At 42.1% G+C, this 72,089-nt stretch overlaps 2 protein-coding genes across 2 annotated transcripts in view; one reads left to right on the top strand and one right to left on the bottom strand.

The window, feature by feature from the left end:
- The window catches only part of mrps5 (mitochondrial ribosomal protein S5), a 119,033-nt gene extending 91,061 nt beyond the window's left edge, over positions 1–27,972 (top strand). Inside the window, exons 8-12 of the mRNA XM_084321064.1 lie at positions 59–105; positions 5,417–5,474; positions 14,854–14,916; positions 16,065–16,201; positions 25,967–27,972. Coding sequence (XP_084177190.1) covers positions 59–105; positions 5,417–5,474; positions 14,854–14,916; positions 16,065–16,201; positions 25,967–26,191 — 530 coding nt within the window. The 3' untranslated portion in view covers positions 26,192–27,972. The remainder of the gene's footprint in view (positions 1–58; positions 106–5,416; positions 5,475–14,853; positions 14,917–16,064; positions 16,202–25,966) is intronic.
- Positions 27,973–44,609: 16,637 nt separating this feature from the next.
- Positions 44,610–66,019, bottom strand: LOC311234072 (myelin and lymphocyte protein-like). The gene is made up of 4 exons (XM_084321173.1): positions 65,895–66,019; positions 48,965–49,132; positions 47,578–47,712; positions 44,610–45,255 (listed from the first exon to the last, which is right to left on the bottom strand). Exons 1-4 carry the CDS (start codon positions 65,985–65,987, stop codon positions 45,181–45,183), a joined length of 471 nt encoding a protein of 156 aa, XP_084177299.1. The 5' UTR covers positions 65,988–66,019; the 3' UTR covers positions 44,610–45,180.
- Positions 66,020–72,089: the final 6,070 nt, after the last annotated feature.

The following is a 72,089-nucleotide window of genomic DNA, read 5'->3' as shown; positions in this document are numbered from 1 at the left end:
GCCACCCATATCGGTGGACCACTAATGTATCTTCTACCCTCTGCCGTGTGTCCAACAGGCTTTGCGTTGGGTAAGGCCACGGACCGACAAACGGCTCTGAGGAAGGTATGAGAAAAGCATGTTCATTATGTCCTTAGTTCTCTTTTGTCATCTACTAATAAATGCTACTCCTTCATCCGTCCCCTTGTTTCCAGCACTGGTCTGTTGTCCTTCTATTACTAGCCTAGCTGCAATAATGGTAATATACTGTACACATTTACACTACGGGCCAACCCATATGATGAAAACGGGCTCATTGGAACCATAGAATACTCTTTACAGCCATGCCCAAGTTATACTAGTTCCATGTGGTTTATACTAGTCCCATGGGGTTTAAACTAGTCCCATATGTAGTTAATGTTAGTCCCATGTAGTTTATACTAGTCCCATGTGGTTTATACTAGTCCCATGTGGTTTATGCTAGTCCCATGTGGGTTATACTAGTCCCATGTGGTTTATACTAGTTACATGTGGTTTATACTAGTCCCATGGGGTTTATACTAGTCCCATGTGGTTTATGCTAGTCCCATATGTAGTTAATGTTAGTCCCATGTGGTTTATACTAGTCCCATGTGGTTTATACTAGTCCCATATGTAGTTAATGTTAGTCCCATGTAGTTTATACTAGTCCCATGTGGTTTATACTAGTCCCATGTGGATTATACTAGTTCCATGTGGTTTATACTAGTCCCATGTGGTTTATACTAGTCCCATGTGGTTAATGTTAGTCCCATGTGGTTTATACTAGTCCCATGTGGTTTATGCTAGTCCCATGTGGTTAATGTTAGTCCCATGTGGTTTATACTAGTCCCATGTGGTTTATGCTAGTCCCATGTGGTTAATGTTAGTCCCATGTGGTTAATGTTAGTCCCATGTGGTTTATGTTAGTCCCATGTGGTTTATACTAGTCCCATGTGGTTTATATTAGTCCCATGTGGTTTATACTAGTTCCATGTGGTTCATACTAGTCCCATGTGGTTTATGCTAGTCCCATGTGGTTTATGCTAGTTACTTGTTAGTTATATGTAAAAGCTAAATAGTATATTATGCTGTATTGTATTATGAATTAATTATGAGTAGGTATTATTGTATTGTATTATGAATTCATTCATAAGGAGTATATATTTTTATATTGTATTATGAATTTGATTAGGGTTTTTATTGTTGTTTTAATTGTCTGTATGACATGTAAATGTTGTGAGTGTATAAGTCTGTAACTGTATTTTATGTGTTATGGACCCCAGGAAGAATAGCCCCAGCACTGCTGTGGCTAATGGGGATCCAAATAAACTTAAACTTAAACTTAAACTTAAACATGTGGTTTATACTAGTCCCATGGGTTTTATATTAGTCCCATGGGTTTTATATTAGTCCCATGTGGTTTATACTAGTCCCATGGGTTTTATATTAGTCCCATGGGTTTTATATTAGTCCCATGGGTTTTATATTAGTCCCATGGGTTTTATATTAGTCCCATGTGGTTTATGCTAGTCCCATGTGGTTTATGCTAGTCCCATGTGGTTAATGTTAGTCTCATGTGGTTTATACTAGTCCCATTTAGTTTATACTAGTTACATGTGGTTAATGTTAGTCCCACGTGGTTAATGTTAGTCCCATGTGGTTTATACTAGTCCCATTTAGTTTATATTAGTCCCATGTGGTTTATGCTAGTCCCATGTGGTTTATACTAGTCCCATGTGGTTTATACTAGTTATATGTGGTTTATACTAGTCCCATGTGGTTTATACTAGTTATATGTGGTTTATACTAGTCCCATGTGGTTTATGCTAGTTCCATGTGGTTTATACTAGTTATATGTGGTTTATACTAGTTATATGTGGTTTATACTAGTCCCATGTGGTTTATGCTAGTTCCATGTGGTTTATACTAGTTCCATGTGGTTCATGCTAGTCCCATGGGTTTTATACTATAGTTACATGTGGTTTATACTAGTCCCATGCAGATTTAGGCCAAGCCATGCAGGGTGTTTTGCACATTGCTTGAAAGTATGTGAACCCCTTTGGAATAGTCAGTTTTTCAAATAATATTTCACACATTAATCTTTATTATATCTTCTTAAGATACATTTTCTGATAAAGCATGTCATGACAATGTGAATAACACTATGGATGGTCTGAGATGACACTGTTTGATGTGTGCCAATACCGGCCGATATATCGAATTTTCGTACTCACAAATCGGCATCGGCCCGAAAACTCCAGGATCAGTCTCTAATGTCCACTCCTACTGTTTCCTCCTGTTCTGAGGAGAGACAGTTACCTGTACACCATATCTGTATCTATGTGTTTACACACCATCCTGCAGCACCTGGAGGCCTCTGCCACTTATGTACGAATTTTGTTTATTGATTTTAGTTCAGCGTTTAACACATTGTGCCTTTTAAATTATTTGAAAAACTTAAATTGCTCGGAATTGATGAGTATCTGTGCTATTTTATTCTAGATTTTCTCTCAGACAGAGAACAAGTGGTTAAAGTAGGTAATTTGTTTTCTAGATCCAGGACCTTGAACACCGGGGCCCCCCAGGGCTGTGTTCTCTCTCCTTTGCTCTACTGTCTATACACTAATGACTGTGCCTCCCACTCTGATTCTGTCCGATTTTTTAAATATGCGGATGACACAACAGTAGTGGGACTAATTAAGAACGGGGATGAATCGGCCTATAGAGCTGAAGTCGATAGCTTTGCTGTATGGTGCAAGGAGAACGACCTGCTTTTAAACATCTCTAAGACAAAGGAAATTATAGTTGACTTCCGGCGCGGGGAGGCAGTCCACCCTCCTCTGTACATAAACGGCCAGCAGGTGGAGAGGGTAGACGGTTTCAAATTCATCGGCATCACCATATGTGATAATTTAAAATGGGAAGTTAACACCAGCCTCATAATTAGCAAAGCCCACCAGAGGCTCCACTCCCTGCGCCAGCTTAAAAAGTTTGGTGTGTCCAGGGAGGCGATGCTCAGTTTTTATAGAGCCACTGTGGAAAGTGTCCTTACCTTCTCAATGACTGTGTGGTACGGAAACACCACCGTCCATGATAGGGGACATTTAGAAAGAACTGTACGCACAGCGTCAAAAATCATTGGCTGTGAGCTCCCCTCTGTGGCCTCCATTTATGCCACACAAATCCGGCGGAAAGGGGAAAAGGTGATCAGGGACCCTTCTCACCCTGCTTACGACCTCTTTAACCCCCTTCCCTCTGGCAGAAGACTCCAAAGTCTCAGGTGCAGGACATCCCGTTTTAAAAACAGTACATATCCCGAGGCTGTCCGTCACCTGAACTTGAGTACAAATGTACAGGCACTTTGCACAACAAGGGCTAGCACCAGCCAACATGCACTTTAAGGCAATATGCACTTTAAAACTGGAACACTGAGCAATTTATTTTAGGTACTGTAGCATTTTTTCTTTTTAATTGTTTGTGTAAAACTCTTTATTGTGGGGATTGTATTCTTGTGTTTTTATATTGTATTCTTGTGTTTTTATATTGTATGTTTTTAACATTGTCTGTACTGTATGTGGCACCAAGACAAATCCCAATCAACAGTGTTGAAATGGCAATAAGGTTTCTATCTATCTATCTATCTATCTATCTATCTATCTATCTATCTATCTATCTATCTATCTATCTATCTATCTATCTATCTATCTATCTATCTATCTATCTATCTATCTACAGGATTTGTAATTAATTAATCTAATTAATCTCATTTTAATCGCATAACCATTTTATGCCTGATATTCTATATTCTATAATCATATTTCAAATAGCATGTGTCCGGATGGCAGAATTCAGTACTGTATCTACAAAACCTTCTGTTTAATCATCTTCCCTTTATTAATTTGCTTACCGGTAGATTTGTCAGGTCTGGTCAATTTTAGCATGGTGTTATTCACAGTCAAAGATAAAAAAAATATTATTGATATTCTCATTTAGTTCATTACAATTTACTCAAGCCTAGTAACATACACAGTATTTCTGACACTGGGAATATATTCCCTGAGATCCATAGATGTCCCTAGAATCAGATACCAAGAAATGGACCAATTAAAAAAAGTCTGTAAATGTGTATTCTACGTTCTTAGGGAATGAATGAGATAAAAAAAGAAGAAGATTATTAACACTTTGAATGCCCAGTAGGGGGTGCACATTTAGTGCTTGAATGCCCACCATCCACTGCAATGTTAACGTTAATATCGCCTAATCTATGTTATGGCTATGTGTCTAATCTGCCCGTCGCTTATCAATGACTCGTTTTCCAGTCAACATTGTCGAAGCGGATTGTTTTTTTATCGGTTCATTTCCGTTTTATAGCATTTTAAAAAGCCCTGGTTTAAAAAAAAAAAAAAATCCCTGATAAACGCTGATGTACTGTAATATTCTAAAACGTTGTCATTTTTCGGCCTATTTATGAATTGTTTTCAAATAAACGCTAGATTATCGATAGTATATGTGTACGTGTGCACGTTGGTGCCGCGCGCTGAAAATCGATTCTCTCAGTTCCTGATCACTCTTACAGTCAACCAGCCATATCACATTATAGGGGAAAAGCTATTATCTCCGTGAAAACGGGTCTGATTATCCTAAGACTGGTAAAATAGATTCCTTACCTGAGATCAGATGGTATCCAAATGGATTATTCCAATTCCTGATCGCCATTTCAAAAATCAAGCCTTTTATTGATCCCACGCGTATACTCTAAAATACATATTACACGCTGTGCTGAGGGTCCAGGATGGGTCTGATCGGCTCCGGTTGCATGCGTGAGAGGTAAAATGTGGATTCCGAATTTTTTTTTCTCATCCATTTTCATTGAGTCCAATCCAAAAGGGTGCGTTGCCATCTGGGAGACGATAGGGGGCGCTTTTTTCACATCTGAGCGCCTGGTGGGGCAGGCTTACCAACGGTAGACTCGGTTGATGAAATATGAATTCAGATCGCTAATAAAAAAAATATATATATATTCTCGTGATGGGCATTCAACCCGCGGGCTGATAACCCGAGAAATCTCGTTATGGGCAATCAAAGTGTTAAAAAAAACTAAAAATGTATTGTGAGTTAATTTTCATAACGCGATCATTTGCTGTGTAATTAATTAATCTAATTAACGCAATAAACTGACAGCCCTAATACACAGTATTGGTAATGTTCTGTGATGTCACTGTGTGTCCTCAAAACCAACTTGGCCTTTTTATCCCTAATTTCCCACTTTGAATGTTGTGTCTGTTCACCATGTTTGTTATTTTTGTTAGTTCCCCCCCCCCCCCCTATGTAAAGCGGCCTTGGGACTTATGAAAGGCGCTATATTATTATAATTATTAATATTATTATTACATGTGTGTTTTACTGTACTCTGCAGGCCAAGAACAGAGCGATCCACTACCTGTACTACATCGAACGATACGACGACCACACCAGTAAGTCATTAACAACCTGCTATTATTACCATAATGATTGTTCCTCTTTCTTCCTCTCCTGCCCCTCTCCTCTTTCTTCTCCTCCTCTTCTCCATCGTTCTCCTCCTCTCCTATTTCTTCTCCTCCTCCTCTTCTCCATCGTTCTTCTCCTCCTCCTCTTTCTTCTCCTCCTCCTCCTCCTGTTCTCCTCCTCCTCTCCTCTTTCTTCTCCTCCCCCTCCTCCTCCTGTTCTCCTCCTCCTCTCCTCTGTCTTCTCCTCCTCCTCCTCTTCTCCATCGTTCTCCTCCTCTCCTCTTTCTTCTCCTATTCCTCCTCTTCTCCATCGTTATCCTCCTCTCCTCTTTCTTCTCCTCATCCTCCTCCTCCTCCTGTTCTCCTCCTCTCCTCTTTCTTCTCCTCCTCTTTCTTCTCCTCCTCCTCCTGTTCTCCTCCTCCTCTCCTCTTTCTTCTCCTCCTCCTCTTCTCCATCGTTATCCTCCTCCTCATCCTGTTCTCCTCCTCCTCTCCTCTTTCTTCTCCTCATCCTGTTCTCCTCCCCCTCTCCTCTTTCTTCTCCTCCTCCTCCTGTTCTCCTTCGTTCTCCTCTCCTCTTTCTTCTCCTCCTCCTCTTTCTTCTCCTACTCCTGTTCTGCAGTGGTGGACAGTAAAGTATTTATACTGACTTAAATCCAAATTTGAGGTACTTTAACTCCACTAGATTTCAAATTAATTATTGTACTTTAAATTTTTTTTAACACATTTAACAAATAAAAATAGAGTTCCATCAAAACCACCGGCGAGTAATGGATTCCCAGTAGGGATGTCCGATATTATCGGCCTACCGATATTATCGGCCGATATCGGCATTAAAATGTGATATCGGAAAATATCGGTATCGGTTTTAAATTTTTTATTTTTTTTTTTACATTTCTATAACCTTTATTTACCCAGGCAAGCAAGTAAGAACAAATTCTGATTTTATTTATTGTCAAAAGTATGCATAATGTTGTGTTAATTCCACAACAAGAGATATGTAATGTTAATTACCTGAAATTATTCCATTTTTTGGAGGGGAAACCCTGCATATATCGGTATCGGTTGATATCGGTATCGGAAATTAAGAGTTGGACAATATCGGTATATCAGTATCGGTAAAAAAGCCAATATCGAGCATCCCTAATTCCCAGGGATGTGATTTCTCAGTTTTTAACCGGATTTCCGGTTTTTCTGACCTAAAATCATGCAAAAAAATATTAATAAAAAAGAAATGTTGTAAATATTTATATTTTAATTTGTTTATTATAACACTTTGGGTGCCGGGAAACGCTTAAACACGTCATTCCCGGCCATGCTCAAGTTGCCGAAGACGCTTTACAGCGTCTTTGATATCAATATTTCAAATTCATATGTCCCCTCCGCTGGCCTGAGATCCACCAGGAGGACCCACTGAGCTCTCTGGCGGTTCAGGAGTGCCATCTGGTGGCCGATCGGCGCAATCGCTTAACAGGAAGTGCCGTAGAGGTTGTGCTGGGCGGCCGTATTACTTCCGGGCACTCGGTACATGTCCCGGGACTCTGGCTCGTCACACTACATAGCGATCGATTGCCAATAACTCGATAAACAACATGATTTGGACGTATATACCATTATACAAGCTGGAGATGGACCGGGTAAATCTACATCCCATAATGATAAAATGTCTACTCTACGATGATCGCCCAACGGCGCGCGGAGACTGGGGTGAGTTTTAGCGTGTAAAGTTACCGTCTTCGATACTAACTGCTATTATCAACATTTGACCCACATTAGATGATTGGTATAACGCTGCCCACGGAATTATAAACGCCCCCTAGCCCATCCGGTCAACATCAGATGACGTGTAGTAACTTCTAGAAGTACGTCTAGTTGGAATTTTTTATATTGCGCTGATTGCCATAAAACTGTATTGCATCATCAATATAATGTATTTGGGGCTATAGATCACGTTCTGGAGAAAGCTGCAGAAAGAGATGAAAACATACTTATACATTAGACCAGTGGTTCCCAACCTTTTTCCCCCCAGGGACCCCCAAACATCTCTGATGAAATTCGCGGACCCCCTCCTAATAAGATACCATAAAATACTTTTTTTTTTTCATTTTAATAACAAACTGCTTATACACAGGCATATGCATCACAATTAGACCCACTATGCTTCTTTGACTTGTGCCTTCAATCAACAAATCTCATCTTGCACCATATGCATTTCAAAATGTTTGGCCAATATTCAAATGCTGTATTCATCCTCTCAAATCAGGCCCTAATGGTGAACGGTTTGCATTTATGGAACAAATCAATGCAACAAATTAAACTAAATATGAGACAGGAAATTCCAATCAGTAGCAGAGAGAATCTGTCCTAGCTGGGTTTAATACCTTTTTTTTGTCATTTTAATAACAAACTGCTTATACACAGGCATATGCATCACAATTAGACCCACTATGCTTCTTTAACTTGTGCCTTCAATCAACAAATCTCATCTTGCACCATATGCATTTCAAAATGTTTGGCCAATATTCAAATCCTGTATTCATCCTCTCAAATCAGTCCCTAATGGTGAACGGTTTGCATTTATGGAACAAATCAATGCAACAAATTAAACTAAATATGAGACAGGAAATTCCAATCAGTAGCAGAGAGAATCTGTCCTAGCTGGGTTTAATACCTTTTTTTTGTCATTTTAATAACAAACTGCTTATACACAGGCATATGCATCATAATTAGACCCACTATGCTTCTTTGACTTGTGCCTTCAATCAACAAATCTAATCTTGCACCATATGTATTTCAAAATTTTGGCCAATATTCAAATCCTGTATTCATCCTCTCAAATCAGGCCCTAATGGTGAACGGTTTGCATTTATGTTGAATGAAGTAAGAATCCACTGCAGTAAAAATATCCTCACCTCGAGTGGTGGTAGTAAGGTTGACTGACATGAGAATGTCCTGGTTCAGATCCTCATTTTCAATATATTGCACATAAACGATGAGCACAGCCTCGTCTGCGACAGTTGTAGTTTCATCAAGTTGTATGGCAAATGGACCCTTTCTAAGCTTTTCTGACAGCTGCTGCTCGCAATCACTTGACATCTTATCAATTCGGTCTTTCACTACATTGTTCGAGAGTGGTACTGATTTTAGTTTATCCGCCACCTGTGGGCCGCACAGTTTCTAAACCATTTTGATGCAGGCTGGTTTGATGAGCTGCTCGCCAATATTGTGCGGTTTCTTTGCTTTTGCAATTAAAAGCGAACACTCAAAGGAGGCTTCGGTAGCCTTCTGTAAATCACTGCCACCCCTGCTCCACGCTACTCTAACATCAACAGGCTTGTTCGCCTTGAGAGACTGTTCTTTCCTCCGAAAAAAGTCTGGATCCTTCCCAACGGTTTCTGGGTGCTTAGACGCCTGATGTCTCTTCAGCTTGCTGGGCTTCAGGCTCGAGTTTGCCAACTTTTCTCCACAAATCACACACTCAGGTCGTTTGTCTGGTCCCTCAGTGAAGCCCATGGTGATGTAATTTTCGCGATTGCTGTAGGTCCTAACTTTTTTTGCAGATGAGCTGCCGTCATCTCCTTTTCATTTGTCACACATTTTCGCCTCTGGCGGCTGACTGCAGACGAGCCGAGAAAGTTAACTAGCGTGCTAGGCTAGCTACAGAAAGTGATACAGTCAACTGATTCGCGTTTTAGCGGCTACCCGGTAGCCTACTGTTAACGTTAAAAAATCATGTCTAGATGTTTATTTATTTATCTTTATTTTTTATTGTAGTGGAGAGACTATTCATGCTTCTGATGATAAAAAAATAAATAAAAAAAATTAAAAAAAAATTAAAAAAAAAAAAATTAAAAAAAATACCTCAAATCATCTGTGGTCTGGCGGACCCCCTGCGCCCCCTGGCGGACTCCCAGGGGTCCGCGGACCCCAGGTTGGGAATCACTGCATTAGACCATACTTTACTATGAATATGTGAATGAAAAAGTTTAACGTTGCTACACAATGAGCAATACATATAGGACTTTGAATGGGCCCTAATAATGGCAATGTAGCAATAGAATTTAAAAAAGTTATAGCCCTGCAAAGAAGGGGACTTTCTCTATAGACAAATAGAGCCGGCAACCTACGGTTGATAATGAATTTAACCCATGGCAGCCAAAGTGTTAATATTGAGCTGTATGTTTTGATTATTTGTCCACCTGGTCTAAGCGAAACGCAAGCATCGTCCAGTTAATGTGAAGCTCTGTAGAAATATCAAACTCTCAAGCATGAGGTACAGAAGCCAACCTAGACATAACCAAGACGCTGAGATGGAGAAATGCCACCACCTTCATTCTCAAAATCGACCTGAGAGCAAAAGAAAAGCAAAAGAGTCCATTAGTCCAACTGCAGCCCTTCGCAGTAGGCAAGACTTCGAGAGGAGGCGGTTACAGGTGTTGCACAATCTGGTTGCAAAGAAGAAAAGATAAGGTCCTAACGTTAGTTTTTGAGGCAGGATGACTTGGGAGGGGTCAAGATGACCCCCTTTAAATTTTTTAGGGGGACACTGAGATATTTGATTCATTTTCTCTTGTCCCTTTCCTCTCCCACCTTCCTCTTCCCTGTGAACAGTTCAACCTATACAAATAAAATGTGTTCATTCATTCAAATAGAGTGTTTATAAAAAAAATGTAATGTTTCGAAAAATGGTTTTTTTCTTTTTTTTTTTTTTTTTTTTTTATTATTGCAAAACAAAACTTATTAAAAGTCAGTACTCAACACACAATGTATAATGAAACTTTCAGTAAAGGTGGTTAAAATATATGCAAGTACAGAAACAGGATAAAACAAAAATAGTCAATAATAACATTTTAACCGTATACCGTGTATATCCAGCGAAGTTACAATTATATAAATGTTAGTATATAATATACCCCGAATACCTATTTTCTAAAACCCTACACACATATGCTCCAGCTCAAATCCCCCCCTCCCGGACCCCCTCTTGGATAGTACCTCCATTATCCCTCACTCCTAACCAGACATCACCATTATAGGCTAGCTTTTATTCTCTCCACCACTTCTAACCACATTAACATTTTGGATTCATTGAGCCCTAGAATTCTTGCTGTTGATATTTCTTGATATATCACATCAAGATATGTAAGAAACCACACTTTCCGGCACATTTTTTCCGGTTGAAACCAACGTGATGCAATCAGTTTTTTAGCTACTGTGATACCCGATAAAACCAATCTTTTTAGTTGTGGGTTCACTGCAAACTCAAAAACATCATTCAATAGCAATACCGCGGGGTGTACAGGTATATTCCAAAATACGAGTATTGATAATTGTTGGGACACATCTTCCCAGAATGCCTTAACTGGTGGGCAGTCCCAATACATGTGCATAAATGTTCCTTCGTCCCCATTTGTACATTGGGAGCATTTGGAGTTTTGTATAAGCCCCATTTTGCACAGCCTTATAGGAGTCAAGTATGTCCTGTGAATATAGTTCAGATTGATTTGTTGATGATCCGGGTTCCTTGATGTAAGTCGGACATTTGCCCAGGCTCCTTGCCAATCAAAGTCATTTTCCAGGTCTGGTATATCCCTCCTCCAGACATTGTCTAGTTGAAGGGTTTCGTACGAGGACGTTAGTAATTGTGAATAAAAACCTGATACAAAACCTCCCAATGTATTTCTGTCATCCCTCTGGTTTTTTTCTTAAGGCGCAATCACATCCCTGATTCCTCACGGCCCCTCCCTAGTTCTGAGACCTCGGAGAGAAGAAACATGTTTTGCTCGCTGACTTCATAAATAAATAAATAAATCAAATTTATATAGCGCCTTTCATAGAACCCAAGGTCGCTTTACAATCAGGACAAAAAATAGGGCAAGGAAAGTAGGGGGGGAGGGGGAAGAGGGGATGAGGGAAAGTAGGGGATAATGGACCTAATTTAATCTAAAACTAACTGATGGGGAAAGCCTTGGTGAAGAGGTGTGTTTTTAGAGCGGATTTGAAGGTGTCCACACTCATGCACGCACACACACACGCACGCGCACACACACACTGTTCCAGACAAACCTGGACCTCCTGCAGACACAGTAAATGTTGTGTTCTCCTCCTCACAACATGAGTGCGTGCGCAGGGTGTGTGACTCCACTCCACTTTCACTGCACAGAAAAGTGCCTTTTTATAGAAACCAATTTTCTCTACTCTGTCTTTTTATCTCTCTCTCACACACAAACTCTCTGTCTCTCGTTCTCTTACTCACTCTATTTCTCTCCCTCTCTCTTTCTCTTTTTCCCTCCCCCCTCTCTCTCTCATTATCCTACTCACAATTTCTCTCCCTCTCTTTCTCTCTCTTTTTTGTCTCTCTCTCTCTGGTTCTCTTACTCACTCTATTTCTCTCTCTTTCTCTCTTTTTTCCCTCCCCCTCTCTCTCTCCCTCTCTTTCTCTTTTTGCCCTCCCCCCTCTCTCTCTATCTCATTATCTTACTCACTATTTCTCTCTCTCCCTTTCTCTCTCTCCCTCTCTATCTCTCCGTCTCTCTCCCTCTCTCTCTCTGTATCTCATTCTCTCTCTATCTCTCTCTGTCTCTCGTTATCTTACTCACTCTATTTCTCTCCCTCTCTCTTTCTCTTTTTTTCCCTCTCTCTCTCTATCTGTTTCTCATTCTCTTACTCACTATTTCTCTCCCTCTCTCTTTCTCTCTTCTTTCCCTCTCTCTCTCTCTCGCTCTCTCTCTCTCTCTCTCTCTCTCTCTCTCTCTCTCTCTCTCTCTCTCTCTCTCTCTCTCTCTCTCTCTCTCTCTCTCTCTCTCTCTCATTATCTTACTCACTATTTCTCTCCCTCTCTTTCTCTCTTTTTTCTGTCTCTCTTTCTCTCTATTTCCTCTCTCTCTTAGACAGGAAATAAGATGAATGAAATGCTTGAATCTTCTCGAGTCCCCCGTCCCTCCAACATAAAAGATGTGTCATTCAATAGAGAGAATATACAGGTCCGAGGCGACACAAGTGGATTCGCTTATTATTATTTTTTATTTGGGCTAAGATAGGGATGCTCGATATTGGCTTTTTTACCGATACCGATATTCCGATATTGTCCAAATCTTAATTTCCGATACCGATACCGATATCAACCGATACCGATATATGCAGGGTTTCCCCCCAAAAAAACGGAATAATTTCAGGTAACTAATCATTTCACTGGATGCATTCAAAAGGCTTTCTAAATGTAAGCATTATCTGTGCAAAATATGATAATTAAAAAAGTTAAAATTAACATTACATATCTCTTGTTGAATTAAACCAACATGCATACTTTTGACAATAAATAAAATAAGAATTGGTTCTTACTTGCTTGCCTGGGTAAATAAAGGTTAAATATATATATATATATTTTTTTAACCGATACCGATATTTTCCGATATCACATTTTACTGCCGATATCGGCCGATAATATCGGTCGGCCGATAATATCTGACATCCCTAGCTAAGACATTAAAAAGGGTATTTTGCTGTTTTCTAACCAGAATCCTGTCGCTCTGCAGTGAGAAGGACGTGACAGTCCTACGTCGAGATAGATAGACGTAAAACGTAGCGTGTTCTACACCGGACACCAGACTGGAGTTGGTGTTGAGAGACGATGTCAATTTGTTTATTTTATTACACAAGTGGAACGTTTCTCCACACAAACGTCAATACTTTTTGTAGGTGTTTTAGGTCCTGGCGATATTTAAGCCAGTGCGTCTTTGCCTCCTCCCACATGGACTGTTTACTTGCAACCCAATCAAACCATGTTTCTACGTAAATTGCCGCCTACATTTCAAGTGCCATCCCCGCTCAAACCTGATTGGTAAATACCACTCGGGACTACCAACGGAAACCAGAACGAAATCTTGTCCCTTGCCTAAGTTTTTTGCGCTCTCATGCAAATATATATAGATGAGTGCCTAGGTGCTATTGTATAGATAACATTCAGCCACTAGATGTTACACTAGACTAGAGCACTAGTATGTAATTTATCCAATCCAGCATTCCATGTGGGGAAATGGGAAGTAGGGAGGGGATGCGTGTATATTTGCCCTAACGGAGTTGCACTTCCGCGTTCGGTTTGCGCAATCTGATTGGCCACTGACGTTTTTTTCAGCGCCAATCGCGTTACTCCTAATAATCGCGCCAGCAGGCTGTTACCCTAACCGTAACCAACTAACCCTAACCCTAACCTTAACCAACTAACCCTAACCTTAACCAACTTCGAAAGAGAGTGACTTCGAAAGAGTCGCCAAGCTTAACCAGTTTGTTAGGAGTAACACGATTGGCGCTGAGAAAAACGTCAGTGGCCAATCAGATCGCGCAAACCGAACGCGGAAGTGCAACTCCGTTAGGGAAAATATACACGTGGAGGGGATACATGCACGCAACATGTAAACAACAACATTCCTTTTGGACCCGGCGTGAAATGGTTAACACGTATTTTTTTACACTTTTTGACCCCAAACGCCCCCCAAAACTTGACAAGTCATGGTGGGAAACCTTCCTGATCATTCCTCATACCTCGTGATAACAGATTCATTAATCAATAATTTCTTGGAGGAGAAAAGCAATACTTGTATCCTGCACCTTTCTAAAAGCTCTGTGGATTTATTATTATCTTTTTTTTTATATAAATGTTATTTATAACACCTTTAATTTTAAAGTTGGAACAAAGATACAGGTATCATTGGAGACTAAACTAATTCTAAGTTAGAATTCTCATGTACTGTATCTGTAAAGGGAGGAACTGGTGCTCTAAAGCATGTCGTTTATACCATGGTGAAGTTAGTTTGATTCTTTTTTTACATAATATTATACATTTACATGTAGTCATTTAGCTGAACGCTTTTATCCAAAGCGACTTACAAGTTCTGTACGACAAGTCAGCAGGAAGTGTACAACTCTATCAGCGGAGTAACAATGTTCGTCAAAATAGTGTTGAACTTGGGTGCTACAGTACTACATAGTAGTAAAGACATTATTAGCATAGTAGTAATATAGGCAAGGAGGATTATTTAGTACCAAAGTGCATGATAGTAAAAGACAGTACAAAAGGTGATACTTTTGGTGATATAATTATACTCCATGTTATCTGTATGTGGTTGAGTGTACATGGTCCTCATTCCAAATGACTGGAAATCTGTTATAGCTTTTTAATTAAATTTGTATTGAAATGTGGACTGTTGGTCAAAAGCTCCATGTAGCGTTATTGTTATTATTGATATTGTGTTGTTTGTTGTTGTAAAACATTTTAAATAAAAAAAATGTATAAAAAAAAAATAAGCTTTTTAATAAGTGAAGCCACAGCCTTATATCCCTGCTTACAGAAGTGTTTCTCTCCCAACAGTTTATCACGACCTTGATTCCACCTTCAAAAGGACGACTCTGCGCATGAAGAAACAGAACAAAGGTGTGTGTGTGTCCCAATAGCATAAACAGACTGACACAGAGAGCAAAGCACTGAAATACTTTGACATGATCCTTTTAATTCTTAGTCTTATCTCTGATTAACTCAATGGACACTCTAAAATATAGGAATACGTGGCAGTGTTTGCAGGGCTATAACTATATTCTATATAGCTATGGATACAATACTATGGCCCATTTGACATCGACTATCGTTCAATATGTGTTAAAGAAATTATTTTTTCATCCATACATTCCCGTTTTATACCGTGGTGACTATGACTTTAGTTTTAGAGTAATCCTGTCTAATCCCAGAAAACTACGCTATGCAGCAATACGTGCAATTCACTAAACACGTTGCCGTTTCTCGCCTGTACACGCTACTATTTCAAAATCACATCTATATTATCGGTATTATGTTTCATCATGAATGCATGAAAGGGTGGGGGGGGGGTAGTTTTTTGATGCTTTGATCGTCACCAACGGCACACGTTGTGGAGTCAAATACACACATATATTATGATCGAAGTGAAATCATGGTTGGATCACAGCAGGATTGATATCATATAGTCAGAGAAAGGTGATTTTCTTTTACCGGTAATAAATATATAAATCATAGACTATACAGAGTCAGACATACACTTAATCATAAACTAAATCATTCATCACAGCAGTAGACGCTGGCTCGTTCACTGACTCTCACCCACTCTGCCATAGAGATGTCTGCCATAGAGATCACACTGAAATTATAGATAGCATTCCAAGCAGTCATGAAAACAAGTGATGTGTATTTGTGCAAGATCAGTCTAACATATTCTCTCTCTCTTCTATCTCTCTATGTCTCTGACTCTCCCTGTCTCTTTCTCTCTCTCTCCCTCTCTCACTCCATCTCTCTCTCCCTCTCTCACTCCGTCTCTCCCTCTTTGTCCGTCTCTCCCTCTCTGTCTCTCTTTCTTTCTCTCCATCTCTCTCTTTCTCTCTTTCTCTCTTCTTTCTTTCTATCTCTATCTTTCTCTCTCTCTCTGTCTCTCTCTTGCTTCCTCTCTATCTCCCTCTATCTCTCTATCCCTCCCTCTCAATCTATCTCTCTCTCCCCCTCACTCTATATATATCTCTGTCTCTCTCTCTCTCTCTCTCTCTCTCTCTCTCTAGGCTATGGTCTCCGTTGCCATCGTGCTCTCATCACTCTGTCTAAGCTCATTGGTATAAAGGACATGTATGCTAAGGTGGAAGGATCCGTGAACCCACTGAACATGACCAGAGCCTTCTTCACTGGCCTGGCCCAGCAGGTACCATGTCCTCCCTCCTGATGTGTTGTATAGAGGTAGTGAACATCACCAGAGTTTTCTTCACTGGCCTGGCCCAGCAGGTACCATGTCCTCCCTCCTGATGTGTTGTATAGAGGTAGTGAACATCACCAGAGTTTTCTTCACTGGCCTGGCCCAGCAGGTACCATGGTCTCCCTCCTGATGTGTTATATAGAGGTAGTGAACATCACCAGAGTCTTCTTCACTGGCCTGGCCCAGCAGGTACCATGTCCTCCCTCCTGATGTGTTATATAGAGGTAGTGAACATCACCAGAGTCTTCTTCACTGGCCTGGCCCAGCAGGTACCATGTCCTCCCTCCTGATGTGTTATATAGAGGTAGTGAACAAAACAGGTTTACACTGTAGAACAGGGGCAGACTGGCAACAAAAAGCAGCCCGGGAATTTGCGATAAAGCGGACCCCATTTGTCCGAAATAACATATCAATTTGAAAATACATCAAGGTAATCAATCAATCAATCAACGAATCATCAAATAACAAAACACAATCTGCTAATTTACCTTTGTGTCAAGTTAATATGCAAGACAAAGGGTCTCGTTTTCAAATGTTTTTCTTTCATATATTTGTGCATACAGAACATATCTATGATCCAATTACTTTTAAACTCTGTTGTGCAGTGGCACTGGTTGGTCGTCACATACACCTGTCTCCCTCCTCCAACCTCTCCGTGTCTCGCTCTGCCTCAGGTTCATCTGTTTGTTTAAATTGCATAAAACAGACATTAGGACAACATCATTTGGACAGTTGGTTGACATGTGCATCAAATATAATTTAGCATTCATTAAATTCATGATGAATAGTCCATCTGAACATACTACCGGTATGCATTGGTGAGTGATGCTCTAATTCACTTTACACAATGGCACTCAATATTGCACCTGTAGTTTCTTTACGATGGTGGTTCCTGCAAAGGCCTCTCCCTCCTCCATCCTTTCCCTTTATTTTTCTGACTCAGGCTCACCTGTTTGTTTAAATTGCATTTAAACAAACTTTAAACAAAACAAAATTGCATCATTTTGGACTGTTTGTTGCCAACTATTGAATAGGATAGGACTTAGCAACATATTTTGCATTAATTGTAACTAGCACTAGCAGGCAAAAATAAATATTGCTGAATTATTTTATTGAAGTTAAATAATAGCAAAGTTACAGTAACTTGTTGATGGGTCAGAATACTGGGAGAAAGCTTAGCTAGCAAAAATAATATTCATAATAATAATGACTTTTATTTATAACGTGCATTTCTCAAACCCAATGCGCTATCTAAAGCTGAAAAGCTAACGTAGCGTTAGTTATCAGCTGGTAGGCATCAGCCGGTAGCTAGCCACCTCTCGCCAGCGACCGGCTATCCTAGCCAACATGACCTTAAACTTAGTAAATTATCTAGTAAATTATCTAGGCAAATAACCAAACCTGCGGCGGGATTCTAGCATAGCAAAAGGAGACAGTTTTAAATAAAGGACAACATAAACATAATTTTTGGCTTTCGTTTATTTAGCTAGCTAGCTTTTCAGATGACTAGCTAGTAAAGTGAATTGTATGTGACACAGCACCTCTCTCTCTCTCCACTCTGCTTTGTCCCTGCTTTCTCTCCACTTACCTCAACCATCACCACCAACAGAAACTGATTTAGGACTGAACATTATACATTAATAACATTAATAAATAACATTATTATTATTATTATGGGAGTAACAAGGTTGGACAAAATAAAAAATGTCTACATCAGAGGAACAGCCCATGTTGAGCAGTTCGGACAGAAAGTGAGAGAGGCAAGACTGAGATGGTTTGGACATGCGAGGAGGATGGAGGTGGGGTACATCGGGAGGAGGATGGTGGAGATGGAGCTGCCAGGAAAGAGGAGGAGGGGAAGGCCCAAGAGGAGGTTTATGGACACAGTGAAGGAGGACATGCGGGCAGTGGGCGTGACGGAGGACGATGCAGAGGACAGGAACAGATGGAAACGGATGATCCGCTGTGGCAACGCCTGATGGGAAAAGCTGAGAGAAAAAGAAGAAGAAGAACATTAATAAATAACATTACGTTATTTTTTAACATTTCGCGGCATCTTCCAGAAAACATTTTCTCGTTTTTTTTTTTTTTTTTTTTGCTTTTTCAGCGCAAAAAGGAACGTAATCCTGGTCAGAACAATGGCGCAGACTACAATATATCTGCATTTGTTAGCCATGCTAGCAATCTAATCAACCCATGCCAAAGCTAGATACGTGAAAGGTGAAAGACTCGCACTCACAGCCATGCTGATTTGGCTAAATGACATCCAGCCGTTTTCGTTTGAAACTACTTTTAGTCAAGGGAGTGTCATGGTTTCTCCATAGTGCCCCATTTTAGTGTTAGTCAGGGGAGTGCCATGGTTTCTCCATAGAGCTGTGAATCAAATGTCAAGTTAGACTGCGCTCTCAAGATTCGACACTGGGTGCTGAAATTCCATTAAGTATTATATAAAAAAGAAGCAGTGAAGCTAGACCAGCACTCTCAGGTTCAAGACTTTAATGGCAGCCTGAAACAAACATGTTTCGGAATTACATATTCCTTCGTCAGTCAAGCTATAACACTGACGAAGGATTATGTAATTCCGAAACATGTTTGTTTCAGGCTGCCATTAAATTCTTGAACCTGAGAGTGCTGGTCTAGCTTCACTGCTTCTCCATAGAGCTCCATTATACTGTTAGTCAGGGGAGTGCCATGGTTTCTCCATAGAGCCCCATTATACTGTTAGTCAGGGGAGTGTCATGGTTTCTCCATAGAGCCCCATTATACTGTTAGTCAGGGGAGTGTCATGGTTTCTCCATAGAACCCCATTATACTGTTAGTCAGGGGAGTGTCATGGTTTCTCCATAGAGCCCCATTATACTGTTAGTCAGGGGAGTGCCATGGTTTCTCCATAGAGCCGAAAAAAGTAGTAGAACGCGCTCACCTCACTAGACTTGACACTGGGTGCTGTAACCTCTGATATCATACATAAAACAATGTCCAGGCACGCACTCCAGGTTTTTCCAAATTTATTGGCAGCCTGTAATCATGACGTTTTGGTGTGAACACACCTTCTTCAGAATGGCTTGCATGAAGGGTAAGTGACCCTAGTATATACAAGTCAAACAGGAAGTGACAACATAGAAAGTGACAACACATTCCCACAAGAGATCTGCAAAAAAGTACCAAATACCACTTACAAGCACACCCTTTTCAGAATTATGTAAATCAAAAAGAAGCGTGTAAATCAAAAAGAAACAGTAAATCACAAAGAGATATATCTATATATAGTTATATATATTTTATACAGAGTAGGCCTACATCTTAAACTCTAAACATAAACACTCATGACCCATATAAGCCATCTTTCAATTATAAATATAAAGAATGATAAATGAAAATAGTAAACAATCGAATGAAATTAAATAATCAAATGAAACAGGTCAAAACATTTTCCTCATTGAGGCCTCTAGGCTCTAGAAGACAATCCAGAAAATGAATATAAAAACATTCCCTTTGTAGCAAGAGCCTGTCTCTGTCGCCGCCTCTTGGTGGTCTCAAGACCTGCTCTATACCCATGTATTTTAAGCCAGAAATATCATGTCCTAACTTATTAAAGTGCCTTGCAACTGAAGACTTCTCGTAATTTCATCTTATAGAACATTTGTGCTCCGAAATTCGATTTTTAAAACGTCTTCTTGTTTTTCCAACATAGTAAAGGTTGCAAGGACATTTAAGCAAGTAAACAACAAAATCAGAATTACAGGTAATCCGGCCTCTAACAGCGATACTCCTACCTGTACTTGGTTGTAAATAAAATGTCTCTTTAATCATGCCATGACATTGGGTACAAGACAAACATGGAAAATTGCCATTTGGAATATTAGCCATAAAATGGGTAAATTTTTTGGGAAAATCTGTTTTAACTAACTGGTCCCTTAAGTTAGGTTGCTGTTTGTAGAAGTATTTGGGTGGTTCCTGGAACACACCTCCGATCTTAGGATCTGACTTTAAAATGTACCAGTATTTGTTCACAATATCACGCATATCTCTAGAAATAGGGCTGAAGGTGGACACCAATGCTACTGAGTTGCTTTTTACTTTGTCTTTATGTGTAAAAAGGGATTGTCTGTTTATCTGTTTAGTTTTATTAAGATAATTCTCAATAAGGGCCTCACTATATCCTCTAGATCTAAAGTTCTGACAAAGCTCCTTGGCTTGTGTATCAAAAATGTCATCTGTATTACAGATATGTTTATATCTCAAAATCTGACTAAATGGAAGGCTCCTCTTGAGCTCTGGTGGGTGATAACTGCTATAATGGAGAAACGAATTTCGATCAGTCTCTTTTTTGAAAACTTCGGTATGGACAATATTGTCTCTCTTTTTCACCAATACATCGAGGAATGCTATGGAATGTGAATCATAATTCATAGTAAACTTAATAGTCTCTCTCTGAGAGTTGAACTCTTCCAGAGCCTCTTTAGTGCCTGACCATACAACAAATAAATCATCAATATACCTCCAATAGGCTTTAATGTGTCCAACATATGGATTATTATTGAAAATACATTCAGACTCAAACTTCGACATAAAACAGTTGGCCATATTAACCGCTACCGGGCTGCCCATAGCTAGGCCTCTTTTCTGTAAATAATATTGATCCTGAAAATGAAAATAATTCTTATTAAGGACTTCCTGAGTCAATGATATTAATGCCTCAGTAGAGGGATGTAGCTCTATTCTCTGATCCAAATAATATCTACATGCACTTAACCCATCAATATGTGGGATGGATAAACTAGAAACATCCATAGTACACAAAATATCGGTAGCTTCTATACTGCACTCATACAGCTTACTTAGAAAGTCGGTAGTGTCCTTTAAATAACCTTGTAAGTGGTATTTGGTACTTTTTTGCAGATCTCTTGTGGGAATGTGTTTTCCATAGAGCCCCATTATACTGTTAGTCAGGGGAGTGTCATGGTTTCTCCATAGAGCCCCATTATACTGTTAGTCAGGAGAGTGTCATGGTTTCTCCATAGAGCCCCATTATACTGTTAGTCAGGGGAGTGTCATGGTTTCTCCATAGAGCCCCATTATACTGTTAGTGAGGGGAGTGTCATGGTTTCTCCATAGAGCCCCATTATACTGTTAGTGAGGGGAGTGTCATGGTTTCTCCATGGTGCTCCAGATACATGAAACAAACTACAGAAATGTATTTTTTAAACAATTTAAATAATGATCTTAACTCATTGACTGCCACGCTGTTTTTCCATCTTTACTCCATGGTGCCAGCTTTATTGACCATTTTCACGATGTTTGCGGACCCATCGTATATTCTATATTATAGCTATGGAGACAATAGTATGGCTCATTTGACAGGCACTATTTATAGTCCAACAGGGACAAACCAGTCCATTTCTACATACTTCTGTTTGTGCTCTATTCCATGCTAAACATCGCCCCGTTTCAATATAATCCAGTCTCGTTTTCTAGATCGTGAGATATGACGTGTTATATGCATATGCGCAAATCGTTCGGATTGATCGCCTGAAACCTATATTATTTCCAAATCAAAGGTATATACCATATAGATCATAGGTGTCAAACTCACGGCCTGCGGGCCAAATGCGGCCCGCCACGTCATTTGATGTGGCCCCCCAAGAGCTCCAGTTAAAAAAAAAAAAAAAAAAAATTTACATTAATCTTGAGTTAAAAAATAGCGGTGTTAAAATAATTGTGGGTTAATGCGTTAATAAAGCTTTGACAGCCTTAGTTATTACACATTCTTACACATACATGTGTGTTGAACATCTGAGGTATTGATGAAGTAACAAAGGAAAAACGCCAAAAGCACTTACTCCTCAGACATTCTTTGACAATTTTACAGCCCAAAATACAAAAAAGATCCAGGCGGAATAGGTAACAAAGGGTTGAAGAAATATTGTCTGAACTGTCAGATGCAAGCTGGCTGTGTGACATAACCGAGCATCTCGCTCAATTGAATAAGAAGCTGTAGGGACGCAAACAAGTCCCACCCAAAACTTGACCAATATAGTTGTGAACTGAGACAACCCTTATTTTGTTATTTTTGAGTACAGTTACAGTTGTGTGTTCATGCAGACACATAATAGCAATTTCATTACGAATTGAAAATGGGGGACCCTGATGTAAACAAGTCGAAAGTCTTTCTCTGGTCTGCATCCCCTTAACAATTGTGTGTATTGAGCTGTACTAGTCTGTACCCATTCTGCAATCTGTTAATTAAAGTTAATTATTAATTAAAGTTAATCTTCCATTAGTTGGATGTATGGCCTCTGCAAGGTTGTGTGCAGCCATTTGTTTTTGTAACATCTGCTACATCTGTCCCACGTGTTCTTTGCAGCTGACAGGTGTTAGTTCTGCCCCTCTTGACTGTGACAAAAAGGTTTTGAACAAACTTAATGTCATAGCTTGTATTTGATGATATTCTTCTTTGTTATTTACTTGAATGGTTTGATCATTGATTGATGGAGTAATATGGGGTTCTGATAAACAAAAATAATTTGTTAAAATAACATAAGCTAACATATATTTTTACATCTATGCAAATGCATATGCAATATGTATAACTTGAATAAGTAATAAATACAGAAACAACATGTTTAACCATATGTAAATGAGTAGCTACATTTATTTTACATTACATTAACATTTATACGGTCTTTGGCCCTTTGAGGGCAACCATAATGCTGATGTGGCCCTCTGTGAAAATGAGTTTGACACCCCTGATATAGATGTTTCTTCACAAAGTCATCAAGGGGGGGTGTTGTTTTACGAAGCTGCGATCGTTACCAAAAGCATGTTTTAGGTTTGGTAAAATATGACGCTGTGATCAATACAAAAGCATGTTTCAGGTTCGGTAAAATAGACCTAAAATAGACCATACCTTTGTCAGAAGGTACTCCAAAATGAATAATCGCAGTAGTTCCATTGCGATCGCCATTACTGGTGTCCATTGGGCCTGGCTATAATACGGGAAACAATAGGTTTCAGGCGAGCAAATCGGCGACAGATGGCTGTGTGCTGATTAACTTTGAGGGGGAGGGGATTCCTACAGTCGGAGGTACTGAGGCACTGAGAGGCAACTGAGGAGCTAGTGACTCTGGCTAGAATAGGGTTAGAGACTTTTGTATTATGTTCAAAAGATAGGCGATACTGCCACCTGTCGAGATTCGATCGCCATTGCAATTATAACGTAGGCAGCGGTGCCAGGGAGACACAGGCAGGTCCGTGCAAGTGTTTAGAATGGGGAAAATTCATCTAAAAAGGATCTAAACCCGAACTATCTTGGGTTTGGCGCTCAACGCTTGGATTTGAAACCCGAGAAATCTCGGGTTTGGCGCAGAATGAGTTAAGCCTCCCCGTTTAAGCATGTATTAGTTTTAACTAATGATTATAAGAAATTAGGTTTGAATTGATTATCGTTTTTGTTTGTCTTTTTTAATGTTTTTTTTGTTAGTTTCTTTGGTAAATAAGAGCCTCCCTCAATCATTTAAATCAATGTTTGAGTGAATTCGTAGTGGGGAACGAGCTGCCGGTGGACCTCTAGGAGCTAGTGACTCTGGCTAGAATAGGGTTAGAGACTTTTGTATCTGGCTACATTGAAAAAGAAGAGGCCAGTGTGTAAAATGAAGCATCATGAGAATCAGAATAATGAAAGACCCCCACCACCCCAACCACACCCTGTTCAAGCTGCTGCGGTCAGGCAAGCGCCTACGGTCACACGCTGCGAGAACAGAGAGACTCTGGCTCAGCTTCTTCCCCCAGGCCATCAGAACACTGAACTCTCCACTCACAAGTACACATGAGCACATGCAGACACACACACACACACACAACACTCATGCGACAATCACTTTAAACAAATTGTCACTTTAAAAAAATAGAAAGTCACTTTAAAAGGAAGGAGGTACTGTATAGTATAGTTTAGATACATTAAGGGTGCTTTCACACCAGAGCTGTTTGGTCCGGACTATCGGACCAGAATTCGATAGTCCGCTTTTTTGGGGTGGTGTGAATGCGCAGTCGAACTCTGGTGCGGACCAAACACGCGAACTCTGGTCCGCCAAAAAACATAGGTCTCGGTTCGCTTCATCGGACCAAACGCGAACCAAATATAGGAAGTCACCTGATAAACTGTGCATCTTGGGTAGAACTACCGACCAGCCAAGACGCTGCTGCGCGCTGATACACCTATACTGTAGAAGGAAGAAAAAAACACTGCGGCGTGCGGCATTCACTGCAAAACAAGCACACTGTAAACATGTCTCGTGGACAGACTTGGGCGAATGATGAAGTGAAAGCCCTGATCGACATATGGGCAGAAGACCAAATAAAACAGCTGCTTGTGGGCACTCACAAAAACAACGAGGTGTACACGTTGTTTAGCGAGAGGATGGCGGTAATGGGTTATAATCGAACGATGGATCAATGCCACGTCTCTTCTACTATCACGCTTCTTGCGGCTGTTTGTGTTTTCACGGATTTCACTTCCTGAAGGGGAGGGATTTCCACTCTCCATTGTGTCCAATAGACAAGCGCCCTTTTTGACCGTGTGACATTGTTCAGAAAGTTTGGTGCGCTTGACAAATTGCAATGTGAATGCAGACGAACCAAATGACGAATGCAACAATGTTGCAACTTCACCACCAGAACCGGACCGAGTCCACCAAAACTATATGTGAAAGCACCCTAAGAGTTAAAAATTGTAAACTGTACTGTATATTGTATAGTAGTGTATATAGGAACCAGTTTCTCAGGAACTTAGCATGTCTTTTTTTTTTACCATGCATAACTTGTCTTACCTATTTAATTTTTCTATGCCTATTTTTATTATTGTATTTTGCACAATCAATGCGGGCATGACCACCCACATTTCACTGTATGCCCTGGTATGTATGTGACAAATAAACCTCTTGATTCTTGATCATGACAGCTCAGTTTTAGGAGTGCACCAGGTTTTACCTCTCAGAACCAGCCAGATGGTTGGACATGTCTCACAGCGCTGGTCTTAGCTCAACCTGACAACAATCTGTCCCGTTTGTTGTTGTTTTCTTCCCTCCTCGGTTTTCTAATTGACTCAACTGGTGCCATTGTCTGCTCTCAGCTGTTCTGTTCCGAGCCACATTACAGTTTAAATATTCTTGCTGACAGTTCTTATCTAGGGTGACTTTACAATTAAACCTTTTTGCCAACATTTCTTATCTAGGGTGACTTTACAATGAAACCTTCTTGCTGACATTTCTTATCTAGGGTGACTTTACAATAAAATCGTATTGCTTGCATTTCTTATCTAGGGTGACATTACAATGAAACCTTCTTGTTCACATTTCCTATCTAGCGTGTTAATCGCATAGTAGGCTCATAGGCTGTGATTAATCGCACTTAATGCAAATTTAGAGGTGCTATAGATAACATGCTTTATATTTATTGGTAAGGAATTTGCACTACAACTCATACCTCATTACACCTTACTGTAAATTGTACCAAAATTGTACCTCATCCCATTTCTGCATTGTACTGTATATTGTATTGTAACTCAGGTGCCTTCCACATGGGGAGATGGGACATAGGGAGGGGATACGTGCACGGAACGTCATTGATTTTGGACCCGCCAACAAATGTACACGTTAATGTTGACAGCTGTAGTTATCAGCTTTCCTTCCCTCCCTTTCTCTCTCTCATGTTCAGGAAACCCACCAGAAGTTGGCAGAGAGGAAAGATCTCCACGTGGTGGAGTACCAGCCGGAGCGCGGGCCGCTGCCCATCGTGGTGGCGAGCCCGTCGAGCGGGGCGGGACCAAAACCCGAGCCCGAAGACGAGATCCCCAACACCCGTCTGCACTGGGCCGACGTGCGCGCCGCGCAGGGCAGCAAGCGTTCGGTCTGGGCCGGCGTCAAGCGCACCATCTGGTGATGTGCCCCCCCCCCCCCCCCCCCCGATAACCGGACAGAGCGCTTTCATAACCGGACCAGCAGCTCAATGGGCTCAACCGGATCCAGGACCGCCGGGCAGGGTTGTTGTGTTGTTTTGGACTAGCTTTGGTTTGATCCAGTTGGATCGAGATAGCATGCCCTACACCAGGCCTGGCAGTCAACCTCCCCCTTAACACTTTGAGTGCCAGCGACGTGTAATGTCGTATTTTCATGCCCCCCGTTGAGTGCCGACGACGCGAATTGTCGTTTGATTTTTTTATTAGCGATCTGAATTCATATTTCATCAACCGAGTCTCCCGTTGGTACAGCAGACCCTCTAGGAGCTCAGATGGGAAAATACTGCCCCCTATCGTCTATCCCTGTGTAACTGCAGGCCATTCGATTATACTGGTGGATCTGTGTGGGGGGAGCCAACTAGCTCCATTATGCTGGCGAGGGATCTGATGAACATGGAAGTGATCGCGAGTTGGAAAGCAGCCTGGAATATATATTTACAGCAGCCAATAATCAATCAATAAACGCGATCGATATTTGGAATGGCGATCAGGAATTGGAATAATCTTTTTGGAGAACATCTGATCTAAGGTAAGGAGTCTGTTACCAGTTTTAGGATAATCAGAGCTGTATTCACTGAGATAACAGCATGTCCCGTATGTGTATATGTGTGTGTGTGTGCGCGTTGAGGAAATGATCGATTTCTCAGCTCGCTTCTATAGCGTGCATAAGTACACATATACTATCGATAATCTAGCGTTTATTTGAAAACGATTCATAAATAGGTAGACAAATGACAACGTGTCTAGTGTATTCGAGAGTATTCCAATAAATGCCGTTTATGAGGGAATCTTTCTATTTTCCGGACATTTTCGAGAAAACGATAGCTTTTCGAAATGCTATAAAAAGGATATCAACCGATTAAAAAAACAATCCGTTTCGACAATGTTGACTGCAAACAAGTCATTGATAAGCGATGGGTAGATTAGACACATAGCCATAATTTAAAACATAGATTATGCGTTTTTAACGCTAACATTGAAGTGGATGATGGCATTCAAGGGGGTAAAAAGGAAAACACAGCCGGCACTGAATGTGTTAAAGGTGGGGTAGGCAATTTCAGAGAATTGAGTAAAAGTGAGCTTATATATCCAGCAGAAATAGCAACGTTAAGGTGAAATAAAAAAAATTATATTGTCTGTACTTTTCGACAAGGAAAGTGTTAGTTCGTGTTAGTTTTTCGATGTAACACCACTAGGCAGGCCAAAAAGAAATCTGATTTGTTGTTAAAATCGGGCAACCAATCAGGTGTTTTGGGGAAATATTTGTAATTGTTTATTTATTTTATTTATAAATCCATCTTAAAGCTGCTGCTGGTGTAATGCAGAGCTCGCTCAGTTTCTGCACGACGTGTAAAGCTCACATTTGGCTCATTCCTCTGAGATGGCCTACCCCACCTTTATCGTGATCAAAATATAATGTAGATATATAAATCCATGGTTTTCTATGAGTGGATAGCTTCCTGGTGTCTGGTGTTAGAGAACGATTAGATCAGAACGCTGGTCCAGTCAAAGCCCTGCTGCAGAAATATGGTTCATGAGATCTGTCCGGAGGGTTTGAGTGAACTTACTGACTGGAGACCTGTAATGAAAAGCTTTGGTCTGGTCACAGGCATCTGTTTTGTACATAAAAAGCAACGCAAATTTGCTCATTTTGTCAGTAAGAATATTTGTATCCGTGCTCATATGATCCGTGAAGAAATAAAGTATGAGAAGATACACGTGTGTTTCAGAACGATTTCTATCTTCATTCATTCACCAGAGGGATTGACTGGATTTCATTTTTTATTTAAAGGGGACATTATTGTGATCTGGGACTGGTCTTGATCTGGGACTGGTCTTGCTCTGTTGATTATTGGATGCTGACTCGACATTATTTTCCTTCCAATCTTAAAGGAACACGGCAACTTTTTGGGAAATTAGCTTATTTGCCATCTACCCTGGAGTTAGACAAGCAGATGCATACCCGTTTCCTCTCTGTGCATGCATTAGGCTTAGGGAACAGCCACACTGTTAGCCTAGCGTCATTCACTGGAAGTAGGTGTGCCAGTGTAGCCTCATGAAATACACTCCAAATGCAGCCTAATTTAACATCTAACTAAATTGATGTTGATACATAATGATGTTGTTGCAATGCATAGACCCAATACCGAGTATCTGACCTGACATGTGCGGAATGGACCCTCCAGAAACGTGCCCACGTGACCTAGTTTAGGTCCCAAGACACAACCTATAGTTTAAACAAGGACACGTCACAGATGCAAAGCCCACCTCCTCTGAGCCACCACTAGGGGCAGAGTGGTTAACCGCGAGTGAGTTAACAAATGAGTGAGTGGCCGTGGTAGTCTATAGATGGCCGTTGGCTAAAAACACTGGATGAAACACTGAGACAAACAAGCAGGAAACCTGTGATGTGCTGCGGTCAATTTGGCTGATGGAAATCATTTCTACTGTGTCTTGCTGCCTGGATCTGGATACAGTATGTGCTGAGCACTGGATCAATTACAGTATGTGCTGATCACTGGATCAATTATCTATATGTCCAGACAGAACAAACCCCATTGAGGAGTCAGGGACTGCATGGAGGGGTCAGGGACTGAATGGTGGGATCAGGGACTGCATGGGGGGGATCAGGGACTGCATGGAGGGGTCAGGGACTGCATGGGGGATCAGGGACTGCATGGAGGGGTCAGGGACTGCATGGAGGGGTCAGGGACTGCATGGGGGATCAGGGACTGCATGGAGGGGTCAGGGACTGCATGGGGGATCAGGGACTGCATGGGGGATCAGGGACTGCATGGGGGATCAGGGACTGCATGGGGGGTCAGGGACTGCATGGGGGGGATCAGGGACTGCATGGTGGGTCAGGGACTGCATGGTGGGTCAGGGACTGCATGGTGGGTCAGGGACTGCATGGTGGGTCAGGGACTGCATGGGGGGTCAGGGACTGCATGGAGGGGTCAGGGACTGCATGGTGGGGTCAGGGACTGCATGGAGGGGTCAGGGACTGCATGGTGGGTCAGGGACTGAATGGGGGGTCAGGGACTGCATGGAGGGTCAGGGACTGCATGGGGTGTCAGGGACTGCATGGAGGGGTCAGGGACTGCATGGTGGATCAGGGACTGCATGGAGGGGTCAGGGACTGCATGGAGGGGTCAGGGACTGCATGGGGGGGTCAGGGACTGTATGGAGGGGTCAGGGACTGCATGGGGGGGTCAGGGACTGCATGGGGGGTCAGGGACTGCATGGTGGGGTCAGGGACTGCATGGTGGGGTCAGGGACTGCATGGTGGGGTCAGGGACTGCATGGTGGGTCAGGGACTGCATGGTGGGTCAGGGACTGCATGGTGGGTCAGGGACTGCATGGGGGGTCAGGGACTGCATGGTGGGTCAGGGACTGCATGGAGGGTCAGGGACTGCATGGTGGGTCAGGGACTGCATGGAGGGGTCAGGGACTGCATGGTGGGTCAGGGACTGCATGGAGGGGTCAGGGACTGCATGGTGGGTCAGGGACTGCATGGTGGATTAGGGACTGCATGGTGGATCAGGGACGGAATGGGGGGTCAGGGACGGAATGGGGGGTCAGGGACTGCATGGGCGGATCAGGGACTGCATGGTGGGTCAGGGACTACATGGTGGGTCAGGGACTGAATGGTGGGTCAGGGACTGCATGGTGGGTCAGGGACTGCATGGAGGGGTCAGGGACTGCATGGTGGGTCAGGGACTGCATGGTGGGGTCAGGGACTGCATGGTGGGTCAGGGACTGCATGGCGGATCAGGGACTGCATGGAGGGGTCAGGGACTGCATGGAGGGGTCAGGGACTGCATGGTGGGTCAGGGACTGCATGGTGGGTCAGGGACTGCATGGAGGGGTCAGGGACTGCATGGAGGGGTCGGGGACTGCATGGTGGGTCAGGGACTGCATGGAGGGGTCAGGGACTGCATGGGGGGGTCAGGGACGGAATGGGGGATCAGGGACGGAATGGGGGGTCAGGGACGGAATGGGGGATCAGGGACGGAATGGGGGGTCAGGGACGGAATGGGGGGTCAGGGACGGAATGGGGGGTCAGGGACGGAATGGGGGATCAGGGACGGAATGGGGGATCAGGGACGGAATGGGGGGTCAGGGACGGAATGGGGGATCAGGGACGGAATGGGGGGTCAGGGACTGCATGTGGGGTCAGGGACTGCATGGTGGGGTCAGGGACTGCATGGTGGGGTCAGGGAGTGACTGGAGAGTGAAAGCCTTGAAGGGAAAACGGTCATGGCTATCGTAGCTCAGACCTGGGTAAAATATATAATATATATATTTATCTAAACGGATTGAGGTATACTTCATCTAGCTAGGTTGCCAGACACTCAAATAACTTCTGAGATAAAGATATAAGTTCAATTAGGCACTATTTAAGATAATGAAGATAATGTTATGGTTGTGGGTTAGGGTAAATGAATTAAGATTATACACGGTTTTGTAAGGGGTTTTGGGTTAGGTATATTGTGATGAAGGCTATGTTTAAGGGTAAGAGAATGAGCATAAGCCATTTAGCAAAATGTCCTCACAAGTGTGTGTGCGGGTCTTATGTGTTTGTGTGTGTGTGTGTGTACTGACTCAGAGTGTAGTTTCCTCTTTCAACCACGTGGTGGTGCTGTTGGTTTGCCCCATAAGGAAGGAACTCTAGATTCACAGACTGCATACAGGTCAAACAATTATAGTACAGTAGAAAAGTACAAATAAAAATAGGCAGTGTAAACAATAAACAATGTAATTCACTTTGAGTATGCTCATTTGAGCAAGTAGGCAGTGTAAATCAAGGTGCAGATGAGGGTCTGTATGCCCTTTCAATTATATTTGCATTACAATAAATATAGTTAAAATAGACACTTTAATCTAATACTATGAGTAAGTAACTATACAGTATACACAGGTGCAGTATGCATAAGGTACGTAGTGGGCAAGGCGCTCGCCACAAAATGCTGGAGACGCTGGGCTCGTCAGTTCGAGCCCAGCGCTCCACATTTGCTTTCAGTTTAGCTGGTCGTTCGTACTAATACAATAGGGGGTGGGAAACTGATGGGTGGGGATCGGGCGTTGTGGACAGCGACTCCTACAGGTCGGTTGGTGCGCCTGCGCAGTAGAATCAGGAAGTGTCGGGGGCAGCGTGAGCCTCCCATGCGTTACTCCTCGCCACTGAGAGATCGAGCTGCGCAGGTGAAAAGATGCGACTGCTGTTACCTCAAGTACCGGAGGGGACTTGTGCTATGTATGACTTTGTCCACATTGCAGCCGGCTTGTGGGAGGCAAGAAACAGCGTCCGTGACAGGGGAGGGTTGAATTGGATGATACGAAATTGGGATGGGAGAAAATATAGAAAGTGGATCAAAAAAAAAAAAAAGTACGTATGGTGTGATATACTTCATACATTATACCATGTCTGTTTAGGTAGTCCGTTTAGGTGGGAGTCAGACACACTCAGTAATCGTAGTTCCTAGTTTCAAGTTTCTTTAATAGTTGTCATACAGAAGTACAGAATACTTTTATACAAAATACTTCTTTCTGTTACGCTCCAGAGACTGCTAGACAAAAGATAAGTATGAAATAAAATAAAATAGTATAGCATGTAAAAATAGAAGTCACGTACGTAGACAGTGTTCAGTATATACATATGTACAATACAATGTTTGATGCAGAATAGAGTAACTGAGTTACCATACAATATACAATATACTATGCAATAAAATATACTAATATACAATACTATATAGTGCAAAGCAGAAGTGGGATGAGGTACAATTTAGGTACAATTTACAGTAAGGTGTACTGAGGTATGGGTTGTAGTGCGAATCCTTTACCAATAAATATAAAGTGTGTTTAGGTGTCCTAGTAGTTGAATGTCTGGCAGCGGTCCCTGCCCACTGTTGTGGAGCCTGATGGCCGCTGGTACGAAGGACTCACTGGCCGAGGCGGTTAGTTGAGTGTCGGGGGGGGGGGGGGGGGGGGGGGGGGGGGTGTATGAGTCTGTGACTGAACATGCTTCTCATCTTGACTAGCTCATCGTAGATTCTCCAGGATAGCAGCCAGCTTCCTTCTCATCCCCCTCTGCCACCACCTCTAGTCTGACCAGCTCGACTCCCACCACGGAGCTAGCCTTCCTCACCAGCTTTTTTGTTTGTTGGTGTCCCTCGAGTTGATGTAGCCCCCCCAGCATGCCACAGCATAGAAGAGGACGCTGGCCACTACCGGTAGAACGACTGCAGCAGTCTATTGTTATGTTATAGCCATAAGTAATATATTGACAAAAATGTACAATGTGTATGTATTACAAATAAATGCATATATTATATATTCAAAAATAATTTTTTTAACGTTTTCAGAAAACATTTGATTTCCCCTGCTGGGGTACAAACCCAGGGTGCTCACATGGGAGGCAAGTGCCTTTACCTCAAGACTGATAGCCTCGCCCCAAACCCTAACCTTAACCACACTGTTACCTTAAACTAACCATAACCCTAACTTTAAATCTTAACCATAACCGTTAAACATTCAAATGAACGAAGGTTATCCTATAACCCTAGTTATATGAGTAATGGTGAGCGCTCTGCTCGCTATTGTGATGGGGAATATTTCCAATAGTGAGCAGAGCGTGAACCATTACGATATATAACCAAGGTTATCCTATAACCCTAGTTATATGAGTAATGGTGAGCGCTCTGCTCTCACTATTGGAAATATTCCCCATCACAATAGTGAGCAGAGCGGAGCGTGAACCATTACGATATATAACCATCATCATAGTATTGCTGTGTTTGTATCAGGGTGGGTGTTTTAGTCTAGTGGTGAGAGTGGCCATCAGAACACTGAACACTGAACTCTCCACACACAAGTACACATGAGCACACACACACACACAACACACATGCTGCAATCGCTTTAAACAAAATGGAAAAGTCACTTTAAAGGAATGAGGAATATAAAGGTCACTTAAATAGGCCTTTCACACCGGCCGGGCTCCGTGCCGGGGCTGGTTCCCGAACATAATCTCGAACCGGCCGGCGCGTTCACACCGGGATTAATTGGTTCGGAACATGAAAGATCGGTGCTCAGTGTTTTCTTAGAGGGCCGAACTAAAGCCTCTGTCATGTTCCGAACCAATTATTCCCGGTGTGAACACGCCGGCCGGTTCGAGATTACGTTCGGGAACCAGCTCCGGCACGGAGCCCGGCCGGTGTGAAAGGCCTATTTAAGGAAAGAACCGATGTGGTTCTTGTATAGTATAGTTTAGATATAGTAAGTATAGCATAATGACGGAGTTAAAATTGTATATTGTATAGTAGTGTACACATAGGACCCAGTGCCTTCTCAGGAATTTAGCATGTCTATTTTTATCATGCACATCTTAGGTCTTCTTATTACCTGTTTTTTTTTTTATGTCTATTTAATTATTAGTATTATTGCACAATCGATGTGGGCATGACCACCCACATTTCACTGATATGTATGTGATATGTATGTGACAAATAAACCCCTTGAATCTTGAGAGCACTCGCCCACGACCACAATCATTTCCGACTCTCAGGTACAGTGTTTGCACAAAACGTAAATGTATTACTTGTACTGTAGATAATATTACTTATTGCTATAACATAACGTACTGTACATTATGTAGCCTACCCTTTTTCCTGTGGTCGATTAGTACTTTATCGACATGTTTTGATGAGACTGTGTTGCAACTTGATATACTGTAGCTCCTGACTTATTTGCATTAGACAACTTGACGGTGAAAGCTAAAGCACAAAACAATGCTCTCAAGTTTTAAAACGGTGCCTAGCCATACATACCGTCACCACGCAGGTTCAGTTATCCACCAATGTCGTAGAAAAACATTGTATTTTCTTTTTTTTTTTATAATTTTTTTTGTAAATAGAATCATTCACTTTAGCTTACTACCCCAAATACTACTGCATTGGTATTATTTGTTTATTGTTATTTGCACTTACAAACATACATTCTGGAATAAAATAAGTAAAAGAAGAACAGTTCAAATGTGCAGGAATGGTCAAAAAGCCCAAGGGCTTATAAGCGACCTCCTCTCTTAAACCTATATAGGATAACTACACAGAACCCCCCCCCCCCCCCACACACACACACACATTATGCACAAACACACATGCGTATATCCCTCTCTCATACACACAGATACATACAATAGAGCATTATACAACAATTATAATGTTGGAATAAAAGACTACTCACAAATACACATGGATACTACAGACCACTACAGGATCTGTAGTTCTTTTTTAAGCTTGCTTTTAAATGTATTTAAAGTGGAACATGTTTCTGTTAGATTTTGTATATCAGTCCACATCACTGCACCTTGATAAACAAACGGTATCTGTTTATCTTTAAGGCCATTGATGTCAAATGTACACCATATATCATGATGCTGGATTGGAATTATGGACCTTATCTGACCTCATTTGCTCAAATGATTGATCCCACGAGTTCAGTCTGAACTTGGGACGTCTGCCTTTTGTTTTGATGCACCAGCTTCCTGGAATCATCTTCAACTCACACAAAGAAATGTTATACTCCACTCACTGCCCTATGTTAAGAACATGATCACAAACCTCCCTACCTCAGTATGTAACTGTTTCTGATTAAGAACATGATCACAAACCTCCCTACCTCAGTATGTAACTGTTTCTGATTTAGAACATGATCACAAACTTCCCTAACTCAGTATGTAACTGTTTCTGATTTAGAACATGATCACAAACCTCCCTACCTCAGTATGTAACTGTTTCTGATTTAGAACATGATCACAAACCTCCCTACCTCAGTATGTAACTGTTTCTGATTTAGAACATGATCACAAACCTCCTTATCTCAGTCTGTAGCTGTTTTTAATTTAAAACATGATCACAAACCTCTACCTCAGTGTGTACAGTAACAGTTTTAGATTTTACCTCTTTCTTTATTTTCTTCTCTTTTCAGCTGGGTTTTTGTCCTATTTATGCACATGTAGGTTATCCCTTTTACATGTATTCTGAACTGTTCATAATTGTAATCCAGTTGACATCGCTAATGAGGGTAAAACCTCAATGTCCCTTTTTAGAGGATAAATAAATGTTTCAAATCAAAAACCTTTATCTGACAATAATTGAATGCACCTTCTTTCAGCATCTCCTAACTCCATGTGTGTGCCTTTTGTATTATCCCCAGGTGTTAAAGTGGAGATGAAGCATAGCGATAAATACATATTCATAGCATCACATTAGTATTTAGATAAGCCACAGAAGAAATCACGTTATAAAAATAAGCAGTTTCTAAGAAAAAACGATTTGTTATGTGCATTTCTGAGGCATTTATCATTATGGGCGCGGCCATTTTGTTGCTGACGTCATGGGGCTGGTTGGCTGCCTGCAACACTGCAGCTCACTGCATCCTACTGACCACCTGAGGAGACTTGCACGCAGTAGCACACTGACCTCCAGAGGCTTTAGTTTGCAATGGATCTCGACGAGTTGGACAGACAGACCGGTTCATAGAAACCCAATTGCATATGCATTTGAGCCTATTAGAGCGACACCAGTGAGACGTGCTCCTCCTGTTGAGCTGGACGACGATGGAGAAAATAACATGCCTGAAGATGATGGCCGTATGATGTCATAATCAAACATTCTAGAACATTTGTGATGTCACCGTATGATGTCATAATCAAACATTCTAGAACATTTGTGTTCTATATATATTCAACAATTCTCTCAGCATTTCCTGGCATTTCTTCAGACTACAACATGAATCCAGACTGGTTTGACCGAAGTCAAACACATGTGGGTAAAGCCCTATTTTTGATAGTGTTTTTTGTCTATTTCAGATATATAGTCATCACAACTTCTGTACTGTATATAGAGTCATCACAGCTTCTGTACTGTATATAGTCATCACAACTTCTGTACTGTATATAGTCATCACAGCTTCTGTACTGTATATATAGTCATCACAGCTTCTGTACTGTATATAGTCATCACAACTTCTGTAACGTTACTGTATATAGAGTCATCACAGCTTCTGTACTGTATATAGTCATCACAACTTCTGTACTGTATGTAATAAATACATATGTAGCAGGGAAACTGCTATTTGTCCAAATGCCCTGAAATAACCAACTGCACCGGTGTACAAGGAATAACAACTTTATTTCATAAAGGTACCTATGCTAAACAATTATACAGAGGACACGGGATCTATTAATTAAAACCTATCATTCATTACCCGGCCCATTCACATCACATGTATATAGAGTCATCACATTTATGACTAACGTTCTGATACAGAGCAAGGTATCAGGTGAGACTAGACTTTCGTATTGTTTACATCAGGGTCCCCCATTTTCAATTCATAATGACATTTATGACTAGCGTTATGATACAGAAAGCTAACGTTATCGTACCTACTGCATATCACTACAGGTGGCTAGTCTAAATATAGACAGTCTGCAAAGATTATATATGCAAAACACTGATCCAACACCCTGATTATACGCCTCGCTCTCTTGCGGTAGAAGCGCGTCTTTGAGCGCGGTCTCTCCGGCGCAGGGCTGGCGCTGGGGCTGGTCTGTCCGTCTCTCCTGCACTATAGCCACTGAAGTCGAAGACCGAGGGAACAGCATCAGGCTTATTAGTGGTCTTCTGGACAAACCTCCCATCCTCTTCAAAGCCCCCCTCAACAACATAATCAGAGGCAATGAAATGTTGCCCGCAGGTCTTCGTCCACTGTCCAACAGGTGGATCGCGCCGCTTCAGTGCAGCCAGCCAACGCGCCAATAAAAGTGGTTTTTTCACTGGTAATTTGTGGAAATGAACCACCGTTCCTCTCTCTTTCATGCGGTAAAATTCGTTCGAACAGCCGGGAGCAATACAAAAGCACCACCGCGGTCCCGATGTTTGGTAGGCAACATTTTATTTACAGACTGACCCGACAATCCATAGGCATCTAACCAACAGTGTATACTAGGAGCCAGACCCAACCAGCCCCATGACGTCAGCAACAAAATGGCGGCGCCCATGTTGAAAACAGGGATATTATATTTGATTTTTCAGACAAATAAGCTAGATTTCACATTTGATTATAGGACCCTGTCTTACACAAGGTACACAACAAACAAACTAGGATCACATTGCTCACTGCTTCACCTCCCCTTTAAGCCTGCTTATCACCTTTAAATATTGAAAGGGAGAACACCAAATATTCAAATATTTACCTACAGGAGTGTCTTGCTCTGGGTAGTGTAGAGGTCTAAGCAGAGACCCGGGTTCAATTCCCGGTAGTGGTACTCGCGGCTTGGTCAGACGTTACAATTAACACAATTGTCAGTGTTCGCGGGTGGAAAGCTGGTGGGGTATGAGTCCTGGTCGTTGTATTAGCGACTCCTAGACTGACAGAGGAGGCATTATGGTAATCTACACCCTCTCCAGACTGACAGAGGAGACATGTGGTAGTCTACACCCTCTCCAGACCGACAGAGGAGACATGTGGTAGTTTACACCCTCCCCAGACTGACAGAGGAGACATGTGGTAGTTTACACCCTCCCCAGACTGACAGAGGAGACATGTGGTAGTCTACACCCTCCCCAGACTGACAGAGGAGACATGTGGTAGTCTACACCCTCTCCAGACCGACAGAGGAGACATGTGGTAGTTTACACCCTCCAGACCGACAGAGGAGACATGTGGTAGTCTACACCCTCTCAAGACCGACAGAGGAGACATGTGGTAGTCTACACCCTCTCCAGACCGACAGAGGAGACATGTGGTAGTCTACACCCTCTCCAGACTGACCGAGGAGACATGTGGTAGTCTACACCCTCTCCAGACCGACAGAGGAGACATGTGGTAGTCTACACCCTCTCCAGACCGACAGAGGAGACATGTGGTAGTCTACACCCTCTCCAGTCCAACAGAGGAGACATGTGGTAGTCTACACCCTCTCCAGACCGACAGAGGAGACATTATGGTAGTCTACACCCTCTCCAGACCGACAGAGGAGACATGTGGTAGTCTACACCCTCCCCAGACCGACAGAGGAGACATGTGGTAGTCTACACCCTCCTCAGAACGACAGAGGAGACATGTGGTAGTCTACACCCTCCCCAGACCGACAGAGGAGACATGTGGTAGTCTACACCCTCCCCAGACTGACAGAGGAGACATGTGGTAGTCTACACCCTCTCCAGACCGACAGAGGAGACATGTGGTAGTCTACACCCTCCCCAGACCGACAGAGGAGACATGTGGTAGTCTACACCCTCTCCAGACCGACAGAGGAGACATGTGGTAGTCTATACCCTCCCCAGACTGACAGAGGAGACATGTGGTAGTCTGCACCCTCCCCAGACCGACAGAGGAGACATGTGGTAGTCTACACCCTCTCCAGACCGACAGAGGAGACATGTGGTAGTCTACACCCTCTCCAGACCGACAGAGGAGACATGTGGTAGTCTACACCCTCTCCAGACCAACAGAGGAGGCATGTGGTAGTCTACACCCTCCCCAGACTAACAGAGGAGACATGTGGTAGTCTACACCCTCCCCAGACTGACCGAGGAGACATGTGGTAGTCTACACCCTCTCCAGACCGACAGAGGAGACATGTGGTAGTCTACACCCTCTCCAGACCGACAGAGGAGACATGTGGTAGTCTACACCCTCTCCAGACCGACAGAGGAGACATGTGGTAGTCTACACCCTCTCCAGACCGACAGAGGAGGCCTAATGGTAGCCTACACCCTCCCCAGATTTACAGATGATAGTGAAACGACCAGGACCATGACACACACAAGGAATTGGCAATATATATGTACCTACAGTTTCCCAGGCTAACTGGCTGGCATCTAGGTACTGTATACCAGTAGGATTGGCAACTGTCATACCAAAAGAAAAGAGAAAACATTAACTTTAGCCATTATCTGTTTTCCGCTTTCACTTGCCCAACTTGGGATATCTCGGGTTGGATTCTTGCTCTTAGGTTGGATTTCATTGACGGGTAAAATAATAAAGCATGGGAACTAAAAGCTGCTCAGCGGAGCTACAGCCATGTAGCTGAGATTAGATCATGATGAGTCTCACACATTCAGCTTTACGAGCACAAGGGAGCGGAGCGCTTCCGTCCCGGCCTCGCAGTAGTCACGTCAATATAATAGGATACAATAAAAGCAATAGGAATGGCACAGAATAGCAGCAGAAACAACAATAATAATAAAAAATATATAATACAATAATCACAGTGTTGTGACTCAGTACAGTGAGTGAGTAGTGGGCAGACAGGCAGCAGGCTGTCTGCTGGTCCCGGCTCTGAGACTGCTGGTCCCGGCTCTGAGACTGCTGGTCCCGGCTCTGAGACTGCTGGTCCCGGCTCTGAGACTGCGGCAGCGTTTACCAGACAGCATCAGCTGAAACAGTTGGCGGTCTTTGATCATTTGCTGTCCGTAAGACCATTATGGTAACAGGAGTTCAGAGGCCCGTGAGGTATACTATAATTCTAGGAGAGTACTCTGCGTTGTTTCTAAGCAATTACTCTTGGTGTGGACCCGGTAAAAAGATGGCGATTGAATAATCTTCAGACGGACAAAAAGCTCAAATCAGAATATAGCGTTTATTACAAAACAACGCCTATTATACTAATGTTGGATTCTAAAGCCGCTCCTAGGACAAAGTCGACTTCAGGATGATCCAAACTAATCAAAAAGATTATCAACAGATACTCGAATTATTTCTAGCTAATCTGCAGTTTTCTGCTGGAGTCTGGATGCTCTTTTCTGGATTTGTCTCAGGATGCAGGGGTATGGTTTCTCTTGTTTCACCGTGGTCCATTCGTCTCTGGTCCGTTTCATCTGTTCTTCCGTCTCTCGGCGGGTTCGCTGTTTAAAAAACCTAAGCCCTACCTCTCGGATGACGCAGGGGCTAGAAGGCTTGGTTTGCTCTTGGCCAATAGAATTCTAGTCAGTGGCCATTTTGGGTCTCTGCTTTCAAGATGACACCACCTAGGGGTTGATTTGAATGTCCCAGAGGAGGGTTTCGTCCGTTGGAATTTAAGCCATATAAGTTTGACAGGATGCTTTAAATATGGTTTTGTCTATTTTTTGGTATCTTGAAACCTAGATATTACTCTCTAGTTTATCTAAACCTTCTATGTCAGTCTTTACCCAATGTTCCTAGTACGTTTTAAACATATTTTATCCTAATTGAGTCCTTAATTTAATATAAGAAGTATTTGAATATTCCAATCTATTGCTTACTTTATTTGTCCTTTTTCTAGGTGTAGGCTAAACTACTTTTGCAGTCTGTTTTAAGTTCTAAACACACTATTTTGTTTAACTTGGTTTTCCCGCTAGTAATAGTCTTAAATATTAGTTCTAAATGAACTAGAATCTTATTTCTTTAACAATGATATGGTTCTCCTATTTTATTAATGTTTTTAGTGGGTATGCCAGCGTTTGATCCAATATTCAGCCTTTCTCTTTGTCTCCCAAAAATGGAGGGAAAATCTACATGTGGTTTTTAGCAGTGTCTGTTTCTTAGAGTCTTGTTTGAGGCTGGTCATAAACCCCTCTTCCCAGTAGTTCCTATGGCAACCTAACTTATCCATCACACTCTATCGAGGTCAAGCTGACAGAACCTGATTTAAAGTGGTTTCATAATCCGTTTTAGTATCTGCTCTAAGTTACCTTATCAGCTAAAGTGACCAGTGTTCCTGTCTAACTCAACTACAGTTTTGCTCCATTGGTCTCTTGTGCCCACTTCAGTATCCTCCAATATTATATTTTATTCTATTTGATATTATCTAGCATATCCATTTGTAATGATTAGTTACTTTTCCTAAGATAATCTGTTGAATATTTAGCATGCTTTTAACCTTTTGCAATATGTTTTTGGGGAGATATAAAAATACAACTAAAGGCTTCCTTTTTACCACTTACAGCAAACATCGTCCAGTAGTGTAGAATAGGGGAAAATCATGTTTTATTTTAGATAATATACCACACCATCTCTAGTGCTGTGAGGGCAGAGCCGTTCCCATACCAGGTGAACGAGACATCGCTGTGCCTTCACGGCATACAGGTATACAGTGAAATGCGGGGGGTCTCGCCCGCAACGATGTGCATAATACAAGTAATAATAATAAGAGTCCAACCAATAGAGCGACATAGTGCAATAAACAAGTAAACAAAGTAGGCATATCGGTATCTGTACATGAGCTATTTACAGAGCATGGTAGGACATGCTAGGTCCTGTGGCAGTGCAGTACACTGTTAGCTACGGATGAGGCATTGGGTCTTTATGTACACTGCTATACAATGCTATATTATACAATATCAAGCTATACTATTCTTAAAGTGACCTTTCCTTCTGTAAAGTGTCCATAGTGTGAGCGTGTGCAGCATGAGTGTGTGTGTGCTCATGTTAAAGTGGCTGCTAGTGTGTGAGTGTGTACAGTGTGTGAGCGTGTACAGTGTGTGTGCTTGTGCGTGGAGAGTTCAGTGTTCAAGGCTCTGATAGTATGAGAAGGTACTGCTAGAGAAGAGAGGGGATCAGAGGAATGGTTAGATAAGTGGAGGTGGTGGGGAGAGTGGAGCAGTGAAGAGAGGGCATCAGAGGAATGGTTAGATAAGTGGAGGTGAGAGTGGAGCAGTGAGCAGGAGGTAAAGAGAGGGAAACACTAGCAAGAGCTCTGCCACTGGAACCACGGAAGCCCTTAGAATGCCCAAGGCTTCCCGATAGAATGTTAAAGAAGTTCAAAGAACCTTGTGTTACCAGGTAACAATTACTATTCCAGTCTGGAGGATTAATACTGTCTTCTCCCTCAAGTGAGGCCTTCGGCCTTCCCCCCAAATGTTTAACCCCTCCCTTCCCCAAACCATCCAGTTGACCCATTTTATGGGGTTCCCCCCCCCCTCCTATAAAGGGGTGGTTCTCTCTCCATTCTTCCTTTCACTTCCTGGTTTCCTATAGCTAGTAATCATGGCGGAGAGCCCTCAGCCATTCTCTCCACTATAATGTACAGTAATGTATTGATCTCTCTGAGTTAATAAATCGCATTAACCGGATATATTTGACTGAGTAAGTTATTCATAATCTACAACACCAGCCAGAAAGCAATTTTGGTTAATATTGTTTGGCAATAAAGTTAAATTCTACCTCCATATTTGTGCCTTTTGTATAACCCTCGGTCGGGTGTTAACCCTGCTCTATTGATTAGCTATTGCAACTCTATCACCCCTAAACCTCTATTGATTAGCTATAGCTACTCTATCACCTCTAGACCTCTATTGATTAGCTATTGCTACTCTATCACCTCTATTCCTCTATTGATTAGCTATTGCTACTCTATCACCTCTAGACCTCTATTGATTAGCTATAGCTACTCTATCACCTCTAGACCTCTATTGATTAGCTATTGCTACTCTATCACCTCTATTCCTCTATTGATTAGCTATTGCTACTCTATCACCTCTAGACCTCTATTGATTAGCTATAGCTACTCTATCACCTCTAGACCTCTATTGATTAGCTATTGCTACTCTATCACCTCTAATAATAATAATGGCTTGCATTTATATAGAGCCTTTCACATACCCAAGGTGCTTTACAATAAAAGGGGGAGGGGGGAGAGGATAATGGTGGCCTAAACTTATAAACAAATTACAAAAACAGAACAGAGCAAACAGAACAGAACAACAGAACAAAACAAAATAGAACAAAACAGAATGAATAAGATGCTAAGGAGCATCAGAGGCCATATGCCTGGGTGAGTAGGTGGGTTTTCAGCAGGTTTTTAAAGTGGGCGAGAGAGTTTGCATTTCGGATGTCCATGGGGAGGGAGTTCCAAAGGGTGGGGGCAGCGACACTAAAAGCCCTGTCCCCGATGTATTGCTCTAGACCTCTATTGATTAGCTATAGCTACTCTATCACCTCTAGACGTAATACTGGACTCAACCCTCTCATTTCACCCTCACGTCAAGTCTGTCACCAGATCCGCCTTCTTCCACCTCAGAACCATCTCCCGCCTCCGCCCCTCACTCTCCGACACCTCAGCGGAAACACTCATTCACGCCTTCATCACTTCCCGCCTCGACTACTGTAACGGAATCCTTCTTGGTGCTTCCAAGAAGGTTCTGGATCGCTTACAGTACGTCCAAAACTCTGCTGCGAGGGTCCTCACGTGCACCAAACCCTGGCAGCACATCACCCCCACCCTGCAAAAACTCCACTGGCTCCCCATCAACTACCGAATCCCCTACAAGATCCTCCTCCTCACCTACAAATCCCTGCACGGGTTGGCCCCTTCCTACCTGACCAACCTACTTTACCCCTACACTCCAGCACGAGGCCTCCGCTCCTCCAACTCCGACCTCCTCACCATCCCCCGCACCAGGCGTTCCACACTGGGAGACCGAGCTTTCACTGTAGCTGCCCCCAGACTGTGGAACTCCCTCTCCCCCCTCATCCGAGGCTCTGACACCATCAACCTCTTCAAAACCAAGCTAAAAACCCACCTGTTCACACTTGCCTTCACGCAACACGGCCCCGCTCCCAAGTAGCCCACCCCTGACTCTTTTAAGCCACAGATTCCGTTGTTTTGTTTTGTTGTTTGTTTTGTTTGTTAATTTCAACCACTTCATCCAATTGGACAGCACCTTGCTTCCTTTTTTTATCTCTTTTATCTTATTTGTTTCTTCCTGTTGTTACTATACACAGATATTCATAGTTTTTTTAAATTTTTTATCTTTTATTTTATTTTTTTATCAATTTATATTTTTCCATCCTTTCCTTGTACAGTGTCCTTGAGTCTGAGAGAGGCGCTTCTCTCTTAAAATCCAATCTATTATTATTATTATTATTATTATTATTATTATTATTATTATTAGACCTCTACTGATGAGTCATAGTGACTCTATCACATAAAGACATAGACCCATATATCAATGTTAATATAGAAACACATATATTAATGTTATTATAGAAACACCTATATTAATGTTATTATAGAAACACATATATCAATGTTAATATAGAAACACATATATCAATGTTATTATAGAAACACATATTAATGTTTTTTTATAGAAAATCACATGTCAATGTTAATAGAAACACAGAAATCAGCAGACAAAGGGAACAGAACATGTTGAAATATAATGTGGTTTTAATTCAGTAAAGAATATAAACATGGTATACTGTAACTATACGAGTGGACAAAACTGCCTATACAATAAATGTGCCTCCTACTACATGGCAAAGTACTTATGATTCATTGGCGGTAGTTATAAAATATCCATACTCATTTCACACAAGGCAACAGTGTTTATATGTCTGTCAGACTGGTTGTACACAAGGCATCATGGTGTTCATATGTCTGTCAGACTCATTTTACACAAGGCAACAGTGTTTATATCTGTCTATGTTAAGAAGCACCATGTAGGATTTGGTGGAAGTATCTTCAAGTTAAAGTGTATCCAGCTAAAATCATAATCGTCATGGTAGCGCATTAAAGCAGACCTGAACCACCACTGTGCTGTTCTACAAAGTCTGTGTTGTGAGACCTATTGATTCTATAAACACAGAGAAACCCAACAAGTGGACATGGAGTGTGTGTTGTGAGACCTATTGATTCTATAAACACAGAGAAACTCAACAAGTGTTGTCAGTCACCCGGTTGATAATGCAGGTGTAAATATTCCACTGTTAAAATGCATAGACACGCACGCACGCACACACACACACACACACACACACACACACACACACAGACAAGGAGCATAATTATGTCCATTCGGTCACAATGACTCACAGAGTTTAATCACAGATTTGGAACAGGCACGTTCCAGCCTCCTGCACACATTCTCCACAGTGTCTCTCAGAAGCTCTTCCATCGCAGGATGGAGAGGACGGCGTGGATGAAGTAGAGAAGAGTTGCCACATAGGAAAACACCTGCATAACCAGACAATATCATTATACATAAAAAATATCATTTATTTTTAAAAGCTGCAGGTTATCTGAAATGAGAAAAAAGAATTAAACAAAAAACCAACCTTCTTACTGTCCTCTACTGTCACTCTTCCTAATATAATAACATACACTCAACACTGCAGCACTCAAGTCTGAACACTTTGATGAACATTGTTACTCAGCTGATAGAGTTGTACCCTTCCTGCTGACTTGTCGTACAAAACCTGTAAGTCGATTTGGATAAAAGCGTCAGCTAAATTACAAAATGTGAATGTAATTAATGAGAGCATCTTAACCATCTAAATGAGTTTGAGGTTTTCTGGTTTTTTAATGTTTCCAAATCATGAAGTAGCATGTGATGATTTGTTATCCATTTTTCATAGACACTAGCCTTTTAACATACAGTATACTACTGTAGCAAGGGAGACGACTGAAAGAACCACGTACAACCGTCTAGATTAGATTCAATTCGATTAAAATGTATTGTCATCATACAGCACAAGTACAGTACAACGAAAAGAAGTTTTCGGCATCCAACCAGAGCGGGGAGTGATCTAGATGAGTCAGGCTGTATCACTCCTAGAGTAGAGAGTGATCTACAGATGAGTCAGGCGGTATCACTACAGACGAGTCAGGCTGTATCACTCCTAGAGTAGAGAGTGATCTACAGATGAGTCAGGCGGTATCACTCCTAGAGTAGAGAGTGATCTAGATGAGTCAGGCTGTATCACTCCTAGAGTAGAGAGTGATCTAGATGAGTCAGGCTGTATCACTCCTAGAGTAGAGAGTGATCTACAGACGAGTCAGGCGGTATCACTTCTAGAGTAGAGAGTGATCTACAGATGAGTCAGGCTGTATCACTCCTAGAGTAGAGAGTGATCTACAGACGAGTCAGGCGGTATCACTCCTAGAGTAGAGAGTGATCTAGATGAGTCAGGCTGTATCACTCCTAGAGTAGAGAGTGATCTACAGATGAGTCAGGCTGTATCACTCCTAGAGTAGAGAGTGATCTACAGATGAGTCAGGCTGTATCACTCCTAGAGTAGAGAGTGATCTAGACGAGTCAGGCTGTATCACTCCTAGAGTAGAGAGTGATCTACAGATGAGTCAGGCTGTATCACTCCTAGAGTAGAGAGTGATCTAGATGAGTCAGGCTGTATCACTCCTAGAGTAGAGAGTGATCTACAGACGAGTCAGGCGGTATCACTCCTAGAGTAGAGAGTGATCTAGATGAGTCAGGCTGTATCACTCCTAGAGTAGAGAGTGATCTAGATGAGTCAGACTGTATCACTCCTAGAGTAGAGAGTGATCTAGATGAGTCAGGCGGTATCACTCCTAGAGTAGAGAGTGATCTACAGATGAGTCAGACTGTATCACTCCTAGAGTAGAGAGTGATCTACAGATGAGTCAGACTGTATCACTCCTAGAGTAGAGAGTGATCTACAGATGAGTCAGACTGTATCACTCCTAGAGTAGAGAGTGATCTAGATGAGTCAGACTGTATCACTCCTAGAGTAGAGAGTGATCTACAGATGAGTCAGACTGTATCACTCCTAGAGTAGAATGGGGCAGTTACAGTGTTGAGTGTGTGGTTTCAAATAGTAAATTGTATAATTCAAGTTCAAGTTTCAAGTTTCTTTATTAGTTTATTAGTCATACAGAAATACAGAATACTTTTGCATGAAATGCTTCTTTCTGTTTTGCTCCTGAGAGTGTGCTAGATAAAATAACAAGATAGTGTAAAATAGTATAATATAAGTGTAAAATAGAAAGTCAAGTACGTAAACAAGTGTAAACAAAACAAAAATGTTCAATATACATACAGTATATGTACAGTATACAGTCAGCTACTATACAGTACAGTGTAGAATGGTGAGGTATAGCTTAGCTTGTGGTGCCACCTTGTGGTGGTGAGGTGCAATGAGGTGCATGGGATTGATGCCAATAAATATAAAGTGTGTATTAGTGTCTAAAGTGGGTGCTACAGTGTGTTGTTTATTTAAAGTGAGTGTGGATGTGTGTGTTGTGGGTGTATTTGATGTTCTGTTATTGTTCATTGTTCATTGAGCATCCTGATGGCCTGGGGATATAAAAAGAATAATTGTATAATTGTAATGTATAGCATGGTGCATACACAAGGAAACTCAAAATCCTTCCCAAGTGTTGTTTTGGTAAATACCGGGGGTTTCTTTTAGCTATACAAAGAGCATCAGATGAACCTAATTCACCCCCAAAACTGATGCATTTGGTCTACATTGGCACTATAGCCAAGGCTGTCTAACCTCAGAGTGAAAGAGCTCTTACCACGGCAGCGATGTCGATGTGGTAGTAGTATTTGATTTCGGTCTGCTTGTACAAGCTAAAGGCAATGGTGACAGAAGCCAGATTCACCGAGGCACTGAGGTAGAAGAATGCTGCCAGTCCATGGTACACAGCATCCTGGAGACACACACACACACACACGCATGCACGCACGCACACACACACACACACATTACACACATATTGTATATAATAATAATAATAATTAATAATTAATTACATTTATATAGCTCTTTTCTAGACACTCAAAGCGCTTGATTTTATTTTATTTTATTTTATTAGACATTTAAAAAAAAATACAAGATTCCAGAAAAACGTCAAGGATGCTACACAAAAAAGTCAAGAGTTATTTCCATTGTGGTCCTTGGTCTCAGACAGACAAGCAATACAAAACATGACCATAAATAACAATTTGACAAGCTACACATGCGTTTTTTAAATTTTTTTTAATTTTTTAATTTTAAATTTTTTTTTATTATCTTTCTTCCCCTCCTTTTTCCCGATTTTTTTCTCCCATCCCACCCTTCCTGGTTGTTGCGTACTTTCCCCTACTGTTGGTCCGGGAGACCGGAGACTGTCACATGCTTTCCTCCGACGGTTGCGTACTTTCCCCTACTGTTGGTCCGGGAGACCGGAGACTGTCACATGCTTTCCTCCGACGCATGTGCAGCCTGGGGCAGGCCAACCTGGCCGCGCAGGCTCTCACCGGGGAGAGTGTAGCGTGTGGGAGGCCACACTATCTCTCCTCAGTTCCAACCCTCGCTGAGCAGGCGCCCCGACCGAACTGTAGGGGTCGCTGTCCACAACGCCCAGGACCCACCCTTCAGCTTTCCCACCCCCTGATACAGCCAATTGTATCAGTGTGAGAGGCCAGCCAAGCTGATAGCAACGCCGGGAGCTGGATTCGAAGAGGCGAATCCTAGTGTCTCCCGGTGTTGGTGACGAACGTAATCTCCGTGCGCCACCTGCCCCCCCCTGACATGAACATTTTTAATGCAGTACAAACGTAGCCACAGGCAACAATGTATCAGACAACATTTTCATGCATTTTAAAATCTAGTTTTTGACATTGTCGAAGAGCCACGATTTTACTTTTTTCTTAAAATTGTGTCGGCTACTAATGTAGGGTGGAAATGGCCTCCTTCACCACCACTGGTAGCACCCAACCTTGGGCTACGCAGGGGTTCGGCCCACTGCTCTTATTGACTGTTCTCAGGTCAGCTCTTACCGCTGCGGCCCACTGCTCTTATTGACTGTTCTCAGGTCAGCTCTTACCGCTGTGGCCCACTGCTCTTATTGATTGTTCTCAGGTCAGCTCTTACCGCTGCGGCCCACTGCTCTTATTGACTGTTCTCAGGTCAGCTCTTACCGCTGTGACCCATGCGGGGCTGCTCTTGTGGCTGCCGGCGGCGAAGATGGTCAGCCAGAGCGTCGTCATGGCGAAGCAGAAGACGGAGACGAACATCACCCAGCCCAGAGGGTTGGGTGGCGTCACGTAGGTGGAGGCCACCAGGATCCACACCAGACCACCAAACACCTGGAGGGAGAGGGAGGGATAGCTGGTTGATTGATTGATTGATTGATTGTATCTTTTTTTATTTATTTAAAAAAATATATATTTTACATGTAACAGACAATACAATACAATAACAATAATAATAAGGATAACAAATAAAATAAGACATAAAGAATTAAATTGAATCAAATAAATCCGCTATTGTAGGCCGGCCCTCCACCTCCAGCAAAAATGGAACGGTGTCCTCTATCTTCAAGACAGTTACGCCGTACAATGAAAATCTTACTTTACGCTAGTAAACCCCTTCACACAACATATAGACTTAAACTAGAATTCAAATATTAGGGAAAAGTTTTATGCTAAAAATAAATAATCTTAAAAAAGATAAATACAGTATAAAAATAAGGCACGGGTGACAGTATTGCACATTCAGTTCACAGTGTAGTGTAGAAGGGTATAAAGTGCTGCACGATGCATTGTTGCAAATAATGGTAGTGGAGGTGACGGTGAAGTCACAGCAGAGTGTCTGTGTAGCGTTCACAATGAATGAATGAATGAATGAATGAATGAATGAATGAATGAATGAATGAATGAATGACTGAATGAATGAAAACTTTATTTAACAGATTGCAGAATGGGTACAATACAGTACGGCTCAATACACACAATTGTTAAGGGGATGCAGACCAGAGAAAGACGTTTGTCTTGTTTACATCAGGGTCCACCATTTTCAATTCATAGTGACATTTATGACATACACAACATACATGACATCATGACATTTATGGCATAGGGACATACATGACATACAGGTACATAGTACTGTTACATTTGTGACATATATACGATAGGCAGTAGTGTTACCCATAGATCCTAACAGAGAATATACATATGATGGGGAGGAGGCTCTACATTAGGAGGGGGTGGGAGAGAAATATACATATGGTGTGGGGGGATGTTGAGGTGTCTGTGTAGCGTTCACAGTTCAGTCAGTCAGTGATGGGGGGGGGGGGGGGGGGGGGGGGTCGGGGGGGGGTTGTTGAGGTGTCTGTTTTTTTTTACCTTTTATTTACCCACGGTAGGTTCGCTGAGCACAGATGCTCTTTTTCAGCTACGCCCTGCTTCACATCCACACAGTTCCATTCACACCTGGGAGCTGCCCAGTACAACCACAGTCTGACACCATTGGCCACTGAGCAACTCCACTGGAGCAGTTGGGGGTTTAGTGCCTTGCTCAAGGGCACTTCAGCGGTTGGTGTTAATGGTATGAGAGAGAGTTATTCATTCACTTCCCCAGCCCAGATTTTTCCTGCTGGCCGGGGGATCGAACCGGCGACCTTCCGGTCACAAACCCGCTTCTCTAACCTTTAGGCCACCACTGCCCCCTGCGTCGGGAATCTGCGCGGGAGTAGACTCCCTCCAGCTTCAGTCTGTATTGTAGTCTGTATGTAATGTATTGTAGTCTGTATGTAATGTATTGTAGTCTGTATGTAATGTATTGTAGTCTGTACTGTAATGTATTGTAGTCTGTATGTAATGTATTGTAGTCTGTATGTAATGTATTGTAGTCTGTATGTAATGTATTGTAGTCTGTACTGTAATGTATTGTAATCTGTATGTAATGTATTGTAGTCTGTATGTAATGTATTGTAGTCTGTACTGTAATGTATTGTAGTCTGTACTGTAATGTATTGTAGTCTGTATGTAATGTATTGTAGTCTGTACTGTAATGTATTGTAGTCTGTATGTAATGTATTGTAGTCTGTACTGTAATGTATTGTAGTCTGTACTGTAATGTATTGTAGTCTGTATGTAATGTATTGTAGTCTGTACTGTAATGTATTGTAGTCTGTATGTAATGTATTGTAGTCTGTATGTAATGTATTGTAGTCTGTATGTAATGTATTGTAGTCTATATGTAATGTATTGTAGTCTGTACTGTAATGTATTGTAGTCTGTACTGTAATGTATTGTAGTCTGTATGTAATGTATTGTAGTCTGTACTGTAATGTATTGTAGTCTGTATGTAATGTATTGTAGTCTGTACTGTAATGTATTGTAGTCTGTATGTAATGTATTGTAGTCTGTATGTAATGTATTGTAGTCTGTATGTAATGTATTGTAGTCTGTACTGTAATGTATTGTAGTCTGTACTGTAATGTATTGTAGTCTGTATGTAATGTATTGTAGTCTGTACTGTAATGTATTGTAGTCTGTACTGTAATGTATTGTAGTCTGTATGTAATGTATTGTAGTCTGTATGTAATGTATTGTAGTCTGTATGTAATGTATTGTAGTCTGTATGTAATGTATTGTAGTCTGTACTGTAATGTATTGTAGTCTGTATGTAATGTATTGTAGTCTGTATGTAATGTATTGTAGTCTGTATGTAATGTATTGTAGTCTGTACTGTAATGTATTGTAGTCTGTATGTAATGTATTGTAGTCTGTACTGTAATGTATTGTAGTCTGTATGTAATGTATTGTAGTCTGTATGTAATGTATTGTAGTCTGTATGTAATGTATTGTAGTCTGTATGTAATGTATTGTAGTCTGTATGTAATGTATTGTAATCTGTATGTAATGTATTGTAGTCTGTATGTAATGTATTGTAGTCTGTACTGTAATGTATTGTAGTCTGTATGTAATGTATTGTAGTCTGTATGTAATGTATTGTAGTCTGTATGTAATGTATTGTAGTCTGTATGTAATGTATTGTAGTCTGTACTGTAATGTATTGTAGTCTGTATGTAATGTATTGTAGTCTGTATGTAATGTATTGTAGTCTGTATGTAATGTATTGTAGTCTGTATGTAATGTATTGTAGTCTGTACTGTAATGTATTGTAGTCTGTATGTAATGTATTGTAGTCTGTATAGTCAAGTCAAGTCAAGTCAAGTCAAGAGTTTTAATTGTCACGGCATACAGGTATACAATGAAATGCGGGTGGTCTTGCCCGCAACGATGTGCAATACAGTGGTACATATAATAGAATCAAAAGAAGAAACAACATTGTGCAGTAACAGATAGCAGGTAACATGGAGTGACATCTCGGTATCTGTACATAGTTATTTACAGCGCATGTGTGACATGCTAGTTAGCTTTGGTAGTGCAATACACTGTTCCTGTTATTCTAATTTAAAGTGACCTTTCCTTTGGCCATAAGTGTGCGTGTGTGCGACATGAGTGTGTGCCCGCTCATGTTAAAGTGTTAAGTGGCTGCTCGTGTGTGAGCGTGCACAGTGTGCGTGTCGTGTGTGTGTTCATGTGTGCTTGTGTGTGGACAGTTCAATGTTCTGAGCACTCAATGTACATTGTTCATGGCTCTGATGGCCTGGGGGAAGAAGCTGAGCCTAAGCCGCTCTGTCCTAGTAGCTGAGATTTGCAGGCGTCTGCCTGACCTCAGCAGCTGAAACAGGCTGTTATTGGGGTGGTGAGGGTCTTTCATTATCCTGCAGGCTCTGGATTTGCACCTCTTGTTGTATAGAACCTGCAGGGGGGGTAGTGCAATACCCGTGGTACGCTCGGCTGAGCGCACCACTTTCTGTAGGGCCTTCTTGTCCTGTGCCGTGCTGTTTCCATACCAGGCAGTGATGTTTCCGGTCAGGATGCTCTCTACAGCTCCTGAGTAGAAGGACTGGAGTATCTTCCCCGATACTCTGAACTTCCTTAACTGTCTCAGGTGGTAGAGACGCTGTTTCGCCTTCTTTACTACTGTGCCTATGTGTGTTGACCATGTCAGGTCCTCTGAGATGTGGACCCCCAGGTACTTGAAGCTGCTCACCCTGTCCACGGTAGCCCCGTTTATCATCAGTGGTGTGTGTGTCTCCTGCTGTCCTCTCCTATAATCCACGATCAGTTCCTTGGTTTTGCCAATGTTCAGGAGCAGGCTGTTGTCCTGGCACCAGCGTTCCAGTACCTCCACCTCCTCCCGGTAGGCCTTCTCGTCGTTGTCCGAGATCAGCCCCACCACCACCGTGTCATCTGCGAACTTCACTATGGAGTTGGAGCTGAACTTGGCCACACAGTCGTGTGTGTAGAGTGAGTACAGCAGGGGGCTCAGAACACAGCCCTGGGGGGACCCGATGCTCAGGGTGATGGTGTTGGAGGTCTGACCCCCCACCCTGACCGCCTGGGGTCTTTCGCTCAGAAAGTCCAGTACCCAGGCGCTCAGGGCGGAGCTCAGACCTAGCTCGATCAGCTTGTCCACCAGTCTGGTGGGGACTATGGTGTTGAACGCTGAGCTGTAGTCAATGAACAACAGTCTCACATAGCCCCCCTTCTGACGGTCAAGGTGCGAGAGGGTGCTGTGCAGTACCTGGGAGACCGCGTCGTCGGTGGACCTGTTTGTCCTGTATGCAAATTGCATAGGGTCCATATCACTGGGGAGGGAGGCACAAATGTGGTCCTTGACCAGCCTCTCGAAACATTTCATGACCACAGAGGTGAGTGCCACCGGTCTGTAGTCATTTGGACATGCTGGGGAGGGTTTCTTCGGCACAGGGATGATGGTAGACCTCTTGAAGCAGGCAGGGACCACTGACTCCGCCAGTGATTGATTAAATATGACGGTGAACACAGGGGCCAGCTGGTTGGCACAGGTCTTGAGTATACGTCCTGTTATGCCATCTGGGCCAGCAGCCTTCCTGGTGTTCACCTGCATAAATGCTCTTCTCACACTGTGTATGTAATGTATTGTAGTCTGTACTGTAATGTATTGTAGTCTGTATGTAATGTATTGTAGTCTGTATGTAATGTATTGTAGTCTGTATGTAATGTATTGTAGTCTGTATGTAATGTATTGTAGTCTGTATGTAATGTATTGTAGTCTGTATGTAATGTATTGTAGTCTGTACTGTAATGTATTGTAGTCTGTATGTAATGTATTGTAGTCTGTATGTAATGTATTGTAGTCAGTATGTAATGTATTGTAGTCTGTATGTAATGTATTGTAGTCTGTATGTAATGTATTGTAGTCTGTATGTAATGTATTGTAGTCTGTACTGTAATGTATTGTAGTCTGTATGTAATGTATTGTAGTCTGTATGTAATGTATTGTAGTCTGTATGTAATGTATTGTAGTCTGTATGTAATGTATTGTAGTCTGTATGTAATGTATTGTAGTCTGTATGTAATGTATTGTAGTCTGTACTGTAATGTATTGTAGTCTGTACTGTAATGTATTGTAGTCTGTATGTAATGTATTGTAGTCTGTACTGTAATGTATTGTAGTCTGTATGTAATGTATTGTAGTCTGTATGTAATGTATTGTAGTCTGTATGTAATGTATTGTAGTCTGTATGTAATGTATTGTAGTCTGTATGTAATGTATTGTAGTCTGTATGTAATGTATTGTAGTCTGTACTGTAATGTATTGTAGTCTGTATGTAATGTATTGTAGTCTGTATGTAATGTATTGTAGTCTGTATGTAATGTATTGTAGTCTGTATGTAATGTATTGTAGTCTGTACTGTAATGTATTGTAGTCTGTATGTAATGTATTGTAGTCTGTATGTAATGTATTGTAGTCTGTATGTAATGTATTGTAGTCTGTATGTAATGTATTGTAGTCTGTATGTAATGTATTGTAGTCTGTACTGTCCCTTGGCCTCTTTGATGGATGTACTCAGGTCGTATCTGGCCTTCTGGTATTCATCAGCGTTGCTCGATGCAAATGCAGTGGAGCGGGCACTTCACAGTTCATCCAGAGTTTTTGGTTTGGGTTATGTCCTGCAGCATTTTGTGGGCACAATGTTTTCCACACATGTACTGATGTGGCCAGTTACACTGGAAGCATATCCCTAAAGCCACAGTAGAGTCATGTTGTGGAAATATTATCATGTCATTATAGATCTGTGTTGAAATATCATACGTTTTCGACTGTTCCTTTAAGGACTCCGAGGTGTGGAGAGAGAGGATGACTTTTAACCTAATCTTTTCCTTTTCTAGCAAGGTTGTTTTTCACTCCAGTTAGGGGCATGGCGAACAACACCGCCTAGCCAAGGCTGGTTCTCCTAACTGGGCCATTTAGTTTACTTTTCAGTGATATCTGAATGTCTATAGTGTTACGTCTTTCAATTGTGTATTAATGTACGTCTGACCAGAGCTTTTTGTCACTTTGTGGTCAGACGCTTGTGTGTGAACATGATGTATCTGTCTGTAAACTGATCACTTTTCCTGTGGCCACAGTGAAATAAACTATGTTTCTATTTTTAATAACTCGACTCAGAATGATTTACACAACGGCTCATCCTTTGTCCTTTAATAATTTCCATAACAGTCATCCCTCAAAGCAGCAGTTTTAAACACCGTCCCAGTTTGTACTCCCAAAGCAGTCATGGATCACCAGCTGAAATGTGGTCACACACTGTTCGAGGTGTGGCTGTAGGTTTGCTGACGACACAGCTGTGGTGCGCCTGATCTCTGCAAACAATGAGAGGGCCTACCTGGAAGAGGTGGAGAACCTGGCGCTTTGGTGCCAGGAGAACAGCCTCTCCCTGAATGTCAGCAAAACCAAAGAGATGATTGTGGACTTTAGGAGGTTGGGGGCCAGGGACTACAGCCCCCTCAGCATCTACGGGGCACCGGTCGAGAGAGTGAACAATTTCAAGTACCTCGGAGTCCACATATCCGAGGACTTGACATGGACCTCACACATAGACAGTGTAGTGAAGAAGGCACGGCAGCGCCTCTACTTCCTTAAGGACGTTCAAAGTGAGTCATAATTAGGGGTGGGAATCACCAGTTTCATCATGATACGATACGATATCGATTCTTTGGACAACGATACGATATTTGCCGATATCACAAAGTCTCTCACGATACAATACGATACGATTAGATTCAGGTGCCTGCGATCGATATGAGATGATATCATATGCCCATTTAACACAATCAGTAACATTTAGATCAACAAAAAAAAGGTAATGAAAATATCATTTGACATTTGTATTTTTGAGCTCTTCCAGACATTTAAAGGAAAATCAATCTATTGTTTTTAATACAAATAGACCTCCTGTTTTTATATATTGAGCTTTAAACTTTAAGCTAAATTTTTTGGAACTCAAAACTCACAACCTCCCTCTCCCAAACCGTTCCTACAACAATTTGTTGATGTTGCATGATCATGTATAGGCCTACATTTATTATGTATTATATTGTTTATGTTTAAATAACATTTAAACATCAAACTCCTCTGACCTCATCTGGTCTTTCCAAAGACGCGCGCACACACACACACAGAAAGGGAGAATGCTATGCTGTAACATCTACACACACGGAGCTACTGCTGTTGTTCTTGGGCGGATATGAGACTCGCCACAGGATTTTCAAAATAAGAGTATCGATATGAATCGATCTTATTACATCGCATCGATCCGATTCGATTGTTGATAATTACATCGATGTATCGATCTGGATCGATGTATCGTCCCACCCCTAGTCATAATATCTTAAATAACTTTTACTCATAGAGACAATAGAGAGCATCGTGACTGGTAACATCACCTCCTGGTTTGGGTATAGAGAGCAGACTGCACAGAGTGGCTCGATCAGCCGAATGCACAATTGGAGGTGGGCTTCCCGCTCTCCAGGACATTTACACCAGGCATTGCAGGGCCAAGGCTAAGAGAATAGTCAAAGACTCTAGTCACCAAAACAACTGCCTTTTTGCACTGCTGCGGTCAGGCAAGCGCTACCGGAGTCTCTCACTAACCACCACCCATCTACATGCATTGCACACACACCCACATGCACACACTCACTTTAAACAAACACTCACCTTTAACATTCACTTAGACACGTTAAAACCCTTTTAACACTACACCATATCTTATCTATTTATTCCAAAAGTATTTTCACTACATCCATACCTAATTTTTGCATGTTGCATTTTAAAAGTTAGCATTTTGTACTTTAGGTTGTATATTGTATATTTATTATAGTGTTTTGTATAGTGTTTGGAATTTTTTTAAACTCATTTTAATGTATGATGCACATTCTCAGGGGGCTCATACAGAACCAAGCATTTCACTGTAATGTACATGTAGGGGAGAGTGGGGTGAGTAGTGCCACTTTTTACTTAAAGTGCCTTTAAAGCAAGGGGATTACAGTAATGCCCCCAACTAAAATATGTACATATAGTTTAGGATGTTGTGCATCCCTGGGGACAATCACTTTGGATCTTAAATAAACTGTTTCAGAAATATAGCTTTAGAAAAAAAAGTGGTTTTGTGGCACAACTTGCCCCCGGTGCGGGGTAAGTTGTGACATTAGAGAGAATACACTGGGGTAAATTGTGCCATTGATAATTTTACGTAAAACAGATAATTTTAATCTCAAAAGCAGTAAAAGCATCCTGCAGATCTTCATCTCCTTTCCAACCTGACGTATAGTCTTCCCCTGTTGCACCTCTTTCACTGCTCTTTCCAACTTCTCAGAGGAGTTGAAACCCTGTCTGTCTTCCGTTTGTATATCTGCATGGCATGATGGATTTTGGTCTAAAATTAAGAATATCACATAGTTTTAGTGATCAAATGCAAGAATGCAATGTACAATAACAATAAAATACAATAAAGTAATATATATAGTTAATAAAATAAGTTGGGGCAACTTAACAAAGAGAATATCTGGCACAACTTAACCCAGGCCCTTTGGCACAAATCACCCCAAGCCTACCATTTTGAAAAAAATGCATCCCCCAGCTGTTTTGAGCTAGCATCATGCTAACTGTATAGACTCATGGTGTAGCTTACTAAAGCACTAAAACATGTGTGAACTGTTTTCAAAGTTGTCTATAATTGTTCAAACACAGCAATCAAAAAACCTTGATCATACACATTTTACGTAGCTGAAAAACAGTTTTTTGAACTTAAATGTGCTTACCTCTCAAGCCAGGTGTCTCCCTTCTCTGCAGGTTGAGTGAAATGGATGCCTCTTCAAAAATATATTGTCACATGACATGACCAACTTCTTCTATGGTTTTCTAGATAACAGGGGTGGAACTACATGCCCCTTGGCACTACTCACCCCACTCTCCCCTACTTATACGTGACAAATAAAAACAAACTTGAACTTGAAACTTGTAGGCTCCTCTTACATTGCTATAGACATGGTCCAGAGTGTTATTCTCCTTCTGCAGAAAGGTCACGTGCTGATGGCATTATATTGTGAAGGTGTACTGTGATGGTGTTATTTGCAGTGCCTAAGGTGAGGCCAATGACACTAAGTTACTCTATTCTGTTCAACAAATATCTGTAGTCACAAGTTTACTACCATTTACCACTCCTCTTCTCTCCTTTCATTTCGTCTCCTCTCTTCTCTTCTACTCTCTTCTCTTCTCCTCTCCACTTCTCTCATTTCCTCCCCACTCCTCTCCTTTCCTCTCCACTCCTCCCTTCTACACTCTTCTCCTCTCCTCTCCACTCCTATTGTCTCCTCTTCTCTCTTCTCCTCTCCATTCTTCTCTTCTCTTCTTCCCTCATCTCTTCTACTCTCCTCTATTATTTTATTGTATCCTCTCATTATTCCTCTTCTTTTTTCCTTTCCTCCATTCCCAGGCATGCGTTGTTCATGGGACGGGGTAGCACGGTGTGCAAGCTCACTGAGTATTAAAGATTTGAGCAGAAGCGCGTGCACGCACATGCATGGTTGTGCGCGCATGCGCGTGCACTCAAGAACGCGCTGCGCTCGACTCGGCTCGTCGTGTTTACCTGCCTCCCGGCGCTACCTCGCATTATCATAACAATAGCCGCTAGGCCGGTGTCTTCAACCACGTCCGCACATACAATGTATAAGTTAACAGTATCTGACTACCTGTCTTCATTCACCATCACAACTGCAAGGATCATGCCATCCAAGAAGAAGATGAGGACGAGTGCGACACTCGTTCAAAGCAAACTTAGTTTTGCTAAACCAGGAGTGGACGCCAGGAGCAGGAAGGCAAGTAACACTAACCTAACAGCAACAGCATTTGAACAGCTTTAATTTTTTAATATAGGCTTTTGTCCAGATTGACTAGCTAGGTTATTTACCTGTTTTGTTTCTCTTGAAAATAATCGTGGTTGATGATTGATGAGACATGACAAATGCGTGTTTACAGTCTTACAGAGTCCATCAGACATCAAGACATAATCATGTTATTATTCAATGTGATTCACTGCTTAATCTTGTACTGACAGAAATGCAGATATATTATTCTGCTATCATAACAAGGCCAGCCAAAGAAAAATGTATTTGCCACGCGATCACATTGGAAGAATAATAATAAAATAAAAATACGAATTCGTTTTTGTTTGTAATCTACTGTGTAGGCTATGTGGTTGGAATATAGTGAATCAATGATGTAGACCATGCAAAACCATGAAAGCATGCACTTTGAGCTGCAGTTTCTGTATGAAAGGCTATACAAACAAAGTGTATTATTATACATGTGCGCGAGGGAACATATGCGCATGCGCGCGGCGTCATTATCCTGCGTGCCGGCTCAGTCCATATTAACAACGCACCACTGTCCATTCCACTCCTCTCCTATTTTCTCTTATTATTTCCTCTCCTCAGCTCTCTGTTCATCCCCCTCCCCCTCCTCCTCCTCATGGAAACAGGGAGGAAGTAGAAGATAAGAGAGGGGAGGGGGAAGAGCCTAAGAGAGGGGAGAGGGAGGAGCCTAAGAGAGGGGAGGGGGAGGAGCCTAAGAGAGGGGAGGGGGAGGACCCCTCCCCTCTCTTATCGTCTACATTCTCCCTGTTTCTCCTTTGTTTTCCATTCCTTTTCTCTCCTCTTATCCACCCAGTTCCTCTCTCTACCATGTCCTCCACCACGTCACAGTTCCTCTCTCTACCATGTCCTCCACCCCGTCACAGTTCATCTCTCTACCATGTCCTCCACCCCGTCACAGTTCATCTCTCTACCATGTCCTCCACCCCGTCACACTTCATCTCTTACCATGTCCTCCACCCTGTCACACTTCATCTCTCTACCATGTCCTCCACCCTGTCACAGTTCATCTCTCTACCATGTCCTCCACCCCGTCACAGTTCATCTCTCTACCATGTCCTCCACCCTGTCACACTTCATCTCTCTACCATGTCCTCCACCCTGTCACACTTCATCTCTCTACCATGTCCTCCACCCTGTCACAGTTCATCTCTCTAACATGTCCTCCACCCTGTCACAGTTCATCTCTCTACCATGTCCTCCACCCTGTCACAGTTCATCTCTCTACCCTGTCCTCCACCCGTCACACTTCATCTCTCTACCATGTCCTCCACCCTGTCACAGTTCATCTCTCTAACATGTCCTCCACCCTGTCACAGTTCATCTCTCTACCATGTCCTCCACCCCGTCACAGTTCATCTCTCTACCATGTCCTCCACCCTGTCACAGTTCATCTCTCTACCATGTCCTCCACCCTGTCACAGTTCATCTCTCTAACATGTCCTCCACCCTGTCACAGTTCATCTCTCTACCATGTCCTCCACCCCGTCACAGTTCATCTCTCTACCATGTCCTCCACCCTGTCACAGTTCATCTCTCTACCATGTCCTCCACCCTGTCACAGTTCATCTCTCTACCATGTCCTCCACCCCGTCACAGTCCATCTCTCTACCCTGTCCTCCACCCCGTCACACTTCATCTCTCTACCATGTCCTCCACCCCGTCACAGTTAATCTCTCTACCATGTCCTCCACCCCGTCACAGTTCACTGAAGTCTTTTTCCAAGTCACACCCTGTTAATGTCTGTAGGTCCCAGTGACGAATATCTCGCTGTTTTGACCAGAATAGTAGTTATTTTAAGGGATATAGAGTGTCACTCTTCTTCTCTCATGGACAAGTCCCACCCTGAAGACATGAAACCGTGCCCACAGTAGTGGATAGTGGACACCATGTCCCCAGGCCAGGCTTTTACCCACACGTGATCTTTAAGCACACAAAAACAAAATACCATCACCTCCCAGATCAGTCATATTTCTGGAAACACAACAACAAATCACCAGTACACTAGGGCAGTCAGAATCAATTTCAATATTTAAATTCCGTTCAAATCTGAAAAAAATATGTGAATACGAAACTGCCAGTTGAATGTAAACAAAAAATATCCATCACTGGTTCATGCTCCTTTTTGTGATTTCGGAAGCACAGCCCAGTGTCCAGTCTGCTTTGATGTGGTGATAATGTATAGATGTTATCGTTGATATTCTAATTTAATTTGAATTAGTCTCATTTCAGCTCGTTCATGTTGGAATGGTATCAGGGAACTGACAACCCTACCCTATAGATGACCAGTTCTCTAAGGGAAGCCTCTCTCTCAGGCAGAGAAATATATTGTTTTGTTCAGGTGTGATATCAGCCTACAATATTTGCCCATTTCAAATATTTGCCCTTAGCCAAACCCTAAAGCCTTTGTTTTCACATGGCTAGACCAGGCTGACCATATCCCTACAGCTACGGGCTAAAATAGCCAGATGTCCTGTTCAACTACAACAGCATAAAATCAGAACCAAAATACATCTGAAAATTGGTTTCAAATATTCAAACCACTTCAGGTCTACTTGACTTAAAGTACTTGGCTTAAACAACGTTTGCACGATTAGTTTAATAGACCACTCATGATCATGATTGGTAATACATTCAAGTGACACAAGAAAAATCATTTTCCTTTCTCATTTGCTTGCATCCCTCAATTTAGTCATTATGCCAATTCCCTCCTGGTCATTGCACTGCCCCTACTGTCGGTCTCGGGAGGGTGTAGACTACCTTACTGTCGGTCTCGGGAGGGTGTAGACTACCCTACTGTCAGTCTGTGGAGGCTGTAGACTACCCTACTGTCAGTCTGTGGAGGGTGTAGACGATCCTACTGTCAGTCTGGGGAGGGTGTTGTAGACGATCCTACTGTCAGTCTGTGGAGGGTGTAGACGATCCTACTGTCAGTCTGTGGAGGGTGTAGACTACCCTACTGTCAGTCTGTGGAGGGTGTAGACTACCCTACTGTCGGTCTGTGGAGGGTGTAGACTACCCTACTGTCGGTCTGTGGAGGGTGTAGACGATCCTACTGTCAGTCTGTGGAGGGTGTAGACTACCCTACTGTCAGTCTGTGGAGGGTGTAGACAATCCTACTGTCAGTCTGGGGAGGGTGTAGACGATCCTACTGTCAGTCTGGGGAGGGTGTAGACTACTCTACTGTCAGTCTGGGGAGGGTGTAGACTACCCTACTGTCAGTCTGGGGAGGGTGTAGACTACCCTACTGTTGGTCTGGGGAGGGTGTAGACTACCTTACTGTCAGTCTGGGGAGGGTGTAGACTACCCTACTGTCTGTCTGTGGAGGGTGTAGACTACCCTACTGTCAGTCTGGGGAGGGTGTAGACTACCCTACTGTTGGTCTGTGGAGGGTGTAGACTACCCTACTGTCAGTCTGGGGAGGGTGTAGAGACGACCCTACTGTCAGTCTGGGGAGGGTGTAGACTACCCTACTGTTGGTCTGGGGAGGGTGTAGACTACCCTACTGTCAGTCTGGGGAGGGTGTAGACTACCCTACTGTCAGTCTGGGGAGGGTGTAGGGAGGGTGCAGACTACCCTACTGTCAGTCTGGGGAGGGTGTAGGGAGGGTGCAGACTACCCTACTGTCAGTCTGGGGAGGGTGTAGGGAGGGTGTAGACTACCCTACTGTCGGTCTGGGGAGGGTGTAGACTACCCTACTGTCAGTTTGGGGAGGGTGTAGACTACCCTACTGTCGGTTTGGGGAGGGTGTAGACTACCCTACTGTCGGTCTGGGGAGGGTGTAGACTACCCTACTGTCTGTCTGTGGAGGGTGTAGACTATCCTACTGTCAGTCTGGGGAGGGTGTAGACTACCCTACTGTCTGTCTGTGGAGGGTGTAGACGATCCTACTGTCAGTCTGGGGAGGGTGTAGACTACCCTACTGTCAGTCTGGGGAGGGTGTAGACTACCCTACTGTCAGTCTGGGGAGGGTGTAGACTACCCTACTGTCTGTCTGTGGAGGGTGTAGACGATCCTACTGTCAGTCTGGGGAGGGTGTAGACTACCCTACTGTCTGTCTGTGGAGGGTGTAGACGATCCTACTGTCAGTCTGGGGAGGGTGTAGACTACCCTACTGTCAGTCTGGGGAGGGTGTAGACTACCCTACTGTTGGTCCCAGAATACAGCAGATAAGACGTAACTCTACACACTGAACCTGAACTAAATCTCATCCCAAGTACATAAATCTGTCATCTGTCACGAGTCTCTGTGTTTTCTGTGATTTTTGCGGTTTGCATTCATAGAGAAAATGTTTGACACCAGACTCTCTTCAGATACAATATGAGGGAAATGTGAGGATGTACAGTAGGTTCACCGCCCCAAGCAAGGTGGGTGAACAAGATAATTCCATTAATTTCAGGAGGAATATTCTAATTCTGTCTATAGATAGTAGTCTTCTGCGGCTGGGTGGCGCAGCGGACATTGCGCTTGTCACCAACTCAAGACACACCGGTCTCGAATCCGGCTGTCAGCGTTGCCTCCGGCTTGGGCCGGCCGTCATACTGACTCAATTGGCAGAGTCAGCGGGAGGGAAGTCGATGAGTGGTAATCTGGTCATTGTAAACAGCGACTCCTACAGGTCGTTCAGGGCGCCCGCACAGCAAAGACAGGAGATGGTGGGGGCAGTGTGAGCCTCCCACACGTTACACCTCGCCAATCCGCGCTGGCAGGTGAAAAGAAGTGGCTTGCTGCCTCCACATGTATCGGAGGGGACATGTGATGGGCTTCTATCCTCCCTACGACCAGCCAGTGAGGGGCACATGCAAGCAACGATCAGGACAGGGGAGGGAGAATTGGCACGAGAGGAAATTGGGATGGGAGAAAAATCACAGAAAAAGGAGGAGAAAAAGTAGATACAAAAAAAGATAGTAGTCTTCTATGTTTTAATATTTTCCTAAAAGGGGCTGTGCTCTGGACAAGCAAGTGCAATGTGGTATGTTGTGATGGAACTACCGCCGTAATTCAATGACTATTAAAGTCAAAACCATAGATCTGGGTCACGTAGCCCTTCATTTGAGAGAAAATCTTAATTTTCAGCAGTGACCACCATATTGGAAGACAGTGATGACACTAGCTCGCTCCCTGTCTATAGTGTCTATAGGAGAGTGCAAAGGGGCCTATTGTGCTCGGTCTAATAAAGCAGCAACCACATGGTCCAGTCTGACGTCATCTATTCCACAGTTTATATCCTAACTGTCCTGTAAGAACCGTCTAGCTCCAAAACAACAAGTCAACCTTTTTTAAGAAAATCTGAAAATAGTGGATTTTCACGTTGATGCACAGTTCCATGCGCTCATATACATGTTCTACAGTACACAATGGAAAGTAATGTCAGCTAACAATTACAGAAAAACAATAATAATAATAATAATAATAATAATAATAATAATAATAATAATAATAATAATAATAATAATAATAATAATAATAATAATAATAATAATAATAATAATAATAATAATAATAATAATAATAATAATAATAATAATAATAATAATAATAATAATAATAATAATAATAATAATTAACCTGTTCCACCCGACGGGACCGGATCCGGTCCCAAAATGGCATCTGGTCATAAATCAATATTTTTCCGAGTGATGCAAAAAATGTATACGTTAGTTTAGCAATAGGTTAAAAGTGCCATTAGATACAGTAGTTTTAAGTTTTCGATTTACTGAAGTCTATTGCGAGACGGCGACCATTTTGGAAATTTTTAACAATGGGAATTGTAGTCTTTTTGCGGCCATTTTGTGCAGGGCATCTATAGCTGCCGATCAACGTTGGAATTTTTTCGAACTACACTTCCTGGCAGATTCTGTGGTGGTTCAAAGTTCAGCGTTCTGAATGAATTATATCAATAACTATTATTATTCGGGATAATAAGACGCAAAAGGTAACGTTTTTGACAAATATTGAAACACAGTTAGTTTCTCCTCCCTATTGTTAGCATGTAGCAACAATTAGATCTGAAATTAGTTTCAAAATGGTTGCACTGTGGTGAAAATAAAAAGGTACAGTAAATTACAGTAGATATCATTATCTGTTCTTATGCACGCCTGGTGATACTAAATCCAAATTGAACTCGGGCATTTGAAAGATAATATATGTATATATATATATATATATAAATGTGCGAATTGGCTATAATAAGATAATTTATAAGCCTCCTATTCTATATTCTATAATAATATTTCAAATTGCATTGGTCCGGATGGGAGAATTCAGTACTGTATCTACATAACCTTCTGTTTAATCATCTTCCCTTTATTAATTTCCTTAGCTTTTTTGTACACATGATCTCAAGAAGGTACTTAACGAGATCAGTGGCAGTTTTTTATGTTTGGTCATTATTAGCATGGTGTTATTCACTGTCAAAGATGCAAAGAAAAATCATAATTCATATTCTCCTTTGTTTCATCACAATTTAACCAAGCCTAGTAATAGACACAATATTTCTGACACTGTGAATACATAATTCCCTGAGGTCTATAGATGTACCTAGATACCAATAATCTGTTAATGGACCTTGTAGAAGTGGAGCAATATTCCATTTACCTATATATTTTAGGCGGATTTTCACCACGGGTGGAACAGGTTAAATGTATAATAATAATAATAATAACAACAATAATAATGATGATGATAATAATGGGGTCTACTAATAATAATTAATAATAATAATAATTTTTATTAAAAAGTCAATAATATCCTCTAATAATCATAGCCATCTGTCCTGTATCAGACTCACCAGTTCAGGCACATAGAGGATGTCTGGTGCTGTGGTAAATATCCCCAATCCACTGGGCAGGCTCTCCATTTGCTCCGCAGTAGCAGCTGCCATCGCTTGTCTTCTGCCTTCTCCCTTTACAGACCTGCCCTCCGCTCCAGACTAACGGAGCCACACCAGGTGCTCAGGTGTTCTTATAAGAAAGAGAAGTTAGCAGACCAACCCTGTTCTCTGTGGCTGCTGTTGTTTCAGCCGCGGGCCTCGCCCACCGCTGGCCGCACACACCGCTGCTCCTCACCGGAGCACCGAAGGCTCCTGGTTTGATTCCGGCTGCTCATGGCAGTGTGTCAAAGTGTCCTTGAGCAAGACACTTAACCCCTAACTGCTCCTGATGAGCAGGTCGGCACCTTGCATGGTTACCTCCGTCGTCGCTGTGTGAGTGTGTGAGTGAACGGGTGAATGTGAGGCATAAGTTGTAAAGCGCTTTGGATAAAAGCGCTACCTAAATGCAGTCCATCCATCCATTTGTCAATGCACTTTACGGTTACTTTTGCACTCTGGTTAGATGCCAATGTGTTTTCCTTGTACTGTACCTGTGCTGCATGATGGCAATAGATTTTAATGTAATCTAATCTAAACATTCATAAAGCATGCATAATATGCATGCTTTATGAATGAATGAATGAATGAAATGAATGAATTAATTTATGAACGAATGCATGGTAGATGAAAACTAGCTCATTAGCTCATTCTGGCACATTTACATTGATGTGGAAACTGAAGATGTTCATTAATGTGCACTGTCCCTGGGTAAAAAAATAAATAATAATAATTTAACTTAACTTAACAATAATCTCCCAGAGGGTATTAAGGCCTACTACAATGGCCTACTCCAATAAACCAGCGCGATCTTGCTTCAAATATGTAAATAATGTAGAATGTGTACATATTACAAATAAGTAATATATTGACATATTTATTTACGTATATATACAAATAAGTATATATACTGTATTACATATTCAAACATGTTTAACCTTTAACGTTTTCAGAAAACGTTTGAGTTCCCCTACTGGGGAACAAACCCAGGGCACTCGCATCTTAACCATAACTGTTCATATAATTTGTCTAATGATATTTAGTACAGAGTAGGTGATCCCTGAAAGGATTTGAACTCTTCTATAGAACCTAGTATCCTGGGGCTAAATTACAGCAAAGCATAATGAGCACCTCAGACGAAGAACCATATAACTTTGTTCACAAACTTTATTATCTGAAGATGGTAAGTTAGAGTGTTGTGTTCATTCATAGTTAAAAGACAGTAGAGGTTGAGTACTTTATTATCTAAAGATGGTAAGTTAGAGTGTTGTGTTCATTCATAGTTAAAGACAGTAGAGATTGAGTCCTTTATTATCTAAAGATGGTGAGTTAGAGTGTTGTGTTCATTCATAGTTAAAGACAGTAGAGGTTGAGTACTTTATTATCTAAAGATGGTAAGTTAGAGTGTTGTGTTCATTCATAGTTAAAGACAGTAGAGGTTGAGTACTTTATTATCTAAAGATGGTAAGTTACAGTGTTGTGTTCATTCATAGTTAAAGACAGTAGAGGTTGAGTACTTTATTATCTAAAGATAGTAAGTTAGAGTGTTGTGTTCACTCATAGTTAAAGACAGTAGAGATTGAGTAGTTTATTATCTAAAGATAGTAAGTTACAGTGTTGTGTTCACTCATAGTTAAAGACAGTAGAGATTGAGTAGTTTCTCTTGTGGTCTATCATATTCACACTCCAAGTGATTTAAATTAGCCTCACAACTGTAAATACATGGGTTTGTCCAACAAATTCCCAAACAAACGTATATGTTCTTCAGTGCAAGGGTTCAATTATGCTATTGCCTTAAATGTATTAGGTATTCCGGTACAGTCAAGGGAGTAGCAATACATTCTGGGCCCTGTGGATATGCTGTGTCCCTGGGCCCCTAACCCCTCCCCAGTCCAGACTCTCTGAGGGCCCTCCCCCAGCTTGGGGCCCTGTGTAGTCAGTCCCACTACTTGCATAATGAGGCTTAATGCAAGATACAAATCCCTTGCTAAGCTTGTCTTTTCTGCACTCTCCAAAAAGAGCCAAATATTACGAAGTTGATTGAGTATCAAAGACATTTATTTCATTATAGTTTCCAATAATTTTTGCAAAGTGAGATCAAATATTTACATATTGAAATTGATAGAAATTGGTATAAAAAAATAATCTTAACATGGAACATAAAATATATCGTGGAAATGTCATTCATACCATCAAGATTCCAGATAATAATAATGCTTATTGTTTTAAATTTAACAAGGGGGCATGATAGGGAAGGTAAAAGGATATTTTCTGTCAGATTATTAGTAATTAGATTCATAGTAAACATTGCATTTGGAAATAGAACACGTCAGTCACTTGGTATTCCACTGGTGCCTGAAGAATTGTGTTCATCATCATCAGCCTACCGCCATTCGACAAATGTGGGTTTCGAAATCCCACATTCGACACATTCAATTCCTTTGTAATTATCCCAGGTGATACAAATACTGTGTAAACATTAAGGAAATGTCAAAGGTTTCGAGACTGTGTACATAACACGCTTTAGTTTGTTAATTAATGGACCGAGTAGCCAGTGTGCAGTAGGTTACAATGTTCTTGTCAATCATTGACCATGTTACCAAAAGGCCCTTCCTCCAAAACCTGTGATGGTCAGTAACATTAGGAGCAGCAGGGTCCCCCCCCCCCCCCCGGACCATCTGGGGCCCCACACCACCAAAGGCCCAGAGAGCCCCAGGATTCTTGTGTTTTATAAGTTGCATCATTTCATTCATTTCAATTGGAATGGCATCCTAACAAGAGGGATTCAGCACCAGATTAGCCCCTTTCGTGACTGTGATGCACCGAGTGAATCCAAGGTCACTTGCTCCTCAATAGGAAACCAACCTATATGTTTCGGACAGAGATACGGGATGGTTTGAAAACTCGGCGTTGCTACTAAACATTTAAAATATTTTTTATAAACGCCGAGCTTTCAAACCATCCCGCATCTCTGTCCGAAACCCTCGTGCAACTGTGAGTACCTTTGACATTTCTCTGTGATACTTGTATAACAAACGGTTCGGCCAGAACCAGTCCTTCATGGTAAATCTAGGTTGGTTTCCTATTGAGGAGCAAGTGACTGTGGATTCACTCGGTGCATCACAGTCACGAAAGGGACTCAGCACCAGAGTAGCCTACCAGGTGACTGACGTACTAACAAGACGGACTCAGCACCAGAGTAGCCTACCAGGTAACTGACGTACTAACAAGACGGACTCAGCACCTGAGTAGCCTACCAGGTGACTGACGTACTAACAAGAGGGACTCAGCACCAGAGTAGCCTACCAGGTGACTGACGTACTAACAAGAGGGACTCAGCACCAGAGTAGCCTACCAGGTGACTGACATACTAACAAGAGGGACTCATCACCAGAGTAGCCTACCAGGTGACTGACGTACTAACAAGAGGGACTCAGCACCAGAGTAGCCTACCAGGTGACTGACGTACTAACAAGAGGGACTCAGCACCAGAGTAGCCTACCAGGTGACTGACGTACTAACAAACCTAATCATTATCAATGCTTCAATGTGTTCTTAGTTCTGATGTTAATTTATTTAAGTTATTAACAACTTTGATTGATTGGCAAGTTCTATTTCTGATATCTATATATGTATATACATGGATGTCCCCCCCCCCCCCCCCCTCCCTCTCTCTATCATCTCTGTGGCGGTTCATTCCAGCTGGAGCCAGAGGGGTCTGCAGTTTGCAGTCTGGTCCACAACGTCACACTTCTCAGGCTCTCTTCCATCTGTGGGCAGAGAGGATGGCGTGGATGAAGTAGAACAACGTTGCCACATGGGACATTACCTGAGAGAGAGAGAGAGAGAGAGAGAGAGAGAGAGAGAGAGAGAGAGAGAGAGAGAGAGAGAGAGAGAGAGAGAGAGAGATTATACATAAGTAGAGTAGAGTGGTGTGAACAAATGTTAACCCCTTCTCCACAACCATAATAATACTAATTAATTACATTTATATAGCACTTTTCTCAGACTCAAAGCACTTTACAACGTAGGGTGGAAATTGCCTCCTTCACCACCACTGGTAGGACCCAACCTTGGGCTGCGCAGGCTCTATGGCTGCCATACACTGGCACCCGGCACACATCACACTACACAATGGCCGAACGGCTCAGGAGACAGGGATTGATATCAGCCAATTAAGGGGAGAGGGATGATTAGGTGGCCTTGAGGTCAGAGACCTGATTGGGAATTTGGCCAGGAACGTCGGGGAACCCCCTACTCTTCACGATATTTAACGACCAGATTCAGTCAGGACCTCGGTTTTCGCGTCTCATCCGAAGGACGGCACTCGCAGCTGTACGGTGTCCTTATCACCGTAACAGGGGCATTGTTACTGACAAGTCCAGAGGACAGAGTGCCCCCTGCTGGACAACAACACCACTTTCCGACAGCAGCCTTGACCGGGGCTCGAACCAGTGATCATCCGATCATGAGTCCGGAGCTCTACTCATGTAGCCATGGGCATGGAGTGCTGCTGTTAACTGGCATTAGCTATGAGTAGTGCTAATGCTAATAACTGTAGAACTGACGGCTGGAGAACATACTGTTAGGACTGACTCATAACTAACTACTAAACCCTACACAGACTCTGATGCAGACTCTGATAATATACTATTATCGATAGAATATATACTGTTCTATTCTTTTATTATTATTGATATTTTTACATGATGTAATTATATTTGATTATTATTTATATGTGATGATTACTCTACATAAAATGTTTATCTATAGCACCTTTAAGTATAAATTAAGTGCACACAGCAACAGCTTCATATAAAGTGGTACATCTTCAAAACAGCTCCCTAAACACGGTGCACAGAACACATGCTCTATGAACCTTTTCCAGATCCTAATATAATGGAACAAGTTATACAACAGATCATGCTTTTTTCCACGACGTACTGTAAGCTATCCAGCCTGTGCTTAGTACACTTGCTGAAAAATCCTTTAGCTTTAGGTTTTTGTTTGAGACTGGAACTTAGTGTTTATGTCTATCTCCAATGTATAGAGCAGTTGCTTATTGGAATAATATACTGAGAAATATAACTATGGTAAGGCACAAATTTATGTTTAAAAAAAGTTAAAAATTGCGCTCATGAATAATGAGTTACATTTTGGTCATTTTGGTCATTGACTTATTATTGAAATTAGTATGGAAATATAAAGGTGATTGGTGACTTGAGAAAAGTTATGCTATATTATGAGTTAAAATCATATAAACGATTTTGATCTGTTTTGTTCTTATGGACTGACTATGTAATTTGTATTTTATGGTTGGAGAATTGTGATATCTGACTTATGAATATTGAGTGAGCTTTGATTCACTGTTTTGTTTGTTGTGATGTTTTCTAGTACTTCAATTGTTCTGAAGGATCAGATTAAACCGAATATATATATTTATTTATATATATATATTTAATTGTATTTGTATATCCCCTGATATCCCTTGTATATTCCTTGTACAATATGCATTGAATATCCCTTCTAGTCTACTGAACATCCCATAATAGTCTCCATTCTACCATTGGACGAGACCTTGGTGCCAGGTCGCCATACCCCTCAGACCAGGTTCAATCGTACCGCTCAACATGTATGGACAAGTCCTAGTTCCGCGTAGGAATATGTCTACCGCACCACTAATGGTACTATTTGTTCATAGTGCGTATATATACTGCGCTATTAAAGTAGAGCTTTCTTTTTAGTCCAGTTCCTTACCCTCCAACAGAGTGACAGACGCAAAAGCCTCCCCGCGAACCACGTGTGGGCAGTAAGGCCAATTCGGCCCAGTATCGGCATTGAGACATCGTGTATATTAATATTTGAATAGTCATATTTGGCACTATATCGTCGAGTTGGACGTATTCTATTAAGCTAATAATAGTCTATTCATATATAGTGCCTCGTGCGGTAAGAGTTCTATAGTAATCAGCACCCCCATCGTTTCGGGCATCAGCTGGACGCTTATCCAGGGTGGTTGACCCCACGTGAAGCTGCACCCGAGGAGCTCCAGGCCAAAGAGCGAGTGGACCTGTATATTGGATTATTCTACCGACGACGGCTAGCCTTCCCCGGCTT

The sequence above is a fragment of the Notolepis coatsorum genome (genome assembly GCF_963971535.1).
Source record: "Notolepis coatsorum genome assembly, chromosome: 9".
NCBI classification, from domain to species: Eukaryota; Metazoa; Chordata; class Actinopteri; order Aulopiformes; family Paralepididae; genus Notolepis; species Notolepis coatsorum.
The sequence above is the reverse complement of the archived record's forward strand: the minus strand, read 5'-3'. Positions and strand labels throughout refer to the sequence as shown.

What these genes read in the sequence shown, in the direction of transcription:
- LOC311234072 (XM_084321173.1), bottom strand. Translation starts at nt 65,987, where the DNA reads ATGGCAGCTGCTACTGCGGAGCAAATGGAGAGCCTGCCCAGTGGATTG. An exon ending in TCCTCTATGTGCCTGAACTG is followed by an intron (nt 49,133 to 65,894) that starts GTGAGTCTGATA and finishes CTCTCCCTCCAG; the next exon opens with GTGTTTGGTGGTCTGGTGTG. An exon ending in ACATCGACATCGCTGCCGTG is followed by an intron (nt 45,256 to 47,577) that starts GTAAGAGCTCTT and finishes CTGGTTATGCAG; the next exon opens with GTGTTTTCCTATGTGGCAAC.